A 72,089-nucleotide genomic window follows, 5' to 3' on the forward strand; every position below is an offset into this window, starting at 1 on the left:
CAATACAGTAACAAAACAATCCACGAGGGGTTCAAGGGCCCTGCTCTTTCGAGCTTACAATCTAGGAGGGAGGGGATAGTGGTACAGGAGGAAGGGGCTGTGGGGGATGGAGTGGTAGGAGGAGTGGAGGAGAATGGCTGTTAGGTGAGGGCGGGGTAGGCTTCCTTGAAGAGAAGGGTTTTCAGGGTGCGCCTAAAGGGGAGGAGGGAAGGTGACAGTCTGATGGATTGGGGTAGTGAGTTCTAGAGGACTGGGGAAGTCCTGGAGAAGTCCTGCAATTGGGCGTGGGAGGTGGAGACTAGGGAGCTAGAACGTAGGAGGTCTTGTGAGGAACGAAGAGTACGTGTTGGGTGGTATTTGGGTATCAGGTCGGTGAGGTAGTTTGGGGCAGCGTCATGAATGGCTTTGTATGTCAGTGTTAGTATTTTGAATTTAATGCGTAGGGCAATCGGAAGCCAGTGGAGGGAATGACAGAGAGGGGGTGGCAGAAGCAGAGCGGTTGGTAAGGTGGATGAGTCTGGCCGCTGAGTTCAGGATAGACTGAAGCGGGGATAGTCTGCGATGAGGTAGGCCAGTGAGAAGGGAGTTGCAGTAGTCCAGACGTGAGATAATAAAGGAGTGAACGAGTTGTTTAGTAGTGTCTGGGGTTAGGAACGAACGTATTTTGGAGATGTTGCGGAGGTGGAGCCTACATGAGTTTGCCAGCGATTGGACATGGGGTTGGAAGGACAGGTTTGAGTCTAGAGTGACACCTAGGACTTTGGCTTGTGGAGTGGGACTGATGGTGGCGTTGTTGGTCGTGATGGAGAGGATAGGAGGGGGGCGCGGGCTGGGGGGAAAATTAGGAGCTCAGTTTTGGAAAGGTTCAATTTGAGGAAATGGAGTGACATCCAGTCTGATATGTCGTTCAGTAGGTGGGCGATACGGGCAGAGACTGAAGGGGTGAGGTGAGGGGTAGAGAGGTAAATTTGCATGTCATCGGCGTAGAGGTGATAGTTGAAGCCGTGGGAGTGTATCAGTTTGCCGAGGGAGGAGGTGTAGATGGAGAAGAGAAGGGGCCGAGGACAGAGCCTTGGGGGACCCCAACAGAGAGGGGGAGAGAGGGGGAGGTGGTAGAGTTATAGGTAATGCTGAAGGAGCATTGGGATAGATAGGAGGAGAGCCAGGAGAGAGCGGAGTCTCTGATGCCAAGGGAGTGTAGTTTATTAAGGAGGAGGTGGTCAACTGTGTCGAAGGCCGCGGAAAGGTCGAGGAGTAGGAGGACTGAGTAGTGGCCATTAGCTTTGGCGGTTAGCAGGTCATTAGTGATTTTGGGTAGGGCGGTTTCAGTGGAGTGTAGGGGACGGAAGCCAGACTGTAGTGGATCGAGGAGGTTGTTGTCAGTGAGGTGGGAGCTTAGGCGATTGTAGACTAAGCGCTCAAGGAGCTTGGATGTAAATGGCAGCAGGGAGATGGGTCTAAGGTTGTTCAGGTCGGTGGGGTCCAGGGAGGGTTTTTTGAGTATGGGGGTGATGTGCTAGTGGTGAGGCGGGCTTCTGAGAAGACCTTAGTGACCTCCTCAGTGGTAGCAAGGCTGAAGGAGCGGAGTGTTGGGAAGGTTATAGTGTGCGGGACGTTAGGTGTGGTGGGGGGCAGTTGCGAGGTCAGAGGAGGGGAGAGTTGATGGGGTTATAGTGGGAGGGAGGCTAGGTGGGGAGGTAGATTGAGCATTGGCGATGTCCTTACGGATTGCGTCGATCTTATTTTGTAAGTGATTGGCAATCTCGTGGGCGGTGAGTGAGGTACAAGGTGGAGGTGGGGGGGGGGGGGGGAGAGTAGGGAGTTTAAAGTGGAGAAGAGCCGGCGAGGACAGGTGGAGAGGGTGTTGATGAGGGTTACAAAGTAGGCTTGTTTGGTGGCATGGAGGGAGGAGGTGTAGGTAAGGAAGGATTTGTAGAGGGTGAACGCTCGAGGGGATCTGGTTTTGCGCCATAATCTCTCCAGCGCGCGACTGCGTCTTTTAAGATTTTTAGTGTGGACGTTTTGCCAGGGTTGAAGCAATCGGGGTCTAATGCTACGTGTGGTTAGGGGTGCTAAGGAGTCTAAGGCAGCTTTATTTTTTATTTATTGGACATTATTAAAATCATGTTTTGATTATCATTTAACAATATTATCACTTTGATGTTATTTGTGATATGTTTTCCACGGATTGAGAATTAATTTTTCATGGGGTGAGCGCTGTTTAAAAAAAAAAAAGAATTATTTTCACAATATTGTCATTGTAATATCTAAAACAAATGCACATTGTTGTAATCTAGTTTTTTTTTTATTGTGTTTTTGGACACACATAATGATACTACATTATCTATGTTTCCAGGTTTTCTTCTGCACGTATGAAGACAAGAAATCAATTGCAAAAATCTCCTTTGTCCTTTTATGACAAGGTAACAAAAATGTATAAAAAGTGGTATTTTATAGGATTGTACAATAGCAGGCCCATGTCAGCTGAGCTGAAAACAGAGTTTAATACAGGCCATACATGGGTTGAGTTCTGAAAGAATTTTCTTTAGAAAATTGGAAATTTTGTGCGTTTTGTAATCCAATGATGCCACCATTAATTTTGAAATTCGACCAATCAAGCCTTCAATTTCACTTCATGTTACAAAAGAAAATAATTTTTGAGGCTGGGAATCTTTTTTTCTTTCCAGGTCACAGTTCATGCTAATTAATTTTTCGATATTTCATTTCAAATTTTCATTAATTAGAAATTTGTTTGTTTTTCAAAATATTTCCAACATGCCCGATCATTAACCACTTGCCTACCGGGCACTTATACCCCCTTCCTGCCCAGGCCAATTTCCAGTTTTCAGCGCTGTCACACTTTGAATGACAATTGTGTGGCCATGCACCACTGAAACCATATGAAATTCTTATAATTTTTTTCACACAAATATAGCTTTCTTTTGATGGTATTTAATTGCTACTGGGTGCTTTATTTTTTGCACTATAAACAAAAAAGAGCAAAAAATTTGAAAAAAAAAAAAGTTTTATTTTCTATTATAAAATCTTGTCTCTAAATATCACCCAAACTGTACTCTCCGCTCCTCGCAAGACCTCCTGCTCTATATCTCCCTTGTCTCCTACTCCCATGCTCGTCTCCAGGACTTCTCCAGTGCTTCCCCCATCCTCTGGAACTCTCTACCCCAATTTATCAGACTATCACCTACTCTGCTCACTTTTAGGCGATCTCTGAAAACCTATCTCTTCAGGGAAGCCTATCCTGCCCTCAGCTAATAATGGAATCTTCTACTCTTCCAACCAGTCTATCCCCCACAGTTATTACCTTTTGTACCACTAGCCCCTCCCTCCTAGATTGTAAGCTCCAAGGATCAGGGCCCTCCTAACCCTCTTGTATTGTAATTGTATTGTCTCCCTTTATATTGTAAAGCGCTGAGCAAACTGTCGGCACTATATAAATCCTGAATAATAATAATAATTTATGGAAAACATTTATCTCAAAAGGAAACTGTTGCTGTAACTGCCTAAAAAGTGTCAGTAGGATTTAGACTTCAATTTATTTAAAGTGGAGCTCCACCCAAAAGGGGAAGTTTGGCTTTAAAGACTGGTCCCCCACTCCCCATTAAGGATTGGCACCTTTGGGGAGCAGGTACCCCAAATTTTCAGGTACCAGCTCCCACTTCTGCTGCGACCGCCTAGACTATCAGAAGTGGAAGTTGTCTTCTCCCCTCCCTGTAGATGCACCCTTCATCAGGTCTGGGACACGTGACAAGTCCCAGAAGACTATGGGACCATTCAGAAAGTGCAGTGGGCAACCGGCTGTGACAGCTTGCAGCTTCAAGGATGCTGGCACCGGGAACACAGGATGGCTGGTGAAATTGGCTGCGGGGGGGACACCGTGGGATCGAGGGACAGGTGAGTGTCCGTTTTTTAAAAGTCAGCAGCTACAGTTTATACTGGAACTCTGCTTTAGGTCCATCTACATTTGTTAGTCTAACGCCACCCTTTCCCTGGATTGACAATGCTGTTGTCCAAAGGTGTCTGTGTTGCTTCTCCATCCAGAGTGGACACAAAGTTTGCTGTCTAGAAGTCGAGGTGCCACACCAGAGGATTAAAGTCCAAAAATAGAGTTTTACTCTAAACATGTAATAAATGCAAAATTCAGTGATGCACCCTTCATCAGGTCTATACGATGCACCTTCCATCAGAGCTATACAATGCATCCTTCATCCGAGCCAGGTGATGCACCCCTCATCAGGACTATATGATGCACCCCTCATCAGGACTATATGATGCACTCTTCATCAGAACTATAAGATGCACACTTTATCAGAGCCATACAATGCACCCTTCATCAGGACTTAAGATGCACTCCTCATCAGGGTCATGAGATGCCCTTAATCAATGTCATGAGATGCACCCTTCATCGGGGCTATACGATGCACCCTTTATCAGGACTATACGATGCACCCTTTATCAGAACTATACGATGTACCCTTTATCAGGACTATACAATGCACCCTTCATCAAGACTATACGATGCATCCATCATGAGGGCCATACGATGCGCCTTCCATTGGGGTTATACGATGCACCCTTCATCAAGGTCATGCGATGCACTCTTCATCAGGACTATATAATGCATCCTTCATCAGGGCTATACGATACACCCTTCAGCTGGGCTATACGAAGCACCCTTCAGCTGGGCCATATGATGCACCCTTCATCAGAGTCATACGATGCACCCTTCATCAGGGTCATGTGATGCACCCTTCATCAAGGCTATACAATGCATGCTTCATCAGGGCTATGTGATGCACATTTCATTAAGACTATTTGATGCACCCTTCATTAGGGCCATACGATGCATCCTTTATCAGGGCCATACGATGCATCCTTTATCAGGGCCATACAATGCACCCTTCATCAGGGTCATGTGATGCACCCTTCATCAGGGCTAAATGATGCACCCTACATCAGGGTCATATAATGCACCCTTCATCAGGGTCATAAGATGCACCCTTCTTTAGGGTCATAAGATGCACCCTTCATCAGGGTCATAAGATGCACCCTTCATCAGCGCTTTACGATGCACCCTCCATCAGAACTATAGAATGCTCCCATCATCAGGGCCATTTGATGCACACTTTATCAGGGCCATACGATGCACCCTTCATCAGGGCCATAACATGCATCCTTCATCAGGGCTGTACGATGCACCCTTCATCAGAACTATACGATGCTACCATCATCAGGGCCATAACATGCACCCTTCATCAGAACCAATACGGTGCTCCCTTCATCAGGGCTACACGATGCACTCTCCATCAGGCCCATGCTATGCACCCTTCATCGGGGCTATACAATGAACCTTTCATCAGGGCTATACAATGCACCCTTCATCAGGGCCATATGATGCACCCTCCATCAGGGCTATACGATGCACCCTCCATCAGGACTATATGATATACCCTCCATCATCGCCCAACAATGCACTCTTCATCAGGGCAATAACAAAATAAGAAATCAGATCGTACAGACTATGGATTATCACACTGTGAATCTACAAGAACTTTGTGGCATTCAGCGGCTGGTTGTGGCTACCTTTTAAGAAAATATGATGGTATGGACCAAGGGCTATAATAAAAAAAAAGCATCCTACCCCGCATCACTGACATCTTCTCCAGTCTTCTTCTGGGCTCACTGTCTTGATTGATCTTGATTGGTGAGCCCTGGGTGACAAACCTTTTGCACATACACTATGCAAGCAGATGGTGACATTGTACACTGAGATGCGCATGCGTGGTTACTGTTCAATCACAAACACATTGCAGACATCCAGAGTTTCTTCTGCAATTGAAACCTGCCTGCCAGCAATGTTTTGGGGTGGTGATGTCATAACAGTACATTGTCTGTGGCATCTGACACATGTCATGCCTTTGACCCAGTCCCCCTGACCTCTTCACCAGCCAGCACCCCCTCTCTGTTATCAGTTGTACCGGGGTGGGCTCCCCAGGATACAGTGAAGTCATGAACGAGGAAAGCAACCCCAACACCAGCTTTTGCCACAACAGAATTTTACTTAGATGTGGCAAATAAACACAACCACAAATGCTGGAAACATACAATAAATTTACATACACCCAGCCCAAAGGCTGAGACCCTTGTGCTGCACAGCACGGCGCCTCCTGATGGATGAAGGTAGAAGGTGTAGTAATTAACCTACTGGGGGCACAACTAAGCTGCCACACCTTACCTGTTATTACCCTAAAAGAGCAGGAATCAGTGTATGGGTGTATGGTATGGGCTAGCCTGCGGTGCAGCACAACAGTTACAATCTTACACAAATCTACAGTATTCCCTCTCCCATAACTGGTCCTGTAGCACGTGCCTGAGTATTCCTTCTGAGCAAAACGCCAGTCTGACTTGAGTTTGTAGGATTTTATCAGCTCTCCAATGTGAAATGTCACTTTAAGTTGTGGAGTCCTTCCAATGATCAGTAACAACACTTGTGGCCTGACACAAACAAAGACCCTAACTAACTAACTATAGGCCTGGACTCAGTCTTAAGGTGCCAACACTGAAATGAGGTGCGTGCACGATCTTACCAACCCGGGTCTGCTTTGCATACGCTGGTGACTCTGAACAGAACAAATGTCTCTCCAGCAAGCATGCGGTCTTGCCGTATATGTTGCTTAGTTCCTCTGCTCTCATCAGCTTCCTGGCAGCAATCTCATCAGCATTCCTGGCAGCAATCTCATCAGCATTCCTGGCAGCAATCTCATCAGCATTCCTGGCAGCAATCTCATCAGCATTCCTGGCAGCAATCTCTGGTTACTGACACCTGGATGTCATCAGATTCTCAGCTCACACAGCCCCTTATTCACCATGCTCCAAAACATGGCTTCTCACTCTCCTTCCTGTTCTCTCCAACTCTGTGTGCAAAACCCCACCTCTTCATGAATATACAAATATCTATGCAGTCTGAGGCTGTGTTAGAAAAACAGTGACATCTTGTGGCTAAACCGCAGAATGTCAGTCAAAACATTAATTTACTTCCACACAAACAGTGTTCAAACAATGAGAGCTGTTTCCCCATATCACACAGTCACCTCCCTGGTATCATCACATAGCAGCCCCTGCAAATGTGACATTCACATGCACTTCACCCTGGGCTGCCTGCATTCTGGTCCATTCTGTGTCGGCTGTGTTGTGTCGGTGAATGGTATTGGAGGCTGCGTTGTGTCGGTGTACGGTATTGGAGGCTGCGTGGTGTCGGTGTATGGTATTGGAGGCTGCGTGGTGTCGGTGTATGGTATTGGAGGCTGCGTGGTGTCGGTGTATGGTATTGGAGGCTGCGTGGTGTCGGTGTATGGTATTGGATGTATGTGTGGTGTCGGTGTATGGTATTGGAGGCTGTGTGGTGTCGGTGTATGGTATTGGAGGTTGTGTGGTGTCGGTGTATGGTATTGGAGGCTGCGTGGTGTCGGTGTATGGTATTAGAGGCTGCATGGTGTCGGTGTATGGTATTGGAGGTTGTGTGGTGTCGGTGTATGGTATTGGATGACTGTGTGGTGTCGGTGTATGGTATTGGAGGCTGTGTGGCGTCGGTGTATGGTATTGGAGGTTGTGTGGTGTCGGTGTATGGTATTGGAGGCTGCGAGGTGTCGGTGTATGGTATTGGATGTATGTGTGGTGTCGGTGTATGGTATTGGAGGCTGCGTGGTGTCGGTGTATGGTATTGGAGGCTGTGTGGTGTCGGTGTATGGTACTGGAGATATGTGTGGTGTTGGTGTATGGTATTGGAGGCTGCGTGGTGTCGGTGTATGGTATTGGAGATATGTGTGGTGTCGGTGTATGGTATTGGAGGCTGTGTGGTGTCGGTGTATGGTATTGGAGGTATGTGTGGTGTTGGTGTATGGTATTGGAGGCTGCGTGGTGTCGGTGTATGGTATTGGAGGCTGCGTGGTGTCAGTATTGGAGGCTGCGTGGTGTCGGTGTATGGTATTGGAGGCTGCGTGGGGTCGGTGTATGGTATTGGAGGCTGCGTGGGGTCGGTGTATGGTATTGGAGGCTGCGTGGTGTCGGTGTATGGTATTGGAGGCTGCGTGGTGTCGGTGTATGGTATTGGAGGCTGCGTGGTGTCGGTGTATGGTATTGGAGGCGGCGTGGTGTCAGTGTATGGTATTGGAGGCTGCGTGGTGTCAGTGTATGGTATTGGAGGCTGCGTGGTGTCAGTGTATGGTATTGGAGGCTGCGTGGTGTCAGTGTATAGTATTGGAGGCGGCGTGGTGTCGGTGTATAGTATTGGAGGCGGCGTGGTGTCGGTGTATGGTATTGGAGGCTGCGTGGTGTTAGTGTATGGTATTGGAGGCTGCGTGGTGTCGGTGTATGGTATTGGAGATATGTGTGGTGTCGGTGTATGGTATTGGAGGCTGCGTGGTGTCGGTGTATGGTATTGGAGGCTGCGTGGTGTCGGTGTATGGTATTGGAGGCTGCGTGGTGTCGGTGTATGGTATTGGAGGCTGCGTGGTGTCGGTGTATAGTATTGGAGGCTGCGTGGCGTCGGTGTATAGTATTGGAGGCTGCGTGGTGTCGGTGTATAGTATTGGAGGCGGCGTGGTGTCAGTGTATGGTATTGGAGGCTGCGTGGTGTCGGTGTATGGTATTGGAGGCTGCGTGGTGTCAGTGTATGGTATTGGAGGCTGCGTGGTGTCAGTGTATGGTATTGGAGGCTGCGTGGTGTCGGTGTATAGTATTGGAGGCTGCGTGGTGTTAGTGTATGGTATTGGAGGCTGTGTGGTGTCGGTGTATAGTATTGGAGGCTGCGTGGTGTTAGTGTATGGTATTGGAGGCTGTGTGGTGTCGGTGTATAGTATTGGAGGCTGCGTGGTGTTAGTGTATAGTATTGGAGGCTGCGTGGTGTTAGTGTATAGTATTGGAGGCTGCGTGGTGTTAGTGTATAGTATTGGAGGCTGTGTGGTGTTAGTGTATAGTATTGGAGGCTGCGTGGTGTTAGTGTATAGTATTGGAGGCTGCGTGGTGTTAGTGTATAGTATTGGAGGCTGCGTGGTGTCGGTGTATGGTATTGGAGGCTGCGTGGTGTCAGTGTATGGTATTGGAGGCTGCGTGGTGTCAGTGTATGGTATTGGAGGCTGCGTGGTGTCGGTGTATAGTATTGGAGGCTGTGTGGTGTTAGTGTATGGTATTGGAGGCTGTGTGGTGTCGGTGTATAGTATTGGAGGCTGCGTGGTGTTAGTGTATGGTATTGGAGGCTGTTTGGTGTCGGTGTATAGTATTGGAGGCTGCGTGGTGTTAGTGTATAGTATTGGAGGCTGCGTGGTGTTAGTGTATAGTATTGGAGGCTGCGTGGTGTCGGTGTATGGTATTGGAGGCTGCGTGGTGTTAGTGTATAGTATTGGAGGCTGCGTGGTGTCGGTGTATGGTATTGGAGATATGTTTGGTGTCGGTGTATGGTATTGGAGGCTGCGTGGTGTCGGTGTATAGTATTGGAGGCTGCGTGGTGTCGGTGTATAGTATTGGAGGCTGTGTGGTGTTAGTGTATAGTATTGGAGGCTGCGTAGTGTCGGTGTATGGTATTGGAGGCTGCGTGGTGTCGGTGTATGGTATTGGAGGCTGCGTGGTGTCGGTGTATGGTATTGGAGGCTGCGTGGTGTCGGTGTATGGTATTGGAGGCTGCGTGGTGTTAGTGTATGGTATTGGAGGCTGCGTGGTGTCAGTGTATGGTATTGGAGGCTGCGTGGTGTCGGTGTATGGTATTGGAGGCTGCGTGGTGTCGGTGTATGGTATTGGAGGCTGCGTGGTGTCGGTGAATGGTATTGAAGGCTGCGTGGTGTCGGTGTATGGTATTGGAGGCTGCGTGGTGTCGGTGTATGGTATTGGAGGCTGCGTGGTGTCGGTGTATGGTATTGGAGGCTGCGTGGTGTCGGTGTATGGTATTGGAGGCTGCGTGGTGTTAGTGTATGGTATTGGAGGCTGCGTGGTGTCAGTGTATGGTATTGGAGGCTGCGTGGTGTCGGTGTATGGTATTGGAGGCTGCGTGGTGTCGGTGTATGGTATTGGAGGCTGCGTGGTGTCGGTGTATGGTATTGGAGGCTGCGTGGTGTCGGTGTATAGTATTGGAGGCGGCGTGGTGTCAGTGTATGGTATTGGAGGCTGCGTGGTGTCAGTGTATGGTATTGGAGGCTGCGTGGTGTCGGTGTATGGTATTGGAGGCTGCGTGGTGTCGGTGTATGGTATTGGAGGCTGCGTGGTGTCGGTGTATGGTATTGGAGGCTGCGTGGTGTCGGTGTATGGTATTGGAGGCTGCGTGGTGTCGGTGTATAGTATTGGAGGCTGCGTGGCGTCGGTGTATAGTATTGGAGGCTGCGTGGTGTCGGTGTATAGTATTGGAGGCTGCGTGGCGTCGGTGTATAGTATTGGAGGCTGCGTGGTGTCGGTGTATAGTATTGGAGGCGGCGTGGTGTCAGTGTATGGTATTGGAGGCTGCGTGGTGTCGGTGTATAGTATTGGAGGCTGTGTGGTGTTAGTGTATAGTATTGGAGGCTGCGTGGTGTCGGTGTATGGCATTGGAGGCTGCGTGGTGTCGGTGTATGGTATTGGAGGCTGCGTGGTGTCGGTGTATGGTATTGGAGGCTGCGTGGTGTCGGTGTATGGTATTGGAGGCTGCGTGGTGTCGGTGTATGGTATTGGAGGCTGTGTGGTGTCGGTGTATGGTATTGGAGGCTGCGTGGTGTCGGTGTATAGTATTGGAGGCTGCGTGGCGTCGGTGTATAGTATTGGAGGCGGCGTGGTGTCGGTGTATGGTATTGGAGGTATGTGTGGTGTCGGTGTATGGTATTGGAGGCTGCGTGGTGTCGGTGTATGGTATTGGAGGCTGCGTGGTGTCGGTGTATGGTATTGGAGGCTGCGTGGTGTCGGTGTATGGTATTGGAGGCTGCGTGGTGTCGGTGAATGGTATTGAAGGCTGCGTGGTTTCGGTGTATGGTATTGGAGGCTGCGTGGTGTCGGTGTATGGTATTGGAGGCTGCGTGGTGTCGGTGTATGGTATTGGAGGCTGCGTGGTGTCGGTGTATGGTATTGGAGGCTGCGTGGTGTAGGTGTATAGTATTGGAGGCTGCGTGGCGTCGGTGTATAGTATTGGAGGCTGCGTGGTGTCGGTGTATAGTATTGGAGGCGGCGTGGTGTCAGTGTATGGTATTGGAGGCTGCGTGGTGTCGGTGTATGGTATTGGAGGCTGCGTGGTGTCAGTGTATGGTATTGGAGGCTGCGTGGTGTCAGTGTATGGTATTGGAGGCTGCGTGGTGTAGGTGTATAGTATTGGAGGCTGCGTGGCGTCGGTGTATAGTATTGGAGGCTGCGTGGTGTCGGTGTATGGTATTGGAGGCTGCGTGGTGTAGGTGTATAGTATTGGAGGCTGCGTGGCGTCGGTGTATAGTATTGGAGGCTGCGTGGTGTCGGTGTATAGTATTGGAGGCGGCGTGGTGTCAGTGTATGGTATTGGAGGCTGCGTGGTGTCGGTGTATGGTATTGGAGGCTGCGTGGTGTCAGTGTATGGTATTGGAGGCTGCGTGGTGTTAGTGTATGGTATTGGAGGCTGCGTGGTGTCGGTGTATAGTATTGGAGGCTGCGTGGTGTTAGTGTATGGTATTGGAGGCTGTGTGGTGTCGGTGTATAGTATTGGAGGCTGCGTGGTGTTAGTGTATGGTATTGGAGGCTGTGTGGTGTTAGTGTATGGTATTGGAGGCTGCGTGGTGTTAGTGTATGGTATTGGAGGCTGCGTGGTGTTAGTGTATGGTATTGGAGGCTGTGTGGTGTTAGTGTATAGTATTGGAGGCTGCGTGGTGTTAGTGTATGGTTTTGGAGGCTGCGTGGTGTTAGTGTATAGTATTGGAGGCTGTGTGGTGTTAGTGTATAGTATTGGAGGCGGCGTGGTGTCGGTGTATGGTATTGGAGGCTGCGTGGTGTTAGTGTATGGTATTGGAGGCTGCGTGGTGTTAGTGTATAGTATTGGAGGCTGCGTGGTGTCGGTGTATGGTATTGGAGATATGTGTGGTGTCGGTGTATGGTATTGGAGGCTGCGTGGTGTCGGTGTATGGTATTGGAGGCTGCGTGGTGTCGGTGTATGGTATTGGAGGCTGCGTGGTGTCGGTGTATGGTATTGGAGGCTGCGTGGTGTCGGTGTATGGTATTGGAGGCTGCGTGGTGTCAGTGTATGGTATTGGAGGCTGCGTGGTGTCAGTGTATGGTATTGGAGGCAGCGTGGTGTTAGTGTATGGTATTGGAGGCTGCGTGGTGTCTGTGTATGGTATTGGAGGCTGCGTGGTGTCGGTGTATGGTATTGGAGGCTGCGTGGTGTCGGTGTATAGTATTGGAGGCTGCGTGGTGTCGGTGTATGGTATTGGAGGCGGCGTGGTGTCGGTGTATAGTATTGGAGGCTGCGTGGTGTCGGTGTATAGTATTGGAGGCGGCGTGGTGTCAGTGTATGGTATTGGAGGCTGCGTGGTGTCGGTGTATGGTATTGGAGGCTGCGTGGTGTCGGTGTATGGTATTGGAGGCTGCGTGGTGTCGGTGTATAGTATTGGAGGCTGTGTGGTGTCGGTGTATAGTATTGGAGGCGGCGTGGTGTCAGTGTATGGTATTGGAGGCTGCGTGGTGTCGGTGTATGGTATTGGAGGCTGCGTGGTGTCGGTGTATGGTATTGGAGGCTGCGTGGTGTCGGTGTATGGTATTGGAGGCTGCGTGGTGTCGGTGTATGGTATTGGAGGCTGCGTGGTGTTAGTGTATGGTATTGGAGGCTGTGTGGTGTCGGTGTATAGTATTGGAGGCTGTGTGGTGTTAGTGTATGGTATTGGAGGCTGTGTGGTGTCGGTGTATGGTATTGGAGGCTGCGTGGTGTTAGTGTATAGTATTGGAGGCTGTGTGGTGTTAGTGTATAGTATTGGAGGCTGCGTGGTGTTAGTGTATAGTATTGGAGGCTGCGTGGTGTCGGTGTATGGTATTGGAGGCTGCGTGGTGTTAGTGTATGGTATTGGAGGCTGCGTGGTGTTAGTGTATGGTATTGGAGGCTGCGTGGTGTTAGTGTATGGTATTGGAGGCTGCGTGGTGTTAGTGTATGGTATTGGAGGCTGCGTGGTGTCAGTGTATGGTATTGGAGGCTGCGTGGTGTCGGTGTATAGTATTGGAGGCTGCGTGGTGTTAGTGTATGGTATTGGAGGCTGCGTGGTGTTAGTGTATGGTATTGGAGGCTGTGTGGTGTTAGTGTATGGTATTGGAGGCTGTGTGGTGTTAGTGTATGGTATTGGAGGCTGCGTGGTGTCAGTGTATAGTATTGGAGGCGGCGTGGTGTCAGTGTATGGTATTGGAGGCTGCGTGGTGTTAGTGTATGGTATTGGAGGCTGCGTGGTGTCGGTGTATGGTATTGGAGGCTGCGTGGTGTCGGTGTATGGTATTGGAGGCTGCGTGGTGTCAGTGTATGGTATTGGAGGCAGCGTGGTGTTAGTGTATGGTATTGGAGGCTGCGTGGTGTCTGTGTATGGTATTGGAGGCTGCGTGGTGTCGGTGTATGGTATTGGAGGCTGCGTGGTGTCGGTGTATAGTATTGGAGGCTGCGTGGTGTCGGTGTATGGTATTGGAGGCGGCGTGGTGTCGGTGTATAGTATTGGAGGCTGCGTGGTGTCGGTGTATAGTATTGGAGGCGGCGTGGTGTCAGTGTATGGTATTGGAGGCTGCGTGGTGTCGGTGTATGGTATTGGAGGCTGCGTGGTGTCGGTGTATGGTATTGGAGGCTGCGTGGTGTCGGTGTATAGTATTGGAGGCTGTGTGGTGTCGGTGTATAGTATTGGAGGCGGCGTGGTGTCAGTGTATGGTATTGGAGGCTGCGTGGTGTCGGTGTATGGTATTGGAGGCTGCGTGGTGTCAGTGTATGGTATTGGAGGCTGCGTGGTGTCGGTGTATGGTATTGGAGGCTGCGTGGTGTCGGTGTATGGTATTGGAGGCTGTGTGGTGTCGGTGTATAGTATTGGAGGCTGTGTGGTGTTAGTGTATGGTATTGGAGGCTGCGTGGTGTTAGTGTATAGTATTGGAGGCTGTGTGGTGTTAGTGTATAGTATTGGAGGCTGCGTGGTGTTAGTGTATAGTATTGGAGGCTGCGTGGTGTCGGTGTATGGTATTGGAGGCTGCGTGGTGTTAGTGTATGGTATTGGAGGCTGCGTGGTGTTAGTGTATAGTATTGGAGGCTGCGTGGTGTTAGTGTATGGTATTGGAGGCTGCGTGGTGTTAGTGTATAGTATTGGAGGCTGCGTGGTGTTAGTGTATGGTATTGGAGGCTGCGTGGTGTTAGTGTATGGTATTGGAGGCTGCGTGGTGTTAGTGTATAGTATTGGAGGCTGCGTGGTGTTAGTGTATGGTATTGGAGGCTGCGTGGTGTCAGTGTATGGTATTGGAGGCTGCGTGGTGTCGGTGTATAGTATTGGAGGCTGCGTGGTGTTAGTGTATGGTATTGGAGGCTGCGTGGTGTTAGTGTATGGTATTGGAGGCTGTGTGGTGTTAGTGTATGGTATTGGAGGCTGTGTGGTGTTAGTGTATGGTATTGGAGGCTGCGTGGTGTCAGTGTATAGTATTGGAGGCGGCGTGGTGTCAGTGTATGGTATTGGAGGCTGTGTGGTGTTAGTGTATGGTATTGGAGGCTGCGTGGTGTCAGTGTATAGTATTGGAGGCGGCGTGGTGTCAGTGTATGGTATTGGAGGCTGTGTGGTGTTAGTGTATGGTATTGGAGGCTGCGTGGTGTCGGTGTATAGTATTGGAGGCGGCGTGGTGTTAGTGTATAGTATTGGAGGCTGTGTGGTGTCGGTGTATAGTATTGGAGGCTGCGTGGTGTCAGTGTATGGTATTGGAGGCTGCGTGGTGTCGGTGTATAGTATTGGAGGCTGCGTGGTGTTAGTGTATGGTATTGGAGGCTGCGTGGTGTTAGTGTATGGTATTGGAGGCTGTGTGGTGTTAGTGTATGGTATTGGAGGCTGCGTGGTGTCAGTGTATAGTATTGGAGGCTGCGTGGTGTCAGTGTATGGTATTGGAGGCTGCGTGGTGTTAGTGTATGGTATTGGAGGCTGTGTGGTGTCGGTGTATGGTATTGGAGGCTGCGTGGTGTCCGGTCCGTTCTGTTGCTTTGGCTGTGTTCATGGAGGACTATGGGTGCATAATGCCAGGCTCCTCAATCATGAAGATCTCACCACTGGGAGAGGACAATAGGAGGAGAACGATGCAGCTGGAGGTGGGAGAAGAGAAGTAACTTCAGAAAGATTCCATAAATTGCTATCATGCGTTTTTCACACATTATTGGTGCATTTTCATGCTGCATGCATTTCTTTTGTAGGAGGAGACTCATTCTTAAGCACACGACCCTACCAAATGTGTTTTTGACATGCTTGAAGTCTATGGACCCAAAAACACACTTTTCAGCCTGAAAAGAAAAATATCTGCATCTCTTCCAAAAACGCAGTACAGGAAATTGCATAGATGTAAATGGGATCTATAGGAAGCCATGTTAAATCGATTGTTGCACGTTCCCAAAAATGTTAAAAATATCAAAAACGCAATACTTGCTTTTCTGCAGCGTTTCCATCGAAGTCTATAGACAGCTCAGTGGCTAAACGGTTAGCACTTCCACCTGGCAGTACTAGGATCGTTGGTTCAAATCCCAACCATGGCACCACCTGCCTGTAGTTTGCATGTTCTTCCTGTGCCTGCGTGGGTTTCCTCTCACACTCCAAAGACATGCTGGAAGGCTCCTGTCTAAATTGTCCCTAGTATGTGTATGTATGAATGTGAGTTAGGGACCTTAGATTGTACACCCCTTGAGGGTTAGGGACTGATGTGAATGTACAATATATATGTAAAGTGCTGCATAAATTGACAGTGCTATATAAGTACCTGAAATAAATAAATAAAACCAGAAACGCAACATTTTGCGTTCAAAAAGTCCCTGACCCTTTTCAAAAACGCACTAGGTAAAAACCACACAGGTGTGAACATGTCCCATAGGAAATCATGTTAAATGGACTGTAGTGTGTTTCTGCAAACCGCAAAATGCTGCAGAAAATGCTTAGGCTTGAACCTGGGGTTATGCAGGATCCTATTAACCTACCAGCATGCCTTTGGAGTGTGGGAGGAAACTGGAGTAACCCACACAGGCACAGGGAGAACATGCAAACTCCAGGCAGGTGGTGTCATGGTTGGGATTTGAACCAACGACCCAAGTACTGTGTTGCCTGCCCATTGCACTTTTTTTTGTTTTAACTTTATTTAAAAAAAGCTGCAAAGTGTCAGCTCATCAAGTTCCTTTGGCGGCAGTGTAATGAGTTGTGCTGCACTGAAAAAAAACTACAGTATTTTTTTTTTCCAAATGATGTCAATTAAAAACACATTAACCTCTTCACGCCAGCCGAACGCAAATGTGCGGCCTCCCAGCGTCTGGGCCTAGACACCGAGCGGCCGCACATTTGCGTTCTATTAAAAACTGTGACTAACGGTCACAGTGGTCACATGATCAGGAGGCGGTCTTTAATAGCTCAGCCTCCGTGCAGGGAGTGCACTCTCAGCATGGAAACCTCTGGTGCCCTTGGACCCATATGTACAGCATGTAGGCACTAAAGGCCACCCTCTTTGCTGCTGTACATATAAACTCAAAAGTACAAGGAGTGCAGCGCTACATCAAATTAAATGGCCAAAAAAAAAAAAAAAAATATATAGTAAAATAATATCAATATAGTCAAATAATACTAATATTAAAATAAGTCCACTGTAATATAAATATATGGATTCCTCAGTCCACAGTGAAATATCAGACGTTGTAGGTGCAATCTGGTCTCCCGTTGTGATAATATGAATAGATTGCCTACTCACCAGAAACCCAGTAATAAACGCATATCTGTATCACATGCATCCTAGGATCTTGAATAAAGACAGCCCGGAAATGAAATCCTCTGATGGACCCTCAGTGGTGAAAGAAAGGATACCGATCTGATCTCCAAGTATTTACTTCATCAAGTCTGCAGCAATACCTAAATCACTGGGGCTGAGACATGGAGGCTCAGTGCCAGATATGGAGAATAAAGGTGCTCATAGTGTAGTATTTAAAACTATAAATTTATTACATTAAAATCTGAGCAGAAATACATACATGAATGACTGTATATAGTATGAAACTGCTATGAGCAGTAAAAGCACCCAAAAACACTGACCAGTATACATCTAATGTGGGCCGCCGGACCTCCTGATCCGGCGGCGTAGCGTCAAAGCGTGCAGGGGCTCCTCCTAGACGCGTTTCGTGTAAACACACATCTGCAGTAGGGGTGATGCCATGCACGCCGGACGCCATATTAGCCCTATATATAGGATAGAAAAATGCTGTACATATGCGCTACGTGGATGGCAGGAGGTTAATTCCAGTGACTGATTCACATTCCCTGCTTTATAAATCTGCCCCTGAGGGTTTAAGGTAAACCTGTATTTTGCTCATACTAAAGTAAAAGAAGAGAGAATACTTCGAACAGCTTTTCCCTGCCCTGCTGCCACCCAAGCTGTCCATAAACTCCTCTGAAGGTTTCAGCTAGAGTTTTCAGAAGCAGGATCCATAATGGCTGCCCATATATATGGCTCCATACCATTGCCCCTTGGTCAGAACCCACAAGTGTCATCAGTCTGTATATGAAAAATCTATATGATTTAGAAGTTTGGTTGTATACAGTATCAGTTTCGCTTTAATGATTTATACTTATATGTAAAATAGAAATGATCAGTATGATCAGATTAATGTACAGTGTTTCTTGATCATTTGATTTTTTTTCCCCTAGAAACTGCTATGGTTGGGATTGTGGCAAAGAAGGTAGCCTCCAGGGTGTATTTCTGTGCGGACCACAAATATTACTACATTATCTGATCCAACCTCGGTTGCTACATGAGATCAACGAACTTATGCAAAGGTGAGGACCTTGAAGTTTTTGGCCTGCACCCTACCTGTGGACATGGAGACCATTAACTAGTTTCTGATGAAGGCTTATTTTATGTCCTAAAGAGTAAATCTCTCTGTTGTGTGTCCAACATGACTACTGATGAAGGTGGTGTGGTCAATACTTTGCATCTGGAATGCCAAGGAGGTGACCATTATCTCTCGGCTAATGGCCATTTCTATATTATCAGCCAGAGCCATGGAGTTTATCAAAGAACCCCCAATATGAACACTTAAAGAGCATGGTGCCGAATATGCTCTGCATCCAGTCTGCCAAAATGGCCTCTATTACTTTGCCATGATGAGCAAAGCATACTACAGCAATTACTGGTATTACTACTTTGTGAAGCCCCATGATGAGTGGGGAGCTCAGTATTACCGATGTACGGATTTGAGTAAAAATGAAGGCAATGGGACCTTCTCATTCCACCCTAGCATTACAAATTTTCTTCCTGGTGGATTGGCCCTTGTTAACGGTAAATCATTTGAAGCCTGGCAGTGCATTAAGACCTTCAGTAATGAGTCCAACACATCAATTACTTGGTCATATAGGATCACCAGGAAAGTTGGATATGAGGAACAAAAGATGTCCAGCATTCATTGTAATTGGAAGGTGACTGGTTCAATGACCATGCAGACTGGAGAATTAACATGTTTGTTTGCAAAAGCACAGTTCTCTCTGTCTGCCAAGTATGGAGGGTCAGCTCTGAGGACAGAGGAACAAAGGTGGAGCCAGGCTATGGAGACTGAAGAGTCTGTCTCATTGACCTTAGAGCCCGAGCAGAGTCTATACATCTGGCTATATGTGCTTGGCTTGGGTGATGAAAAAATCCTGTATTGTCATGATTTCCTATTTGAAAATGATTCCCAACTCCCTACTAAAATCCCATTGCCCCCAGCTTCACAGGAGTAGAACATTCTTTTAATTTAATTTGCACTTTCCTAACATGGCTTTGACATTTCATAATTTAGTGTATGAATTTCAATGTATATGTTGCTTTTTTCAGGTGTCTTATGTTGGTAGTCTTTGATCACTTTCATCTTGTATGAGGAATCAGGTTGTAGTGCGATGTTGGCAAAATTACAGATTTGGTAAACATTGACAAAAATCTCTTATTATTTTATATATATATATATATATATATATATATATATATATATATTTTTTTTTTAAATAAACTTGGTTATCTGAATTTTAGTACTCTTTAATGGGAAATTTTCAGTTGGTTATAAAGTGCTTTATCCTAGGGCAGGCCCAGAGCACAAGATATATAAATCTTCCATGTCTTGCCCACTAGATATTGGGGTGGTTGATTTGAAATGGTTGATTCAGACCCATAAGGTAAGATCTACTTGGAGAGATGTCAGCACCATGGTAAATGTGGAACATCATTTCCCTGTAAATGGAGGCAGCAAGCATGGTCCAAGCTCTTTTACTGGAATCGTCATCGTTATGAGAAGCAGTTGACTATGCATGTCGCATTTTTTAACAAGGCTGAAGATGCAGGAATGGGATTGATGGAGGGCTTTTACTAGTTTTGTGTTAAAACGACTCATTATAAAATGTTCCCTTGAGTCTCCTATAATAGAACAGTTATTATACTCGCACTTCCCCCTTTGTACCCGGACTGGAACCTCCATCAGACTTCTTGGCATTTGACACAACCTGGAGCATCAGAGATCTGTGCCCTCCTGCTGTACAATGTGGTTCCATTAGAGAATCAATCAGCGTAGCCAAAGAAAACCAAATAGGACATATATAAAGTATAAATAAGTTTCAAGCTAAACACAATACAGTGATTTCAACATACATTACAAACATACCTAATAAAACACAGTGCAGCACAACTTTAAATATCTGAAGCACAATATACAAATATAAAAGTGAAAATAAATTTAAAAAAACACTTTACAGATAATTAACCTCCCTAGCGGTCCTATTATATCCATATTTCTGTGCTCAAAGTGGTACATTTTTGCATGAAAATATGTTGTTTTTTTATTGCAGGCTGTAATTTTTAGGAATAACTCACTGAAATCTGTCCGAACAAGAGTCTAGTAAACATCCCGAGTATGTTAAAATTTGAAACACGAAATCATAAATTATAATATAATAAATAATCATAAAAAATAATAATATAATAATAATTAATGTAATTCAATAATATAATCAAACCAAAAACATTGAAATTTGAACTAGAGCGCCAAGTTCGCACATTACTGAGCAAAGTTGCAAAATCGTTTTCAGTGTCTGATGAGGAATTTCCCCCACGAATCATTATCACTCAATTCTGCAAGTGGTTCTGATTTACTATCGCTGTTCTCTAGCCGGTCTAAAACCGCTTTTGACCTAAAGGGATGCTTTTTGGATGCCATGGACGTTTCTCAGTTTCCAGGCAGAAAGAACAGTAAAAATGCAGGCAGGGCGCAGGACAAAGCACTCAGGACAAAATGTATGTGAAATGGTTTGATACAGGAATGTTTTACTATGTGATTTTAGTGAATTTAGTGGATGTCACTTTTTAACATTTTTAAATTTCCCACCGGTTTCGCCCCCCGTACGTCCCGACGTCGCAGGGACCGGAACCCGGAAGACAGATGCCGGCACTGGCTGGAGGAGAGGGCCAGGGATGCTGCAGGAGGGACATCGCGGGAGCGCAGGACAAGGTAAGTGCAAGAGAGAATCCCAGAGCAACGCCGCAGGGTATTCCCGAGTGTAGCTCGGGGTTACTGCTTCTGCTACTGAAAGTTAACCCCAAGCTACACTTGGGAACAGGGGCGGACTGGCAACTTATGGGGCCCCCGGGCAATAGGGGATCATGGGGCCCCTGTGTCCTTGCCCAAACTCAAAAAAGCCTATGAAAAAGGTACCAGAGGCATCTCATGGGGCCCCCTACTGACCCCGGGCCCTCGGGCAGTGCCCGATTTTCCAAATGGTCAGACCACCCCTGCTCGGGAATACCGCCAGGGGGGTTAAACAATATAGTTTATAAAGTCCAAATAATAGCAAAGTCCATTGAAAATTATTCCAAAGGCACTATTATGTACACACATGTACACATAATAAACTCAGTGTCTTCACACCAGTGAACAATGGCCACTCATCTCAAATACATGACCCCTGAATAAACAGTAAGGTCAAAATGTACTTACCCAGCTGTAGGGTTATATCTCGATGTTGATGGGATACTTCACTCTCCTCCTCACCAAGCAAATGTATTCACATGGAAGTAGAAAAGAAAGCCACTAGTGTTCTCCGTTTCAAAATGTATTAATACTGCTCGAGAAATCAAATGACACTTACAAGATCCAGCACTAAAACCAGTGCTAAGTATAAATGCGCAAACACTTACAGGTCAACATTCAACCGCATGTAAGATGGCCATGGATGACGTTACAAACTTGGCTCCGCCCCCCCATACACATTAGGTCTTAACCTCCTCGGCGGTATGATTATTTCCGATTTTTGGTGCCGAAAGCAGCACCATTTTTTTGCATGGAAATATGTATTTTTTTTTTATTGTAGGCCTGTAATTTAGGAATAACTCACTGAAATCTGTCTGAACAAGAGTCTAGTAAACATCCCGGATATGATAAAACTTGAAACACGAAATCATAAATTATAATTTAATAATAATCATAAAAAATAATATTATAATAATAATACATTTAATTCAATAATATAATCAAACCAAAAACACTGAAATTTGAAATAGAGCGCCAAGTTCGCACATCGCTGAGCAAAGTCGCAGAATCGTTTTCAGTGTCTGATGATGAATTTCCCCCACGAATCATTATCACTCAATTCTGCAAGTGGTTCTGATTTACTATCGCTGTTCTCTAGCCGGTCTAAAACCGCTTTTGACCTAAAGGGACACTTTTTGGACGCCATGGACTTTTCTAAGTTTCCAGGAAGAAAGAACAGTCAAAATGCAGACAGGGGACAAAATGTATGTGAAATGTTTTGAAACAGCAATGTTTTACTATGTAATAATCATTTTTCAAAAAAATGAAATTTTAAAAAAAATTTCATATTTGCTGCCGGTTCTGGCGCCCGTACGTCCCGACGTCACAGGGACCGGAACACGGAAGCCGGATGCCGGCATCGGCCGAAGGAGATGGCCGGGGACGCTGCAGGGGACGCATCGCGGGAGCAAAGGACAAGGTAAGTGCTGCAGGGACCCCCTGAGCAACGCCGCATGGTAAGCCCGAGTGTAGCTCGGGGTTACCGCTTTTGGTACTGAAACTTTACCCCCAGCTACACTCGGGAATACCGCCAGGGGGGTTAAGGAAGGTCAGTAGGAGATTTCTACTGAAGAAGTCCCAGCTCCGAGGGGGGGGGGGCAGAGCAGAGATTGTGATGTCATCCCGCGGCCATCTCACATATGGCTGAATGCCGATCTGTTTGTGGTTAAACTCTTAGCCTTGGTTCACACCTATGTGTTTTTAGTGCGTTTTGCATTTTGCAGAAACGCTCTACAGTTCATTTAACATGGTTTCCTATGGATCTAGTTTATTATTTATTTATTTCAGGTATTTATATAGCGCCATCAATTTGCGCAGCGCTTTACATATATATTGTACATTCACATCAGTCCCTAACCCTCAAGGGGTGTACAATCTAAGGTCCCTAACTCACATTCATACATACACATACTAGGGACAATATAGACAGGATCCAATTAACCTACCAGCATGTCTTTGGAGTGTGGGAGGAAACCGGAGTACCCGGAGGAAACCCACGCAGACACAGGGAGAACATGCAAACTCCAGGCAGGTGGTGCCGTGGCTGGGATTTGAACCAACGACCCTAGTACTGCCAGACGGAAATGCTACCCATTTAGCGTTTACATCTGTGCATTTACAACCCGTGCGTCTTTTGAAGAGGGTCAGGGACCTTTTTTCCTGCAACAAAATGCGTTTTGCGTGTAATAGATTTAATGGATAAAATGGGTAAACGAGCGCTAGCATAAAGTATACTCAAAAGCAGCTGGCATAAAAAGGTATAACCTCCAACCTTCAAAGATAGAATGAATAAAAATGCAGCGCTCTAACATAATAATACATATAAATGTAGAAGTGAATGCGTTTATGTAAACGTACATGTGCAAACATCAAATACTAAAACTAGCATATTAGGCAGCCAGGCTGTGTACAGTCCCACCAAGAAATATTGATAGAAGAATGCGCTGGATAGCGCTCCAGTTAGTGTATTAATTGCGTCTGATTATGGCGCAAATGGTGCGTAGGTGATAATAAAGTTCAAAATTCAGATTGGTAAAAATCCGTGCTCCAAGAGAGTGTGGGAATGAGAATATATTGCACTAACCAGCAGGGGCAGACTGACAACTCATGGGGCCCCCGGGCAATAGGGGATCATGGGGCCCCTGTGTCCTTGCCCAAACTCAAAAAAGCCTATGAAAAAGGTACCAGGGGCATCTCATGGGGCCCCCTACTGACCCCGGGCCCCCGGGCACTGCCCGAGTTTCCAAATGGTCAGTCCGCCCCTGCTAACCAGATAGAGCAATAAAATGCACCTTTGAGTAAGATAGACCACTCTTGGTCATCATCATCCTGGGGAACCACGGGGATCATCCGGCATATGTCTGCACATCAGCTGATCCTCCACTGCTACTCTCCGGACTCCAGGAAAACTCCACTCCAAAAGTGTGTGTACCAAATAAAAGCACTTGAAAGCTCAGAATAAATGAGCCAGGAAGAAAAAGTGCTAATATAGTGCAGTAAATTGATTAATAATTGAGTGAGTAATAAAACAGAGAGCGCTCACATCTGGAATACAAGAATCTGGAATACAAGAATGCCGTGATAGAATACATGGATCAAAACCAGCTTTAAAGATGGCTGCTAGCCTTACTCATGGCTCATGTAGTGTCTGCCTTGGCTCCTCCCTAATGTATTTCGTGCACTTGCACGTTTTCAATGGACCCACAACAAAAATGAAAGCGTTGCAGTTTTAATGTGTTTTGCATTTTTTTTTTGGTGAATAAACTATCTTTGCGGCTCTCAGCTTGTATTCCTCAATCAGGGGCGGACTGACCAATTGGAAACTCGGGCACTGCCCGAGGGCCTGGGGTCAGTAGGGGGCCCCATGAGATGCCCCTGGTACCTTTTTCATAGGCTTTTTTGAGTTTGGGCAAGGACACAGGGGCCCCATGATTCCCTATTGCCCGGGGGCCCCAGGAGTTGTCAGTCCGCCCCTGTCCTCAATGAAGTAGCACAACACTGTTGAGCGCTCTGGTAGTTCATTCTCTCCTCCTGTCTGTGTGTATCTGCCTGCCCTGACCAGGTAGGAGCACACAGATATACAGACAGTCTGCAGGAGTCCTGCAATCTGCTGATCACGGGTGCAATGCTTTGTAGGCTCCTAGTAAAAAAAAAAAAAAAAAAAGTATAAATGCACAGTTTTTGTACCTGCAAAAAAGATGTGCATTTATTATTTTTTTTTCCAAAGGTGAACTTATCTTTTAAAGGATAAGTTCACCTTTTGGGAACATGTTACACAGATTTTTAGGGTGGAAAATGTAACATGTTCCCAATGATGCAGCCGCTGCCCAATCCTCCCCCTTCCTGTGACAGCAGCACAGGGAGAAGTTCCCCGTACTAATGGTCACTTAGCCCCAAGGAGGGGGGGCAGGAGCTTCATCCACATTTCCATGTCATTCATTCACAGCGTTCTGTGAATGAATGAACTACAAGTCCCGAATGCCTTAGTGGCTGGCAGCTTGTAGCTACCAATGAACCTCCATGGTGCTGTGGAGCACTGTGGTAGCTCATTGATTTCTGTCAGTATATCTGCTTGCCTGTACATCCCGTACAGCACACAGATACACTGACAGGTCTGCAGGAGACCTGCATGGCACCAGCATCTGCTGATCACGGGTGCAATGCTTTCCAGGCTCCTGCAAACAAAAATAATAAATGCACATTTTTTTTCCTGCAAAAAACTGTGCATTTATGATTTTTTGTCAAAAAGTGAACTTGTCCTTTACAGTTGCCTACCCAAGATACCCGGGATTGAAAATACACATAAAAACCTTTCACACATACTTTGCTAAATGAAAAGCAGTGCGAATGGCAATTGTGTGGCTAATTTTCTTGATAAATGTCCTCCTGAGTTTGTATCAGGTGATTGTAATGAAGGTGAACCCTCCCAATCAGAAATCAGTGTGTCGGGTGATCTGCATATATGAGAAGGAGCTCAAATGGTTGGTATCCCATGGACTGAGCACCACAGCTCTTTTTTCAGGTCTGCATTGAGGTGGTACATTGTAAGTATATGGAGTAATCCTTCTCTAATCTTTTATAGTGTTGGTTCTTATACTGAAGGATGTAAACTATATGTCATGGTGATTAATGATTGGTTCATTTAGCTAGTTTTTTACATGGATCTGGTCATGCACACTCCCTTCTCCTTCTCTCTCCCCTTCATCTGCTTGCCCTTGAAGTATGTCCTGGCTACTGTCTGCCTGGCTCTTGTAGAACCCTCAAGGTCTGTCCTAGAGGTGGGAACCAGTGGTGTCTGCTCAGCTCTTGTTCCTATCCAGAGATCTTGGGACAGCCTCACCTACACATGGTTATTTTCACTAGGATGTCCATGCTTGGACCTCCTCTCTGGCTGCACATGCACCATGATTGACTTGAGGCCACTTAGCATGTTGATGGGGCACAGAGTATTGTGGTAGGCTTGGATAGGCCCAGTGGAGGGTTGGCGCTCAGGGCATTTCCCCCACCTAATGCCAATACCTTGTAGCAACCAGTCAGAATTCCATCTTGTACTGGTCTGGCTTTAGCAAGGTGAATTCTGATTTGCCTATGTGTAGTGCTCCTCCCCAAAGGAGCTGCTGGAATTAACTGGCACTTCTGTTCTTACTTCAGGAGAGAGATATTATTTTGGATTCGTAGTACACAACAGGTTTAATAAGACAGGTAAAAGTCTACAGACTGCAAATTAACTTGGAAAATAGCAGTAAAATGCACTGAATACACAAACCTTCTGGACTTGGCACAATATTCATATATATACTGGTCTAGCTATAGATCAGAATTAACCCCCTACAACTAGAGCAGCAATATGTCCCCAGCTAAACTGACATCTCTTTAGGCTCTGTCCCAAATTCACTCCTATACTGCAGAATTGTAACATGTTGTGTCTGTGTTGCACAGGCCTGTGTTAGTGAATCGGAGTGCTCTTAACCATTTGAGGACCAAGGGATGTATTTGTCCCATGTTTGTAATTGCGTGTATCATCTGATTAAGAACTTAAAACTTTTGAGTCAAAATATTAGTTATCAACAAACGGATCTAGCTTTTTGCCAATTTCATGAAATGGCTTAGCTACAGCAACTGAGGTGTATAAACTTTAAAAACAAAAATTGATTCTTCTGCTGTTCCAAAACCTTACGGTCCTCAAAGGGTTAAGGACTGATATGTCACAGGTTAGAAGTTTCTCACCACATCCAAGAACAGTCTCCAGGGGCAACTCCTTGAAGGGATGACAAATGGGGCTCTGTCTGACTAGAGTTTCCTGTTGTCAGGTGCCTCACCTGGAATGGTCACACGCCTCCTCTGCAATTTTTTTTATTTTTTACACTCTGACCTCTCTGCGGTGGGAGATGTTGTTGCTGTTGGTAACTGCCGTCGTGGGTGACTGGTACCAATGATCAGTTGCCGCTGACTTCAGCTGCTGTAGATAACCGTTGTCCTTAGAAACCTCTGCTGTTCTGGAAACAGTATTGGTGTACTTCAACAGTAGGGGCTGCAGACTAGCTCCTACCTGTCCTCTGCAAAGGGGCACGTGGCTCCCCCCTTGCAAAGCCTCCTGGTCCTGTGCAGTATAAAGTTTCATTGTCTTCCTCTGTAATGAAACTGCAACTCCCACAAACACTCCAGTACTGCTGAGAGTTGAGCCAATCAAACCCTTTCTGACAACATGCAGTCTTAAAAGGGAAATGGCAAGGGCCCCACTACATATGTAAATAAGAACAAAAAGGAAGCCTGCACTAGGAAGAATGTGTAGGTTGCCAGTGCTGAGCTTCTGACAATCCCAGTTGCCTGGCATTGTGATGGCTGTATTCTCTGCACCACTGACTGAGAACAGCCTGTGGATTGGTAAGTCCTAAAAGGGAGCTCTTCTGGTTTTCATGCTTGTTCCTGGTCTGACATGCTCTGACCGAGTACAGAAGGGATTGAATGAGTGACAGCCAGGCAACATGCAGTTCATAGTGTCAGTAATGGTGGGTTTTAACTTTTATTCCCTGCCTAGTGATGTGATGCAGCACTGATTTATAGTTTGGCCTGCAGCTAGGTTGGGTGGTGGTGTTGTGTTTTGCAGGCTGTCCTTCCCTGGTTGATTACTGGGCAGTGGAGCACCCTCCTTCAGCCTGGAGGCAGAGCTCCCCCTTCCCTGGGGCCCCCTCCCAGGCTACGCAGCACTTCAGTCCTCCATTTTCCACTTGGCTCTCCTTGCCAGGTTCTATTTATGGGTCAGTCTGCCCCAATGCAAAGCCTCCGGCCTGGGATTGGTAAGACTCCCATAAATAAGCAGGTCAGCCCCTCGCCTCTGCCTACTAACCTCTAGAAGCTTCTACAACAGAGGAAGGTACCAGGTGACTGACCTGTAGAGCCCTCCAGCCTAACCTGAAGTAACTCGCTCACACCCAAGCTTCTAGCAAGCCTCTAACTATACTTGACAAACTATCTACACTAGATGGTGCTACAATAGGAACACTTTCAGGCACAAAGCATGTCGGCATACATCTAAAACAAAAAGCACACTGGATATGGGGATTGTTTTATGACTGGAGATCTACTCATTAAAGTTTAAAACTGACACTATTTGGCACAAATTTCAAAAACCACACACATTGCCATGGCCTGGGTTGCATGTTCTATAAAGTAATGCACAAATGGCTTACTGTAACACATCTTTCATGAAGATATGCTAAATGGATTTAGGGAATGAAATGTAAACTGCAAGTGTGAAATAAGCTGAATATCACCATAGTTCTGGGAGGAAAAATGGACTCCTAATTGTTCCAGTCATAATGTTTGTTAAAACATTTGTATTCCCTTCCTATGAATCCCTCTCCAGTCAGTTATGACACTTTAGAACTAATGAAGTTGGTCATGGAAGCATTCCCCTGCCCTAGGCTGATGGGTCTGAACAAGCAATGTATGGCTATAGAATTCTTAGCTGCTGTCACTGACTGGGGGCTCCCTCTAAGGCAGGCGTTCTCAACCTTCCTAATGCCGTGACCCTTTAATACAGTTCCTCATGTTGTGGTGACCCCCAACCATAAAATTATTTACCCAGTAATTATAATTCATGAGTGTCTTTCTTCCAATACTGCTGCTTTCAACACAGTAGCTGCTCTTTACACATTGGAAATGTGTTTTCTGATGGTCTTAGGGGACCCCTGTGAAAGGGTTGTTCAACCCCCAAAGGGGTCGCAACCCACAGGTTGAGAACCACTGCTCTAAGGAAATGGGTGATATCACTACTTGGGACTACTAGGCTAACATACTATAATGGTCTGGGGGGGTATATGCTCCCCTCCACCTTTCCCACCCAGTTCTCTGTAACCAGAGTTGTAGTAAAATACAGTTTTGCTTTTTGACTTGCAAGAATGTAGAGCCTCTGTAAAATCTATACAGCTTAACTAGTTAATGGGTTCATTTTGTCTTATTTCTTTTCTTCTTCCAGCAGCTTGGCTATGATTGTCCCAAAGAGCAACAGCAAAGCAGATTTTTGTGGCGTGGACAAGTATTGCTATATAGTCAGGCCAGACCTTGGTTGTTACATGAGATCAACAAACTTTAATTCTGGGAAAGATCTGGTGCTCTACGGCTTGCACCCATCCTGCAGGAATGGAGATCATTACTTCGCCTGTGAAGATGACCACTTCTACATCATCCAGTCAGACTACTACCGTCGAGTTTCAAAAATGAACTCCGCTGAAGGTGCAACTGCTTATCCCCTACATCCCAACTGTCAAGGGGGCAGTCATTATTGTTCGACTTTTGGACACTTCTATATAATTTTTCAGGAGCGAGGGGTCTATCGTAAGACAAAGAACATTAACACAGATGAAGGGGGTGAAGAATTCGCGCTACACCCAGAATGCAGCAAAGGGCTTTACTATTTTGGTTTGAAAAATGCCTGCTATTTTGTAAATCCTGAGGACCAGTGGGGGGGGATTAAGTACACAAGATGTATTGACTTCAGCAAAAATGAGAATGCTATAACCTTCTCATTCCATCCCAGCATCCACAGCTTTCTGCCTGGAGGTCTGGCTGTTGACAAGGGCCCCTCTTTTGGTGAATGGGTGTGCATTAAGACTAGAGTCAATGACTCTGATGCCTCCATTGACTGGCAGGATCAGGTCACCAGGAAGGTTGGCTTTGATAAGAAGAAGACTTCCAGTATAGAAGACAACTGGAATGTGTCAACAAGTGTCGCGGCTGAGAAAGGAGACTTGAGTGCTTTGCTTGTGAAGGCCCAGTTTTCCCTTTCAACTGAATATGGTGGATGTAGTACAAACACTGAAAAGGAGGATTGGAATGAGACTACTGAAGTTGATGAAACCATATCAGTCACTGTGCAGCCACACAAAAGTGTCTATATCTACGTCTACCAGATGTGCTTGGGAAAAGATCCTGTATTACATTGCCGGGACATGAGAGTTCTTGATGACCCTAATCCACCTACTGATAATCCCCTGCCACCTGCAGTAAACTAGTCTGGCTTTCCAATGTTTATATGGCTTCAGGCACTCAATGAACCTGTACTTCTTTTTTCTTTTCTTACTGGGCAATGGAAGGCTTTCACAGAAGAGGCTTTGGGCAGGTTCTACTTGGCTTTTCCTGTGATCAATGCTCTGCTGCCATATCATTTGTTTCCTGTGTACATCCTGACTTTCTAAAACTTGTTCAGAGCTGTGGTAAATTCTTGTTTTTGGCATTTGCTCACCTGGGCATCAAGCACTCTTTTGCTGTCGGGATGCATGAGGCAAATGTCCTAACTTCATAGCTGCATGTACCAGGTATCCTAGTAAGAGGAGAGCAGGAATGGAAAGTGCGATCTACTTCCAAGTCCTGTCTGTGAAAAATCCATCACTTTGCCCAGTATGAATAATGCCCTAGTTCATGCTAAAGGTTTACTTCAAAATGGAAACATTGGCAGTCTGAGAAAGTGGTGACTTCAATTTGTACCTGAATTCTGTTTAATAAATATGCTTTGAAATTGCAATTCATGTGGAATTCTTTATTAAAAGTGGGAGACAACACGGCTTCATTAGACTACAAAGTTTAGTTTTGTGACTTTCAGTGCAGTTACTGATTGTATAGAAAAATTCCACCCTACCCTGCTAGTGTAGTCAAGGAGTCCCTTTTTAAAGAAGCTGGTAATTCTGTCCTTCCAGCACTAACTTTCTCTACTACTGACAAATCTTCAGGTGTCAGATGCTTAATCCAACCGCACATTGTATGTATGTCCTTCTTAATGCAGACCTGACTCCTAAGCTACAGGTATTTACTCATCAGTACTGAAATGAGAACTTGGCAAATGGCTGTAATTGTAGTTTGAATGTGTTGTGACATGGCTTGGCCCATATTATTATCTCAGTCTAGTAAATTAGAGTGAGTTTTGGTGGCACTCTGGCCTATGGGGCACATATTTACCCCCCCCCCCCCCCCCCATGCATAGCAAGCAAATTTGCACTTGGTGGTTATCCACTGCCCTCATGACACTGTGCTCAAGTCTTTTTTAGCAGCAGTAGGGGAATGTGATCAGTATTTGGGACCCATGCTGGTGTTCAGACATTTGACTGACCGTTTGTGGAATTCAGCATGGATGAACATGGCCCATTTACTTGCATGACTGGGTCACATGGGCAGAGAATGGAATGGTACAACAATATTCCTTAATTATCATATTTGGACAATATCATCCCTATCCCTGCCACTTTATAAAGCTGGCTCAGGGGTTCCCCTGTCAAGGAATCAAAACCCCCAAATCTTGAGGACATTTGGTCTGGGATGGTTCAGAAAGAGGCTGTGCAGAGGAATACTCAGAAATGTTTAGCAAAGTGCAATATCTGGAGCTACTTCCTAATGTGATAGTATTATTGGAAATCGCATGGGAAGAAACATTTAATACCCTCCCTATGGGTAAGAGCGTAGGTCCAAACAGACTCCGGTACTTGGAGTAAACTTTTTGCCTTTTTTTAGCCGCTTATTTAACTTCTGGAACAGTAGCATACCTTCAGAGGCCACTCTTTTTGGCCTATGACTGTCATCAAAGATGGTAGAGATGCAACAGTGTGTAAACTGTTGCTGATATCTTAATTCTGGATGTTGGCAAAGGTAATGGTGGCTTCATTAAGGGGCAAGAAGCCAGGGGTTAGGGCCTTCTATCTAATGTGGGGGGTTTACCCCAGGTGCACCTGCTGTCAGCCGATGCTAGGGTGTTGACACAACACTTTATTTTTTCTCTAAAACTCCAAGTTCTAACTTATTAACCCCAATCCTTTGTGTCTACAGAGCTCCCTCCTGCTAGGCTTACATTTATCAGTACCCTCTCAAAGCCTCTTAGTATTAAACATGGAACTAGGCAGGGTTGCCCCATCACTTTTTATTTACTTAACTACTTTACAACTGCAGTATAGCAGAAAGATGGCTACAGCACACTTGTCCAGTTCTGGAAGGGTGCCATAACCTTCTCCTAAAACATGGTGCACACCTGCTGCTCAGTGATTGCTATGTCCTATGGATACAGCTGATTACATGAGTAGTTAAAAGGCCAATCACAGCAGCCTTTTACCAAGTGATCAGCTATGTCCAACAACACAGCAGATCAAAGTAAATACAGTTGCCAGTTATTGGCAGCACTTTCCTCATGCTGTCAGTGCAAAGGAAGTATTGCTGATAACTGGCAAATGTCAGTAGATCTGCACTGCTTATCTGTGCCTCGTCAATGCCCACCGGTGCAACCACATCAGTGAAGGAGAAATTACCTGTTTGTCTAATATTAGAAATACTTTTTTGGTTTGTTTATGGTCTACAAACATCAGTGCTGATTAAATCTCACCGAAAAAATGCTAAATGTCATATGGGTACAATGTTGCATGACTGTGTAATTGTCATTCAAAGTGTAACAGCACCAAAAACTGGGCAGGAAGGGGGTAAAAGTGCCCAGTAGACAAGTGGTTAGAGGTATTGCTTTCTAAAATTAGATGGAACCTGAATATATTCCTGTCTCCTAGTGGGCCCTACTTGGCATAAATTGTCTCCCTATGTGGATGATATATTTAGTACCTCCAGATCCACTGCTATGTTTGGTGGTTTTAAAGGAATTTTGGAGCCTTGTCAAATTTTAAAATTCAAAGTCTGAAATTGTGCCATTTGTACTTCTTCTTCTGGAGATGGGTCAGTTCCTTTGATGATTTTACTGTCAGGTCCATATGCCATACAGACATGACAACAGAAGGGGGCATATACAGTTCAGGGGTGGACTGACCATTTGGAAAATCAGGCACTGCCTGAGGGCCCAGGGTCAGTAGGGGGCCCCATGAGATGCCCCTGGTGTTTTTTTTTTTTTTTTTTTTTTTTATAGGCTTTTTGAGTTTGGGCAAGGACACAGGGGGGGCCCCATGATCCCCTATTGCCTGGGGGCCCCATGAGTTGTCAGTCTGCCCCTGGTGGCTACAGCCACTGGGATTGAGAATGCACAGGCTGACTTCTTCCTGTCGGGTTATGCTGTGGGCAAGCGTCCGCCCATACCCCCCCCCCCCCCCCCATGGATGCCCCTCTATAAAGGGCTCCTGTGCACACATACCTACAGTGCCTGATGGGAAATCTGGACCCGCAAAGCATCCCAGAAGTAGATTGCATGCTTCCCTGCCAACCTATTATGTGTGCTGCAGTTCAGCCACACCTGGTGGGCACAGGAGGCTTTTCTGTATTTTCATAAAAGCGCTGTGCTGATCACCTAGCTCATCTTCCCCCTGCAGTCCCAGACAGGACTCTTAGCTGTAAATAGGGCCACACTGTAATGTTTTGGGCTCACACAGGCAGGCGTCAGCTCACCAGCCACTTTATTAGGTCCACCTGTTTAATTGGCTTTAGGTACTATGTCTATGCTGATGATACACAAATCTTTCTGTACCTCACCCCTGCAGTCTCCTCTTGCCTTACTAACCTACTAAGTGACATATCGGCATGGATATCTCTCCACTTCATCAAACTCAATCTTTCCAAAACTGAGCTCATACTATTCCCTCCCCCCCCCCCCAGCCCGTGCCCCCTCCCCTGACTTCTTCATCAAGATCAATAACACAATCATCATTCCCTCCCCTCATGCCAGGGTACTAGGTGTAATCCTAGACTCCCATCTGTCCTTTCAGCCCCAAATCCAATCACTGTCCAAATCTTGTCGACTTCACCTCCGCAGCATCTCCAAGATACTCCCGTTCCTAACCTTGGAAACCACTAAGCAACTTATTCACTCCCTTGTTATATCTTGCCTTGACTATTGTAACTCCCTCCTCATTGGCCGACCTCATCGCAGGCTATCCCCTCTTCAGTCTATCATGAATGCTGCTGCCAGACTCATCCACCTTACTAACTGTTCTGTATCTGCCACCCCTCTCTGCCAATCCCTCCACTGGCCTCCATCCCTCTCTGCCAAACCCTCCTGGTCTCCACCCAGTGTCCTCCATCCCTCTCTGCCAAACCCTCCTGGTCTCCACCCAGTGTCCTCCATCCCTCTCTGCCAATGGCTTCCTGTTGCCCAGCAAATAAAATTCAAAACATTAACAACATATAAAGCCATTTATAATGCTGCCCCCAATTACATCACCAATCTTGTCTCCAAATATCACCCAAACCGTACTCTCTGCTCCTTGCACGACCTCCTACTCTCTAGCTCCCTTGTCTCCTCCCATGCTTGTCTCCAGAGCTTCCCCCATCCTCTGGAACTCTCTACCCCAATTTATCACACTAACGACTACTCTGCTCACTTTTAGGCAATCTCTGAAAATGCCTCTTCAGGGAAGCCTATCCTGCCTTCAGCTAATAATGGAATCTTCTACTCCTCATACCAGTCCATCCCCCACAGTTACAATGTTTTGTACCACTAGCCCCTCCCTCTTAGATTGTAGCAGGGCCCTCCTAACCCTCTTGTATTGAACTGTATTGTCTCCTGTTATATTGTAAAGCGCTGAGGAAACTGTTGGCGCTATATAAATCCTGTATTATAATAATAGCTTGATAACAAAAATTGCTAATCAGCCAATCACATGGCAGCAACTCAATGCATTTAGGCATCTAGATGTGGTGAAGACTTGCTGAAGTACAAACCGAGCATCAGAATAGGGAAGAAAGGGGATTTAGGTGACTTTGAACATGGCATATTGATGGTGCCAGATGGGCTGGTCTGAATAATTCAAAAACTGCTGATCTACTGGGATATTCATACACAACCATCTCTAGGGTTTACAGAGAATGGTCTGAAAAAGAGAAAATATCCAGTTGTGTGGATGAAAATGACTCTATATCAGAGGAAAATGGGCAGACTTGTTGCTGCTACATTTAGATGGTAGCGTCAGAATTTGGCATAAGCAACATGAAAGCATGGATCCATCCTGCCTTGTATCGACGGTTCAGACTGGTGGTGGTGTAATGGTGTGGGGGAGATTTTCTTGGCACTAGCAAGGTGTAACAAGGGTAACCGAGTGACCCCACCCCATGTGATGATATTGATGGCACATGGTGTGGGGTCACATGTGTGATGTCCCCAGGTGGCCCTACCCCTTACATATTTAAGAACTGTCAAGCCAGCGGAGAGGCAGACGGCCGGGAGCCTGCGGCGGGAGCGGAGCCTTCTTTCTTTTTTTTTTCTTTTTTCAGGTTTGCAGCAGCGGCATCATGATTGATGTTGGATCTACTGCGAGGGACATTCTTTTAGTTTTTTCTTTTAATAAAGGACTTGTCACACTACACGATTTGGTGAATGAGTAGCGGTACCATGTAGCGGTACCATGTACCCCATACTCATTCACAAGGGGGGGGGATCTGGGGCCCCCCTTGCTAAAGGGGGCTTCCAGACTCTGATAAGCCCCCCCCCCCGCCCGCAGACCCAGACAACCACAGCCCAGGGTTGTGGGGAAGAGGACTTTGTCCCCATCAAAATGGGGACAAGGTGCTTTGGGGAAGGGAGCCCCCCCACCCCAAAGCACTCCCCCATGTTGAGGGCATGTGGCCTGGTATGGTCCGGGAGGGGGGTGCTCACTCATTCCCCCCCCCCCCACCCCCTTTCCTGACCTGCTGGGCTGCATGCTCGGATAAGGGTCTGGTATGGATTTTGGGGGTTGACCCATTTTTGCCATTTTTTAAAAATTAATTTTGGCGTGGGGCTTCCCTTCAAAATCCGAACCAGATCCGAAGGGCTTGGTATGGATGGGAGGGGGAACCCCATGCCGGGTTTTTTTTTTTTTTTTGCTGACCTTTATTTGTAGATTCAGCTGTCCATAATATATATTTTCTAGATCTTTGAAGTATGATATATCAAATTCACAACATTTCGAGAAAAATATACAGAAATATGAATAAATTTCATGTAAAACCATTACAGAAAATCATTATACAGTTGCAAGAAAAAGTATGTGAACCCCTCGGGATTACGTGGAGTTTTGCATGATTTGGGCATAAAATGTGATTTGAACGTCATCTAAGTCACAACAATATAAGAACACAGTCTGCTGAACATAATACTACACAAACAATAGATGTTGCCATGGTTTAATTGCACATAACATGTAAACATTCACAGTGCAGGGAGGAAAAAGTATGTGAGGCCCTAGCTTAATGACTTCTCCCAGAGCTAATTGGAGCCAGGAGTGAGCCAACCTTGACTCCAATCAGTGTGATGATATTGGATGTGTTGTTGACAGCTGTCCTGCCCTTAAAATACACACCTGTTTTGGGTTTACTGGTTTCAAGAAGCACTGTCTGATGTGAACCATGCCTCGCAGAAAAGAGCTCTCAGAAGACCTACGATCAAGAATTGTTAACTTGCATGAAGCTGGAAAGGGTTACAAAAGTATCTCCAAAAGCCTTGATGTTCATGTGTCCACGGTAAGACAGACTGTCTACAAATGGAGAAAGTTTAGCACTGTTGCTACTCTCCCTAGGCGTGGTCGTCCTGTAAAAATGACTGCAAGAGCACAGCGCAGAATGCTGCATGAGGTAAAGAAGAATCCCAGAGTGTCAGCTAAAGACCTACAGAAATCTCTGGCACATGCTAACATTTTTGTTGACACATCTACAATAAAGAAAACATTAAACAAGAATGGAGTACATGGGAGGACACCACGGAGGAAGCCATTGCTGTCCAAAAAGAATATTGTAGCGTTTGAAGTTTGCAAAAGACCACCTGGATGTTCCACAGCACTACTGGCAAAATATACTGTGGACAGATGAAACCAAGATTGAGTTGTTTGGGAAGAACACACAACACTATGTGTGGAGAAAAAAAGGCACAGCACACCAACATCAAAACCTCATCCCCACTGTGAAACATGGCGGAGGGAGCATCATGGTTTGGGGCTGCTTTGCTGCCTCAGGGCCTGGACGGATTGTTGTCATTGATGGGAAAATGAATTCCAGAGTTTATCAAGACATTTTGCAGGAAAACGTACGACCATCTGTCCGCCAACTGAAGCTCCGCAGAGGATGGGTAATGCAACAGGACAATGACCCAAAGCATACAAGTAATTCAACAAAACAATGGCTGCAACAGCACAGAATACGCCTTCTGGAGTGGCCCAGTCAGAGTCCTGACCTCAACCCGATTGAAATGCTGTGGCATGACCTTAAGAGAGCGATTCACACCAGACATCCCAAGAATATTGCTACACTGAAAGTTTTGTGAAGAGGAGTGGTCCAAAATTACTCCAGATCGTTGTGCAGGTCTGATCTGCAACTACAGGAAACGTTTGGTTGAGGTTATTGCCGCCAAAGGAGGGTCAACCAGTTATTAAGTCCAAAGGTTCACATACTTTTTCCTCCCTGCACTGTGAATGTTTACATGTTATGTGCAATTAAACCATGGCAACATCTAATGTTTGTGTAGTATTATGTTCAGCAGACTGTGTTCTTCTATTGTTGTGACTTAAATGACGTTTAGAGCACATTTTATGCCCAATTCATGCAAAACTCCATGTAATCCCAAGGGGTTCACATACTTTTTCTTGCAACTGTATCTATGTAGAAATCTCTTAAAATGAACTGTTTAATATCTTCTCAATACTCACTTGCTCCCTGTTTTGCTATTTGTTTTAGATCATAAATGGCTATGGAAGAGGAGGGACTATTTCCAAAGACATATACTTTCATCCTGAACTCTGCAATTTGTTTGTCAAGGCCATTGTCTTGAAACCATAAGAACCTCAAGTAGTTGTGGTGATCTTCTTTAACCATGAAATAGTAAAACATTTGCTGCACATCTGTAGTAACCGCAACTTTCTCTTTGTGGAAATGTATTAGGACCCTCAACAACGTATGATTCAAATCAGTGCCGCTAAGTACGTCATTCAATGCGATGCTGTCATACTGAGCACTAGAATCAAAAACTACTCTGATGTGCCCTTGTTTTTGAGGGTGATAGATGCAAAAGATTGGTGGGTACCAACTCTCCTCACCTGGTTTCAATGGTGGGGCAGGTTCTGCTTGGTCATGTTCAAAGGAGTGGCTGGGAGCCACCAGCGCTGCCCCAAGATGCCGAATGGACACTTTGAAAGGACATACAGCCCACAAAACAGCCGATGATTTGCACATGACAAGCACTTTATATCAATACATTTGAGTCGCTTACTTTCGATTTAATAAATATTTTAACATGCTGAACTTAGATGGTGCTGCCTCTCTTCTTCACATGCTGGCCACAAATTCCAGCGATGAGTACACAAATAAGCCCACACTGTGACTCCGAGCTTTCTTACACATACCAAGACTTCAGACTGGGCATCAAATTAAGACTAGAAGGAAACTTGCCTAAAAATTGATGAGCTGTCTTCAGATGATTGAATATTCAGTCTAATGGCTGAGTGTTTAGTACATGGCATGTATAAAGAAACAGATATTGTGGTACTTGACTTGATTGATGCTTCAGCATGCAGTCTGTTCATGGCTCTGCAAGCAAGCTCAGGAGGACATTGCCAAGCTCAGCTGGTACAAGGCATGTAGAACACGACCACCAGGTGCCTTGTGGTCCCAACTTTCAAGTGTACTCTGCCCCCAATGCTGAATAGCAAAAATCTCTTAGGCCGTTGGTTGTGTAACAAGGAACTTTGCTAGGGTTACAAGGAAACATTGGAGTACCTGGCTCTAAGCTTCCCAGTTTCTACACCTACTTGGACTGTACAGATTCCCATTATCTACCCAAGCAGAATCAGTAAATCATCTATGGTTGACTACATTTTTTAAATCTACATTCCCAATGTTCCCTAATTTATCACTCCTGCTGTGGTGGGCCAGCTCTTCATAACTATCTGCAACATTAAGTAATATTTTTTATTACAGGTGTTTATATTGGATATATCATGGCTGGTTTAAGCCAGGAGGCAATTAACCAGCATTTTCCCATTCCAAAGACACAACCTAAAGGCATGCACTTAGGTTAAGTGGTTCATATCTAAATTGGCCCTGGTATATATTAGCCTAGCCTGTATATTCACATTCCAAAGGCATGCTGGTAGGTTAATTGGCTAATTTCTAAATTGGCCCTAGTATGTAGAATGGTGAAACCGCTTGTGAAGAGGTATATGTGGCTGCAGGTGGAAATAAGAAACCATCAATAATGTGTGTCAGAATTGATGCCTTTTCCCCTCCAGGTATAGGTGTTGTGCAACCTAACCATATAAAAAGGAGATGGTCTTATTGGACATCACATATACTGAACACAACAGAACCTTCGCAGCTCTGCACCAAATCGCACATCGTAAGTACAATTCATGTTTTCTTAGCCTACAGGAAAGTAGTTTGTCATACAGAAAAATGTTTATTGATAATTATAGAGGTTTTTGGTTGGACATTCAAAAATGATTCAACCACTTTGTTTTTTTGTTAACACAAGTGTGTGCATATGATAGTTGTACATTTTTGTGTAGTCTGAGTATGTGCAAGAACAGTCTACAGACACTCCTGGTTCCATTGTCCTCAGAGGAGCAATAGCAAGTAAATGGACAAACCAAATAATGACATGGATCTTTTCTGTTTGATATCTACCAGCCAAGGGGAACAGTAGGTGAACACAACCTTGCTGACCCCTGTCTGATTCTTCTAAAGTCTTTGTAGGCCATGTTCACCTTTGTAACATGGTACATGTTACATTTGTATTTAGGGTGTAACATGTTACAGTATAGCAGCTGTCCGCACTCCCCTCAACCATGTATGACAGCGGGAGGGGATCCCCACTCCACCCACATGGCCTTGTCATTCATTCACAGAATTCTGTGAATTAATGAGCTACTAGTACCAATCGCTGCAGCAGACGGCTTTTTTGAGTTCCAAAAGTGTTGGTGAGCCCTCTTGTGGTTCATTGACTCTTTCTGCCATTCAGTAACTGTTTGCCCATACAGGATGTACGGGCAGACAGCTGACCGAGAGTCTGCAGGAGCCTGGCATTGCACCCATGATCTGCTGATCGCAGATGCAATGCTTTACAGGCTGCAGTGTAAAAAAATAATCAATGCATATTTTTGCCTGCGAAAAGATGTACCTTTATTTTTTTAATACAAGGTGAACTTATTCTTTAAAGGAGAAGTTCGCTTTTTGGACAAAAATAAAAAATGCTAATTTTTTTGCAGGTACAAAAATGTGCATTTATTTTTGTCTGCAAGAGCCAGGAAAACATTGCACCAGCGATCGGTAGATATCTGATGCCATGCAGGTCTCCTGCAGACCTGTCAGAATATCTGCTAGCTGTATGGGATGTACGAGCATGCAGATATTCTGACAGGGAGCTTCAATGAACTACCATGCAGCTCCACAGTGCCATGGTAGTTCATTGAAAACTACAAGCCGACAGCCAGTTAGGCTGCCGGGACTTGTAGGCACTCATTCACATTCACAGCGATCTATCGATCGCTGGTGCAAAGCTTTCCAAGTTCCTGCAGACAAAAATAATAATAGCACATTTTTTTACCTGCAAAAAATGTGCATTTATTGTTTTTTTCCAAAAAGTGAACTTATCCTTTTGAAGAATAAGTTCACCTTTTATTAAAAAAATAATAAATGTACATCTCTTCGCAGGCAAAAATATGCATTGATAATTTTTTTTACCCTGCAGCCTGTAAAGCATTGCATCCGTGATCAGCAGATCATGGGTGCAATGCCAGGCTCCTGCAGACTCTCGGTCAGCTGTCTGCTCGTACTTCCTGTATAGGCAAACAGTTACTGAACAGCAGAAAGAACTGTGAATAAATGACGTGGCCCTGTGGGCGGAGCCCTCCCCGTATTATCTGTCAGAAGGAGGGGGAGGCAGCGGACGCTGCTGTGGCTATGGGAACGTGTGACATGTTTCACCCTAAAAGTGGGTGCAACATGTAACATGTTCCAAAGGTGAAATTATCCTTTAAGATCAGATGGCCATCTTTAAATGCCAATTGGTGCCTTAAAGCTGGAGTCTATGGAGATAAAAAAAGACACAAAATAATGCAACTCTGTGTTCATGAATACATTAGTAAATGTAATTTTTAAATACAAGTAGTGTACGTATCTTGGTATCAACTTCTTGCAGTAAATGCAAATAATTAGCAAAGAAAGGTCTGCACACCACTATAATCCACACCATCCAGCAACCAACAATAGATTGTTTTTGAGGTCTCCACAGTGTATCAGTCAATCATTTTAAATCTATAGCGTAGGCACAGCACATAAAGAAATGCTTAAGAATTAAAGTTGTATTCGGCATATACTGTACATACAATTATACAACAGGTTCAAATAATGAACCGATTTCTTCCTTGTGCTGCTCCTTCCTTTGACACTCCAGCTCTGCTGTAAAGGGACTTCAACAAGCTGATACATTGAAATATATAGAGTAAGCACACTACATAGCAAAAATGCTTTAGCATTCAAGTTGTACAAGGCATATACTGTACATGCAATTACACAATAAGTACAAATATCCAATGTATGTTCCATCACATCAAGCATACAACAGCAGAGGTATCCTGTCTACTGTTGAATCCCACCAACAAATATATATGCATGTATATAGGTATGGTGAGCAACACATAGAACATATAGCAGCTGATGTTCAGAAATACATACAGGAGTTCAGTACCCAGAATGAAGTAATGCAAAGGATAGCTGAGCCAGACCCTGGGCCAGGGGCGGACTGACCATTTGGAAACTTGAGTACTGCCCAAGGGCCCGGGGTCAGTAAGGGGCCCCATGAGATGCCCCTGGTACCTTTTTCATAGGCTTTTTTGAGTTTGGGCAAGGACACAGGGGCCCCATGATCCCCTATTGCCCGGGGGCCCCATGAGTTGTCAGTCCGTCCCTGCCCTGGGCAACAGGAAGAGGAGAAGGAGGAAAAAACAACAATTTGGAGATGTAGGAATCACCTCTCAAGAACCTCCTTGGAGTTCTGTCCACTTGCCCCCAAATCATGTACATGTACGCACTTGACTTCAAGCGGTTACTCCGGGGTTATGGCTGCAGCTGTCAGAAATAAGCCAGTATTGTTTTTTTCAGCCAGCAATGCTGTAGAAGTAGAAGCAATCCTAGCTGCTAAACAGCTGCTGCATTGCTTTTACAGATGGTGGGAGGGCTCACCCCCCCTTTCGCTACCTACTGGTGCTATTACAGGCTCTCCAATGCAATTGGAGAGCCCAGTATCCAATCCAGCGGTTACACCACCTGATCGCGGAGCGGGGACCGGAAGGTCTCTTGTCATCTCTATGGTCTAGAAAACAGAATGAATGTCATTTCGGCACTTCCGGTCAAGGCAGATGTAAACGCTGCCATTTTTTTTTCAAAATCAATGTTTTGGTTTTTTTTATCTCATGCTTTCCAGGGTAGAGGAGAGATCTGGGGTCTTATGGATCCCGAATGTCTCCATAAAGAGGACTTGTCATGCTTTATTTCTATCACAAGGATGTTTACATTTCTTTTGTGTTAGGAAAAAAAGTGGCCAAAGAGAAAATTAAACGGACAGTATAAAAATTAAAAAAATAGTAAAAGAGATAACATTTTTTTTTCAAAGCACCCCTGCCATCCCATGCTTGCACGCAGAGGAGAACGCATATGTAAGTTGCGCACGTATATGTAAATGGTGTTCCCACCACACATGTGAGGTATCACCACGAATGTTATAGCAAGCGTAATAATTCTAGTGTTAGGGCTCCCTTGTAAACTGTAACCCGTAAACATTTTTAACCACTTCCAGTCCGGACACTTTCACCCCCTTCCTGTCCAGGGCAATTTTCAGCTTTCAGCGCTATCACACTTTGAATGACAATTGTGCGGTCATGCAACACTGTAACCATATGAATTTTTTACCATTTTTTGAGACAGATAAAGCTTTATTTTGGTGGTATTTATTCACCGCTGGGATTTTTATTTTTTTTGCTATGTAAATGGAAAAGTCAAAAAATTTTGAAAAAAAGTGTTTTTCCTATACAATTTTGCAAATAAATAATCTTTCATCATAAATCTTGGCCAAAATGTATTCCGTTATCTTTTTAGTAAAAAAAAAATAAGCCAAATTAGTTTATAACCAAAAATTATAATTTTTAAACATTTTTTTTACATTTTTATTTAATTTTTTTATATTATTATTTATGTTTTTTTTTTTTTAACATACTGTCACCCTAGCAGTACAGTGTCACCATGGTGACACTGTACTACTTGTGGGGGGTGATGAAGATTTTTTTTTTTACACTGATTGCTTTTACACCCATATAGGATATAAAAGCAATCATTTCTCTTTCTCTCTGTCTGCATTCTTGCAGCCATTGAAAACTACTGAGTGAGCTGTGATTGGTCACAGCTTGTCACATGCTACAAGGCTGTTGTGAATAGCCTTGTACCATGTGACCTCTGTGATCATTCACAGATTTCACACGTAGTAAGCAATGATGTCACAAGTGACATCTTGCTTACTACTTTGCATGTGATCACTGATTAGCCAATCAGTGATCACATGATCGGGACTTCGTACAGAGGTCCCGTCCGACTATCGGTGCACCACTGTGTCCGGAGGACACAGCGGGCACCGGGTCGCCGTGCTGCGCGCTCCCAGGGAGTGCGCACAGCTAGAAATGGCGGGTGCCGTTTATGAACGGCAACCCGCCCGTGGAGTGCCACCTTCCTGCCGTTTATAAACAGCAGCCGGACGGCAAGTGGTTAAAGCGTCTCCTATGGAGTATAACAGTGTTTCGCTATTCCACGAGCGCGCTATTTTAAAGCCTGATATGTTAGGTATCCATTTACTCGGTGCAACATCATCTTTTATAGATCACCAAAAAAAATGGTCTACATATTGTGTTTTTGTGCAATAAAATCCATTAAAGTGTACTTTTTCCAAAAAAGTTGCATTTGAAAAACCGCTGAACAAATATCATGTGACATAAAAAATTGCAATGACCACCATTTTTTTCTCCAGGGCCTATACTAAAATATATATGTAATGTTTGTGGGGTTATAAGTAATTTTCTAGCAAACAAATACTGATTTTTACGTATAGGTGTCAGAATAGGCCTGGCCTTCAAGTGGCTATTCTGGGTCTTGAACTCCTGAATGCATTTCTGAACATCAGCTGCTATATATTCCATGTTGCTGTATGCTCACCGTACCAATATACATTCATGTAATTTTGTTGGTGTGATTCAACAATGGAGTGAATACCTATGCTGTATTATACTTGATGTGATATGACATACTTGGATATTTGTATCTATTGTATAATTGTACATATATGTCTAATAAAATATTAATGCTAAAGCATTTTTGTTACATAGTGTGCTTACTCTATATATCTAAAATTATCAGCTTTTTGCAGTCCCTGTACAGCAGAGCTGGAGTGTCAGAGAAAAAAGCATTACAAGGAACCAATCAGTTAATGTGCTGACACGTGGACAAGAAGAGTGAAAGAGAAATGGGCTAATCACGGTTCTATTCTCCTTTCACTATCCATTCACAGGATGGGTTGGGTCCTAGCTAAACTTGGCTCAGAGTTGGTGGGTTGAATGACGCTGATCATTAGATCGAAGATATCTACTGGCAGAAAAAGTAAATTTTGGATTAAAGAGGAATACTGCAAAAAAAGTTGGTTTTGTGTTTTTATAATTTAATGGGATAATTGTTTTTATCTTGATATTGTTGACTGGAATTCTTCATTAAAGCGTACATATAGTCTTTCACTCATCATGAGCCACCATCACCATGTAAAGTGCTTCCCAGTTACTTACAGAGATTTGCAACCTCCAACATCTGATGCACCCTAACATACACATACTGTAGCTACATGTTCTAGGACAGCCTTTCTCAACCTTTTCAACACAGAGGAACCCTTGACATAACTTTCTGATCTCAGGGAACCCCTGCTACAAATTACTATATCTACAACTCATGATACATTAGTGTGCTGGTCAGTGGTGAGAATGTTCCTTACACTTTTAGTCATTGGAAAGTGTCCACCCTTACAGATAGCTAAAAGACCAACGGTGTCAGTGGGAACTTATCTGAGAGTCAAAAATTACTCATCGCTTAAGGAACCCCTAGCAACCTCTGGAGAAACCCTGGTTGAGAAACTCTGCTCTAGGAGGTCAATGCTTGGCCCCATCCACTCTGGTGTTCCATGTCTTCTAATTGATAAGTAAGGCAAGCCAATATATAAATGGATCAATTATGGGGCACAACGCTAGCAGAAAGCATTGCAACTCCAGCCAAAGTAGGTGAAGACTGCAGCTCCATCAGAGTGGGTAACAAGTATATACTGTACCTACCATCAGGCCTTGCAGTATCCCATATCAGCCAATCAGAATTCACATCACTAAGTCAGACCAGAACAAGATACATTCTAGTTGCTTGTCTACACATAAGAAATGGAATATAGAGTAAGCGTGTACTGGGAATATTATGTAGGCTGCCATTGTCAGTTCCTTCTGACAATGCTAGTTGAATGGCTTTCTCTGGTGACAACAACTTCTGAGTCACTGTCACAGACCAGCAGGCAGAAAGAAGTCAGAACTTCTAATATGTGTGCTTGTTCCACATGAGTGACCAAAACCACGACTGTCAGGCAACTAGCATTTTCATCAGGAGGTGAGCAATGGCAACCTTTACAGTCCCTTCAGGTTTGCTGTGAGTGTTTATTTGTTTGCCTGTTAAGCCAATTATAGAAGGATCAAAATTCGGCTGGTTTGGCAGGAACCAGATGAATTTTGATCTATCTACGGGCTGGCAAGTTGTACTGAAGTCGACCTATTGACTGACTTCAGGACAACCAGCCTTTCTGAGTTTTTTTTTTTGAGCAATCACTGCTGGCTGCTATAGCCGCTAGCAGCGATCATTCTTTTCTGCAGGTGGAGAAGGCTCATAATACTGACTGTGTTGACAGGGGAATTGGAATAGGGCAATTGAGCTGAAATACGGGCCACAGGCTAAATGAAAAGTTAATGGTAGTGCAATACAACAGCTCTAACAAAGCTTCTGCATGGAGTTGTAGACCAAAGATAGAAGCAGATTTATAGCGTAAAGCCATGCCTCTCAACTTTATGAAACGTGAAAAAGGACACTCCATGTACAGACCACTATCTTACAATTGATGCAGTGCAGTGTGCAGCTCAAGCAATAAATAATAAGAGTTAAAGAGGAAAATAGAAAAAAGAATGCATAACCAAAGCTAGTCACTTCCTTAGAGCCACACACAACATACCAGCAATAGATTGCATGCTCATGTAGAGCTACTGTATCTTCTTGAGAGCTGCTGGTTTTGGATCCCCCTATTTTCCTGCACAGCCAGGCAACACGCATTTTCCAACTTTCATTCAGAGTCAGTAATCAGTCCATGGGCTTGTTTCTGTTGTTTTATTTAGGGGAAAATAACTTGGATAGGGTCTAGGGGTATATTGGATGGCCAGCCTGGCTTGAAACCAATACACTGAGGACAAAGTTCCTAAATTCTGTATTAAAATGAGGGATCCTGGACTTTCTACTCCCTCCGGAGTGGCATCAGTCTCTTGACGGATCAGTAACACAGTCTCTGTGAGGAGCACTTGGTCCCTTCTAAGTGAGCTTCTTCAGACCCTAGCTAGAAACTGCCTATCCATCTGGCTGTCTTTGATATGAGAATTCCAGAGCAAAAGATTCCAGAACAGAATTGTAGCACTGTCCCAGGGAGAACAAGTTTGGTATGATACGTAGCAGCCCTCTATCGTGTAGGCCCTGGGGGTATAGAAGTAAACTACTTTCAGGCTGTTCACTGGGCTAGTTTCTTTCCAAGCTTGCAGGCTGTCCAGTAGACTGCGGAGTAATAATGATCACTCTTTGAGCTTCCTGTCCTTCAGCCTCCAGCCTGGAGGCAGACCCCCCTTCCCTGGGGAACCCTCCTAGGCCACGCAACAGCAACTCAACAATCAATCTTCCACCCGACTCCTACTGCTGGCTAGGCTCTCTCATAAATAGGGGCTAACCTAACCACCTTTCCAGGCCTGCGGATTGGCCAGATTTGTCTAAGTATGCAGATATTGCCTCCTTACCTCCGCCCATTCGTTTCTAGAAGTTTCCATTAACCTCCAGAAGCAGGGGGAGGCCTGGTGTGCAGAACCTTCCAGCGTGACTTCATACTGAACCCACAGTAAGTTCAGACTCACACAGCAACTATGAGTCAGCTCACCTCGCTCTGTCTATTACTAGAGTGTGCTACGCTATATTACCAAGCTTCTATGTGTGCTACAGTTTAGCTGAACCTGGTGACCACAGGAGGCTTCTGTTGATTTTTGGTAAAGCTCTGTGTTGATCTAAGAGCTCCTCTTCCCCCTCTAGCTCCAGATGGGACTCTTGCCTGCAAATGGGGCCCCATTGCAGTGCAGTGTCCCAGGTTCAGGCTTGCAAAGACAGACATTGTGAGGGACCGCCGAGCGGCACCACTAGCACTCCACTGGTCAGGCGTGCCCAGAGCGCGGAGTCTAAGCCCCAGGGTACTTGTTCACCAGGGCCCCTGATGGTGGGGATGGACTTGTAGTACCCCGAGACCAGGTCGCCTCTGCTGAGCACACCTGTCAGTGGTAGTGGTGTTCGCCAGGGGCTCCAACCAGGGAGAGCCAGATGTGAGGAGGTCGGGTGACCCCGATGGGATGGATGGATGGATGGAAGACCAGGTCGCCTCTGCTGAGCACACCTGTCAGTGGTAGTGGTGTTCGCCAGGGGCTCCAACCAGGGAGAGCCAGATGTGAGGAGGTCGGGTGACCCCGATGGGATGGATGGATGGATGGCTGAGCAAGTGCGTAGTCAGACAGGCCGAGTCGGTATTGTAGAGGACGGTAAGGTACAAGGGAGCAGGCAGAGAATCGTCGGGTCACACGCCAGGTCAGCAGCAGGAGGTCAGATCTAATAAGGGGCATCCAGGGAGAGAGGTCAGGCAAGCAAGGGTCTGGGCAGGAGAAATCAGCAAGGTCAAAGGCAATCCGGGTCAATAACTTACTAGGCACAGGTACAGGAACACAGGAAGCAGGTAAGACCAGAAGGCAACGAAATGACAGCTCAGGGACCTTTAAATATCCCGCCCTGCGCTGCCATTGGTGCCCAGCGGGCGGCCGCAGCTTCTACTGCGCATGCGCGAACTCGAACGCCGCGGCCGGCCCGGACCTAGTGCCCGTGCGCTGGGTGGAGCAGTGCGCCTGCGCCGAGCCCATCGTGGCGGGGATCGAGGAGATCCCTGACATTGCCCCCCCCCTACGGGCAACCTCCGGATGCCCACCCGATCTCTCCACCACGGGTGATCACGAAGAAACCCCCGGATAAGCCTAGGTGCATGGACATTATGGGCTGGCTCCCACGAATTGTCCTCAGGGCCGTAGCCCTTCCACTTGATGAGAAATTGGGTCTGGCCCCCCCTTCGTCGGCACTTCAGGATTGCCTCCACCTCGAATTCTTCTTCCTCTTCAACCGTTACGGCCTCCGGGGGCCTGGATTCCCGTTCTGGGAAGGCATCAGGGACTACTGGTTTCAACAGGGACACGTGGAAGACAGGGTGGACCTTGAGTGTCTCAGGGAGAACAAGTTCATAGGCCACCTCATTGACCATTCGTTTGATGCAAAAAGGGCCTATAAATTTAGGTCCCAACTTCTTTGACGGGCAGAGCAACCTCAAGTTCGACGTAGCCAGCCAAACCTTCTCTCTGGGCTGCAACACCAGATCCCCTCTTCGCTTCCTATTAAAAGCCCTCCTGTAGTCCTCTTGGGCTTGACGGATGGCTTCCTGTAGTTTCCTATTGTTGGAGGTGAAGAAGGTCAGTGCATCCTGTGTCGCTGGAATCGGGCATTCCGGGACCAAGTCCGGGAGGAAGACAGGATGAAACCCATAGTTGGCGAAGAACGGGGACTGTCCAGTTGCTGAATGGCAAGCGTTGTTGTACGCGAATTCCGCCAAAGGGAGGAGTGGCACCCAGTCGTCCTGAGAGAATGATGTGTAGCATCGAAGGTATTGCTCCAGGGTCTGATTGGTCCTTTCGGTCTGGCCATTGGTCTGAGGGTGAAAAGCCGAGGAAAGGGACAGCTTGATATCCAGGGCTTTGCACAATGCCCTCCAAAACCGCGAGGTAAACTGCACCCCACGGTCCGAGACGATGTCTTCGGGAACCCCATGCAGTCTAATGATCTCTCGGATGAAGACTTGCGCCGTCTCGGCTGCTGATGGGGTTTTCCGTAAAGGGATGAAATGGGCCATCTTGGACAAGCGGTCCACGACCACGAGAATTGCTGTGTGGTTCAGTGAAGGTGGAAGCTCGACTATGAAGTCCATGGAGATTTTCTGCCAGGGTCGTTCAGGGATGGGCAATGGACGTAGCAGGCCCCACGCCTTATTCCTTGAAGGCTTGTTCCGCTGGCAGATGGCACAGGAGCCCACGTAGTTCTTACAATCCTTGGCCATATCCGGCCACCAGAAGGAACGTCGGAGAAGTTCCAGGGTCTTGACCGGCCCAAAATGTCCTGCCAGTGGATGGTCATGGCAATGTCCCAAGACTAAGGTTCGGGCATCCTCTGGCACCACAATCCGGTCCTCCCTCCATAGGAGTCCCTCCTTGTTCTGGAGGGGGGCCCCATCGGAGGTGGACATTGCTGTGGACGCTCTCAGGATCTCGGAGTGAAGGTTTGTCTGAAGGGCCAAGAAATTTCCTGCAGGAAGAATAGTGTCGGGCACTGGAATCTCCTTGGTGTCCTCGTACATGTGTGACAACGCGTCAGGCTTCGTGTTTTTCGAGCCGGGCCTGTATGTGATGTGGAACTGGAACCTCGAGAAAAACAATGCCCATCTTGCTTGTCGTGGGCGTAGACGTTTGGCCGTCCTCAGATATTCCAGGTTCTTGTGGTCCGTGAATATCAGGATGGGGTGGGAGGCACCTTCCAGCAGGTACCTCCATTCTTCTAAAGCGGTTTTGATAGCCAGTAGCTCGCGATCCCCAATGTCGTAGTTCCTCTCCGCAGGGGTAAGTTTCCGTGAAAAGAATGCTACTGGGTGGAGTAATTCCTTGGCGCCCTTCCGCTGGGAAAGGATGGAGCCAACCGCGTTTTCAGATGCATCTACTTCTAAGATGTAGGGCAGGGAGGCGTCGGGATGGCCCAGAATGGGTGCCGAGGTAAATAACCTTTTTAATGCTTCAAAAGCTTCCTGTGCCTCGGGCGTCCATCTGAATCGCGTCCCAAGCTTGGTTAACTGAGTGATGGGGGAGACCAGACCCGAGAAGTTCTTGATGAACTTCCGGTAAAAATTTGCGAACCCAATAAAACGTTGGACACTTTTCCTGTCCGTGGGTTCAGGCCAATCTAGGATCGCTGAGACCTTCTGAGGGTCCATTGCGACCCCCGTGGTGGAGATAATCAGACCCAGAAATGTAACGCTAGCCTGTTCAAAGCAGCATTTCTCTGCTTTAGCGTACAACCCGTGCTGCCGCAACCGCCCCAACACCTTTGATACATGTACCCTGTGCTCCCCCAGGGAGGATGAAAAAATTAAAATGTCGTCTAAGTAGACGATGACAAAGATGTCCAGGAAGTCCCTAAAGATGTCGTTCACAAAGTGTTGGAAGGTGGCTGGCGCATTGCACAACCCGAAAGGCATGACCAGGTACTCAAAATGGCCGAAACGGGTGCGGAAGGCCGTCTTCCACTCATCCCCCTCCCTTATGCGAACCAAATTGTAGGCTCCCCTTAAGTCCAACTTGGTAAACACTACTGCAGTTTTTAGGCTCTGGAATAATTCAGGTACCAGTGGTAATGGGTAACGATTTTTAACGGTGACCCTATTCAGCTCCCGATAGTCAATGCATGGCCTCAAAGTCTTGTCCTTCTTTTCTACAAAGAAGATCCCTGCACCTGCTGGGGAAGTGGAGGGACGGATAAATCCCTTTCGGAGGCTATCCTCAATATAGTCCTTCAGGGCCCCTAATTCTAGCTCAGAAAGGGGAAAAATTCGCCCGAACGGAATTTCCGAACCGGGCAACAGATCAATAGGACAGTCATATGGGCGGTGGGGGGGTAGAGCATCTGCTCCCCGTTCACTGAACACATCAAGAAACTCATGGTAGGCTGCAGGGATCACTTGTTTTAGGCTGTCATCCCCTTCAGAGCACAGGAGGACCTGGGGGACCTCCGGGCCCGAAGTTCGACACAGTTCCCGACAATATGGGGAAGGGAACGAGACAACCCCAGTTTCCCAGTCAATTTGGGGGTTATGGGCCCGCAACCAAGGGAGCCCCAGAATGACTGGGAAAAGGGGTGATGCAATAGCATCCAGGCGGAGGAGTTCCCGGTGCTGACCGGCAATGGAAGTCACAATAGAAGGGGTCTCCTGGTTAACCACCCCTGATTTTATCCGGGAACCATCAGCCAAAAAGATGTGAAACCCCTTCTCCTTTGGGCGGAGGGGAATACCCTGCTGGTGAGCAAAATTGATATCCACAAAACAGCTGCATGCCCCCGAATCAACTATGGCCGTCACCTCCACGGTCCTTTCTGAAAGCTGAAAGGAGAGGGGAACAACTAAGTACTGGGACGGGTTCATATTGCCAACAGATAAAGAAGATGAGGTGAACTTACTCAGTTTCTGCGGGCAGGAACGCACCATGTGACCAGCTTCGCCGCAGTACAGGCACAGATTCTGGGAGCGTCTGCGCTGGCGTTCCTCAGGCGATAGTTTAGGCCGAGCCAGGCCTAGCTGCATGGGTTCGGGAGCATCTTCAAACGGCAGGTTCTGGGTGCTTGGCCTAGTATGTTGACTGGATCCCTGAAATGACCCCCAGGGATTTCCGCGACCCTGACCAGACCTCTCCAATCTGCGCTCCCGTAGTCTACGGTCAATTTTGATAGTGAGTGCAATCAGGTCCTCTAATGTCTCGGGCACCTCCACCCGGGCGAGCTCGTCTTTCAGAGCCTCTGATAGGCCCATACGAAACTGGTGCAAGAGTGCGAACTCGTTCCAACGAGTGTCACCCATCCAGCGCCTAAAGTCAGAGGCGTATTCCTCAGCCACCCGCCGACCTTGTCGGAGTGCGTATAATGTGGCCTCGGCCGAGGCTGCCCGTTGTGGGTCATCATATAAGATGGCCATAGCGTTAAAGAAGCTGTCGATCGTAACCAGGTGAGGGTCATTGTTTCCCCTTAGTCGGTGGGCCCAGTCTTGGGGTTCACCCTGCAACAGGGAGACAACAAACCCCACTTTCACTGATTCCGTCAAAAAGGTCCGTGGCTGCAGTTCAAAATAGAACAGACAGGAGTCACGGAATGACCGAAAGCGTGTGCGATCCCCATGGAAGCGCTCGGGTAAGGGTACTCGGGGTTCCGCCATAGGGAGTGATGTGGGAGGCCCAGGAGCCGGCTCATGGACTGCTGCGACCGGTGGTGCAGGAGCCGGGGCCTGTGAAACAGGAACAGAGATGGTGCAGGCCTGAAACCGATTCTCGATCTGCAGACATCTGTCCTGTAATGTGTTTACAGCTTGCGTCAGGGTAGCCAGGTGCCTGCAAACCTCGTCCAACGGGGAGAGTCCTCCTCGAGGCTCAGTCATGGCCTTCTGGTACTGTGAGGGACCGCCGAGCGGCACCACTAGCACTCCACTGGTCAGGCGTGCCCAGAGCGCGGAGTCTAAGCCCCAGGGTACTTGTTCACCAGGGCCCCTGATGGTGGGGATGGACTTGTAGTACCCCGAGACCAGGTCGCCTCTGCTGAGCACACCTGTCAGTGGTAGTGGTGTTCGCCAGGGGCTCCAACCAGGGAGAGCCAGATGTGAGGAGGTCGGGTGACCCCGATGGGATGGATGGATGGATGGAAGACCAGGTCGCCTCTGCTGAGCACACCTGTCAGTGGTAGTGGTGTTCGCCAGGGGCTCCAACCAGGGAGAGCCAGATGTGAGGAGGTCGGGTGACCCCGATGGGATGGATGGATGGATGGCTGAGCAAGTGCGTAGTCAGACAGGCCGAGTCGGTATTGTAGAGGACGGTAAGGTACAAGGGAGCAGGCAGAGAATCGTCGGGTCACACGCCAGGTCAGCAGCAGGAGGTCAGATCTAATAAGGGGCATCCAGGGAGAGAGGTCAGGCAAGCAAGGGTCTGGGCAGGAGAAATCAGCAAGGTCAAAGGCAATCCGGGTCAATAACTTACTAGGCACAGGTACAGGAACACAGGAAGCAGGTAAGACCAGAAGGCAACGAAATGACAGCTCAGGGACCTTTAAATATCCCGCCCTGCGCTGCCATTGGTGCCCAGCGGGCGGCCGCGGCTTCTACTGCGCATGCGCGAACTCGAACGCCGCGGCCGGCCCGGACCTAGTGCCCGTGCGCTGGGTGGAGCAGTGCGCCTGCGCCGAGCCCATCGCGGCGGGGATCGAGGAGATCCCTGACAGACATTAGCAGCATAAACGCCAAGATCTTCCAAGATTCCCCTTCTCGTGGCTGCACAGCCCCTTCCAGCCATCTCAGACTGCTTCTGTGTACTAGTAGGAAAGAGGGAGCTTTGTGTGCATCACTTTGCTAGGATGTCAGATGTCCATGGAAGCCAAGACTAGCTAGAAATATTCCCACATCTCCGCCTCCATTACAGAAGCTCGCAGGAGTGAAGGATAGCATCCTCCTGCTGAGCTGTGGCCCCCATTTGCTCCAATACTTAAAATCTAGCTGCCAAAGCAGACAAGAAACCAGGGCCAGGCAGGAGGAAGGATGGGGCCCATTACCCAATGGTTGAGAACAAAGTTGGCTTATTGGAGATAGCCAGGAGGACGTTGGTGGGAAAGAGTGCAACTGTCCTACCATGGTGTACGTCTATATCTACCCCACTAGGAAGAGCCTAGTGGATATTGGCAGGAGGCAACTGATGATCATGTAGCTATGCGAGTAGGTGACCTCAGTGCTGAAGAGTTAGTGCCTGTGTGTAGCTTATAAACTCTGAAAGCAGTACTAGCCACCATCAGCATAGAGATCCTGTGGGATTTTCCTTTTTGTACTATGCAGCCAGAAGGTTCAGGAGTCCTCAAGTTTTTCAGGTCTACTGTATATTGGGGTATCCCTACCCAAGTTCATTGTTCCCAAAAAAGAAAACAAAAAAGAAACATCTAGACTGTTCTTTGGAGTCAGTGGAAGAGTTAGGAAAATGCTGTGTGCCTGGCTCTGTGTGCTCTAAGAAATAGGAAATAGGACTGCATTCACCAGCGGCTCTGACAGGGGTGCGCTACACATACAAAGCCTTGTGTAATATATTTACAGCTTAACTGATTAATGGGGCAGCTTTTATTGGCATGAAACAATGTATTCACTTATTTTTATGTACTTTCTTTCCAGCATATCAACCATGGTGAAGATTGTCCCTAAGAGCAAAAGCAAAGCAGATTTTTGTGGCGTTGACAAGTATTATTATATTGTCAGGCCAGATCTGGGTTGTTATATGAGGTCAACAAATTTCAACAAAGGAGAAGATCTGGAGATCTTCAGCTTGCACCCGTCCTGCAGGAATGGAGATCATTACTTGGCCTTTGAAGATGACCGCTTCTACATCATCCAGTCTAACTATTACCGTCGGGTTACAAACATGAACAAAGATGATGATGCTGTTGTTTATACCCTACACCCCCGCTGTCAAGGAGGTGATTATTATTGCTCAGCTTTTGGATACTTCTACAGTTGTGACCAAAATTATTCAACCCCCAATGCTGTAAAGGGGTTTAGGGACTATAGTGTACATTTGGAATTGTATTCAGAATCAAATCCTACAAGGACGTTGTAACTACCCAAATGCAACTAAAATGACATCAATTGTTTATGTAATACAGTAGTAAATGGTTCTTATGTGGTTTCTTCATTGCCACAATTATTCAACCCCTTAAAGACTACCACTCTGAAGAACAGAGGTTCATACAGGTGCTTTCCATCAGGTATTGAAAACACCTGTGGATGTCACCGAGCAGCAATCAAGCATAATAAGCACCAATTAGGCAGCTTTAAAATGACTGTGATACTCAGCTCCTTCTAGACATTTACTGGTGTGGTTACAAACATGGTGAAGGCAAGAGAATGGTCCAGGAAGACAAGAGAAGAGGTGATTTCTCTTCACAGGAAGGGCAATGGCTATAAGAAGATTGCAAAGATGTTAAACATACCAAGAGACACCTTAGGAAGCATCATTCGCAAATTCAAGGCAAAGGGCACTGTTGAAACGCTACCTGGTCGTGGCAGAAAGAAGATGCTGACTTCGACTGCTGTGCGCTACCTGAAGCGTAGAGTGGAGAGAAGTCCCCGTGTGACTGCTGAGGAACTGAGAAAAGATTTGTCAGATGTGGGTACAGAAGTTTCAGCCCAGACAATAAGACGCACACTGCGTAATGAAGGCCTCCGTGCCAGAACTCCCAGGCGTACCCCCTTGCTGTCTCCAAAGAATAAGAAGAGTCGACTGCAGTATGCCAAAAGCCATGTGGACAAACCACAAAAGTTGTGGGATAGTGTTCTGTGGACTGATGAAACAAAATTAGAACTGTTTGGGCCCATGGATCAACGCTATGTTTGGAGGAGGAAGAACAAGGCCTATGATGAAAAGAACACCTTGCCTACTGTGAAGCATGGTGGAGGGTCAATCATGCTTTGGGGCTGTTTTGCTTCTGCAGGTACAGGGAAGCTTCAGCGTGTGCAAGGTACCATGAATTCTCTTCAGTACCAGGAGATATTGGATGGAAACGTGATGCAGTCCGTCACACACCTGAGGCTTGGGAGACGTTGGACCTTTCAACAGGACAATGATCCCAAGCATACCTCCAAGTCCACTAGAGCATGGTTGCAGAGGAAAGGCTGGAACATTTTGGAGTGGCCATCGCAGTCACCAGACTTAAATCCGATTGAGAACCTCTGGTGGGACTTAAAGAAAGCAGTTGCAGTGCGCAAGCCTAAGAATGTGACTGAACTGGAGGCCTTTGCCCATGAAGAATGGGCGAAGATACCCGTAGATCGCTGCAAGACACTTGTGTCAAGCTATGCTTCACGTTTAAAAGCTGTTATAACTGTAAAAGGATGCTGTACTAAGTACTAAGATTGAATGTCACTTGGGGGTTGAATAAAACTGATAATGCTGTGAGCACAGAAAAGACATTTGTGGTTATTTCATTATAACTGTTATGTTATATTTGTCTGACCTACAAGTGCCTCTTTAATGTAAATGTAAGCAAGATGACTGAATGATCAAAAGCAATGTCAAACTGGCCAAAACACTCAATTTCAGTGGGGGTTGAATAATTTTGGTCACAACTGTATATCATTTTCCAAAGCCTTGGGGTCTATCGCCGAACAACCAACATGAACAAATATGAAGAGGGTGAAGAATTCACGCTACATCCAGAATGCAAAGATGGCATTTATTACTTTGGTATTAAAAGTTACTACTATTTTGTAAGGCCCGATGACCAGTGGGGAATTCAGTACACCAGGTGTACCAACTTCAATACAAATGAAGGTGCTGAAACCTTCTCATTCCATAGCAGTGTCTACGGCTTTCTGCCTGGCGGTCTGGCTATTGCCAAGGGTCCATCTTTTGGTGAATGGGTGTGCATCAAGACCATCAGCAATGACTCCCAGACTCCTGTTGAATGGAAGAAGCGGGTAACCAAGAAGGTTGGGTATGACAAGGAGAAGACATCCAGTATAGAGCACAACTGGAAAATATCAGCAACTGCCTCAGTTGAGACAGGAGGGTTGACTGCTTTGATTGCCAAAGCCCAGTTTTCCCTTTCTGCTGAATATGGTGGATGTAGTACAAACACAGAGAAGGAAAATTGGAACGAGGCCACTGAAGTTGAAGAGATATTAACTCTCACCTTGCAGCCAGAACAAAAAATATTTATCTATGTCTACCAGGTCGGTCTAGGCAAAGAGCCTGTGCTACATTGCCAGTACATGAGAATTCTTAAAACATCCACCCCACCTACTGATAACCCCCTGCTACCTGCACAAGATTAATGACTATGTTTGGTGATGGGGCATCCATGAATTACTGGCTACTATTAGCAGTGCATGGTAGTCATTTAAAATAGATCTCTACCCTAACTGGATGTAATGTAGTTTGCTAAGACAAATATGTATAAAAAATGATTGCTATCGTTTTTTTCAATAAAATACTGTTTTCATCTTTTCCTTTACCTTAGTTCTGCTAATTATTTCCAGCCTCTTTTATCCACTTCCAGTCTACATGTACTTTTTCCAGCATTGACTGTATTTTATTTTTATAGTTGCCAACATTTCAAAACATTTCAAGGGATACATTTGGTTTGCTGAGTCCAGCAAGCCAATGAATGCAGAGAATGTATTTTAATTAGGGGTGGGGCATTCATTAAAAATGGTATTACAAGAGGCAAATCATTAACCTAATGTAACACTTTAAACATATTAGACAGCTATTACAGCTACACAGCTAGTTGCTATGCTGCAGGTTGCACACTTCTGACTGCTGCACTCCCAGCATACAAACTGCAGAGGTCAGGAGTATATACAGTGCCCCCTTCCCCCACCCACCACCATCATATCCACTCTTGCACCACTGCTTCTGAACAGTTCTAGCATCACTGTCTTCCATGTACACATCTGCCACCACTGTCCCTTCCCCAGCACCAATGCACCCTGTACCTACCTCATACACCTCTGACAACACTACACCCCCCCCCCCACACACACACCTTTGCTACCAATGGCCCCAAGCTTCTGTACCCTCATAACATCTCAGCTACCACTCAATTCCCTCACATCTCTATGCCATGAATGTTCCCTCCCCATACACCTCTGTACCTCCCATCACACCTCCTCCACCGTTGTACCCTCGCACGCCTCTGTATCCCCCATACACCTCCAGCACTATAGACTTACACACCTCTGCACACCCCAACACCACTCTTCCTCTTCTAGAGGTGTTCAAGAGTGTGCTATGGTGAGAGTGCAGAGTTCAGGAGAGCACTACACACAGAGTGCAAGGTTCAGGAGTGTACAGAGTGCAGAGTTCAGCAGAGCACTACACACAGAGTGCAAGGTTCAGGAAAGCACTACACACAGAGTGCAGGGTTCAGGAGTGTGCAGAGTTCAGGGGAGCACTACACACAGAGTGCAGGGTTCAGGAGTGTGCAATGTATAGAATGCATGGTTCAGGAGTGCACTACGCATAGAGTGCAGGGTTCAGGAGTGCGCTATGTACAGAGTGCAGGGTTCAGGAGTGGGCTATGTACAGAGTGCAGGGTTCAGGAGTGCGCTATGTACAGAGTGCAGGGTTCAGGAGTGCGCTATGTACAGAGTGCAGGGTTCAGGAGTGCACTATGTACAGATTGCAGGGTTCAGGAGTGCGCTATGTACAGATTGCAGGGTTCAGGAGTGTGCTATGTACAGATTGCAGGGTTCAGGAGTGTGCTATCTACAGAGTGCAGGGTTCAGGAGTGTGTTATGTATAGAGTGCAGCGTTCAGGTTTTGGTTCCCCTCCCAAAATCATTCCTCTTGCCCAGTTTAGAACTCCCCTCCCACTTCCAAATCCCCCCCCACCCCACCCTAAGAGTACCAGAGAAATGGGCTGGCACAGAAGAACAGCTACAACTTACATCAAGAGTGTAAGAAAAACTGTGAGCATGGGCTTCAGGAAGAGCTGCTCTCACGAAAATAGTTACATAATTTGTAGGTGTCAGGGCAGGAGCTGTGGAACGGACAGGCAGGCCTAGTGGCAGGGTCACGTACTGACTGATCTAGGACCCAGATCAGACAATAGCGTAGTCGGGCAGGCCGGGTCGACAACAACGGGACAAACGGTACAGAACAGTAGACAAGAATAACAGGTCACAGGCCGGGTTCAGCAATGGGAGGTCAGATCAAAGGAAAACGCAGAGAATGGTCTAGTCAAAACCCGAGTCAGATTCCAGGAGAGCCACGAGAGTATAAACAGAGCTGTTGCAACACTAACACACAAGACACGAATGCAAAGAGCACGTGCGGACAACAGGCTTATACGTAATCAACCACACCCCTCTGGGGGATGGACCGCAGAGACCTGAAGGCATAAAAGACTCCCACCATGCTCTGCAGAAACCCAAGATGGATGCCAGCACATGGAGCAGCATAACCTCTAGGAAAAGGTAGGACCTTGACAGTAGGGTTGAATAAGACCATAGTCCATCTAGTTCAACCTGTGTGGGTGGGTGTGCTCATGTCAAAAACTCATATCTTATATCACTGTATATTGTGTTCACTAAGATGCCCACCTAAGAGTTTTTGAGACTATCAATACTTTCCACTGGCACCAGTGAGTTCCACATCTTTACCGCCCTGATAGTGAAAAACCCCCTACGCAGTTTGAGGCTCAACCGATTCTCCTCCACTTTCATTGGGTGGCCCGTATCTTCTTATACTCCCTGAGACAGAATAGTTTATTACTTATGACAGAACCACCATTGAGGTATTTGTATGTTGCTATCATATCTCCTTCTCAAGTATCTCTTCTCCAGGGAAAATACGTTTAATGTGTCACGTACATGGTGGGGGAGCCTGACGTGGAGAGGAGGGCGTCCTCTTACAACTCCTGCTCGGTGCCCCTGATAGAGCAAACAGAAGGCACAGAGCCAGGAGTGGCATGAGTGCCTGGCTGGTCTGCGTTGACAGCTGAGAGCTGGATAGCCTGGTGACCAAGATGAGGGTCAGTTACGGATGCAGGTGTGCGGAAGCAGCAGCAAGTAGGGATAGTAGGAACTTGACATCTGCAGACAGCTTGTAGCAAATGATAGTCACTGGCAGGAGAAGTAGCAGAGTCAGACAAGCCGGGTCAGGATCAATCAGCGGATCAGGTACAGGGAGCAGGCAAGCAGATAGTCAAAAGATAAGCTGGGTCGGTGCAGGCAGAGTTCAATCGTAGTCAAGACAGGTCATGTAGGCAACAGGATCAGGATACAATGGCAGCAAGCAACAGAACGTGGTAGACCAGAACGCAAGAACTCTTAGTGCAGCAGTTCGCGACGGTACCCACCTGGTACCAGTTCGCGACGGGCATGCACGCCGGCACACGCATGCGCACGGCACGGCCAGCGGGCACCCGGCGTTGGTGCATAGATGTGCGCTTAAGCAGTTTCTTCTTTCCCTATCATAATGTGTGTAGCCTTTCCTCGTAACTGAGATCCCCCAGAACCCTTATTAATCCCTTGACGACCGGGCTATAGCCAAAAGACAGCTACAGCGTGGTCGTCTAGTTCTGGGAGGGCGTCATATGGGGTTGATTTACTATAACTGGAGAGTGCAAAAACTGGTGCAGCTCTGCACAGAAACCAATCAGCTTCCAGGTTTTATTGTTAAAGCCTAATTGAACAAGCTGAAGTTAGAAGCTGATTGGCTCCCATGCACAGCTGCACCAGATTTTGCACGCTCCAGTTTTAGTAAATCAACCCCATGGCACTGTGGCGATCGCAGCGTCAGACCCCCAGCCCTTCTCACCAAACCCGTGACCGAAGGACTAGCCAATCTAAAACTGCGCTGTCACGTGCGTAACAATGCCACGCCCAGCTGCACCCTGCACACAGATTTTCCAGCTAATGGGCCACAACCTGTGTACTTGCAGCCTGACAGAGATTGTTACTGGGTCAGGTTAATTACGCAATTAACCCTTCACACTGCCACCACCTCCTTTTTGTACAGAGAAAGAGGAAACTCGGCAATATCAGCAATAACACTATGGTGTTTGAATAATCGTCTGTATACCACTGTCACCACAGGCAGGTTATACAGAGGTTTAAAACACACACACAGTAGCGCTTTTCAGAGGCAGGGGTTCTTAGTTTGCATGAAAGAGCTTTAGAAACAGTTCAACACTTTCAGAAAGTAAGATTTACTACTAAAAGGTTAAAAGGGTGCAATAAAAATTTTTACAGAAAAAGATGTAGCCAATATATATATAAATATACAGAAAGCAATAGCACAGCAAAGAGATAACAGAAAGAAGTTTAGAGGGATAAAGTACTTGCCATCAGCCTTGGGTTAAGCAGATCAGGTTCCAGAGCCAAAAGGATGCCTTATCTCCTAACGTTAGTTCCAATGTTAAAAAGGGAGAAACTTCAAGTTAACTCAACTCAGTTTAGCTTAGTTTTTTCTAGGAACTCCACAGGGTGTCTCCCTGAAGCCGAGAACCAATCGCCTCATTTGGGGAGGGGGTTGTGTAGGCGGGGAGCTCAGGCTTTGACCAAAGCCTTCACAAATTATACTATGGCCAGTAACTTTCCTAGGTACATATAACATTCTATCCACAAGTAGATTAATACCCAGAATCATCTGCTGAACGGTTAGATATGAAATATGAAATATCTGCTTGAATGGTTAAGGAGATATAATTTTCTGCTTTTCTGTGTAATATACCAGGCGACTTGTCTTAAAGTGAGCCAATCCGAATATGTGCTCCATGTTTGTGTAATTATTTCCTATTTGGAGATATAAAATTATATGGAAAACTGGGTTTTAAAATGTAAGTCTGTTTTACGACTCCCTGGAATGTCTTTTGAAGCTCAGTGAGAGCTTGGTTTATGGCTTGATGACCCCTTCTCCAGCAAGGGTCTCGCAGACAGAGGGGCACCAGCTAGTTGTGGTATTTATAATCATGACGCCCTCCCAATGGATTTGCTGCCTGTGATCTCTGCAACAAACAGACCACATGCCACTCAACAGAGAGGGAGGGGGGATATCGGAGGAATCTGATTTGGGAGAGAGAGATACAATATGGAGTGGTTTGGAGCAAAATGGATGACCGCGTCCATCTCTGTGCGTACGATTGCTACAGGCACGATTATATAGATGCCTGCTTTCTCCTCAGACCTGATCACAGCTTCTGGAAGAGGTCCTCCAAATGTCCTCCAGCACCATCTTTCTTTGGGACTATGAGATGTCATGAGACCAAATAAAGAGAGCCAAAAAGGAAGTTGATGCTGGAAGATGTGAAACATTGTGTCACAATAAAGCATGCCCTTTAGAAACACCCACCTTTTAAAAGAGAAGTAGGGCTTTATTTTCCCCATTTATATTTACCGATGCAGCATCTGTCCCCCCCATCGGCTCCAAGGGTGAGAACTCAGTGATCACATGACTGCTGATCGCTGAGTTCTCTCTGCTCTGAGCAGAAAGTGATGACTGTCAGTCACTGCTGTCTGCTCTGTTCTCCCCCCCCCCCCTCCAGTGCTCAATGGAGTGCTGGGCTGTGGAGGGTGAGCCAGGTACAGCTCCAGACTCTGGGGTGGATCCCAACTTTGAAGTTGGGATCTTTTCCCAGCCTGGACTGGCTGAGTGATATCATCGACAGCGGACTTCAGCCCACTGTCAGCTGACAGTGGGTCACAGGAGTGAAGAACGAACTGCAGTCCTGTGATCCACAGAAGTACAGCCAAAAGAGCTTTGGCCGTACTTCTCCTTTAATATGCCAACAAATGAATGCGGCATCTTGCCATACTTTGAGTGCTGAACTTTCTTTGGCCCACAGAAATCTGTCTCCAACATGAAAAGGGATAGTTGGTTGAACTTGCTCCCAGGCCAAAGGTTTCTAGTTCTTCCTTGGTCCAGAGCCTTAACTCTTTGAGCTCTGTACACTGTGCTGTACAACCATCGCCTTAAGTCACTGAGCTCTGTACACTGTGCTGTACAACCATCGCCTTAAGTCACTGAGCTCTGTACACTGTGCTGTACAACCATCGCCTTATGTCACTGAGCTCCATACACTGTGCTGTACAACCATTGCCTTATGTCACTGAGCTCCGTACACTGTGCTGTACAACCATTGCCTTATGTCACTGAGCTCTGTACACTGTGCTGTACAACCATCGCCTTATGTCACTGAGCTCCGTACACTGTGCTGTACAACCATTGCCTTATGTCACTGAGCTCCGTACACTGTGCTGTACAACCATTGCCTTATGTCACTGAGCTCTGTACACTGTGCTGTACAACCATCGCCTTATGTCACTGAGCTCTGTACACTGTGCTCTGCAACCATTGCCTTAAGTCACTGAGCTCCTGTTAGGGATCCTGGTATGACCAGAAATGTGTGGACTGACACAGGGAAGTAACAGGCTTCAGGAATGATATAATAATATAATTTATTATTAGCTACCCAGATATACAACGCACAGTAAATAAACCAACCTTCCACTAATCTTAGTATGTGCAGGAACACAGGCGCAGTCAGGGCTGGAGAGGTGGAAGGGTCAGGCCGGCCATATGGTTCTGTTAACAACCATCTGGTGGTACCCCTAGCAGTCCTCAGGACAGGATTCCCCAGGGCGCGGAGTCTAAGTCCCAGTCTGCTTATTCACCAGGGCCTCTGATGGTGGGGATGGACTTGGAGCAGACAGGAACCAGGTCGCGGCCCGAGTACACCTGCTCGTGGTAGAGGGATCCGCCAGAGGTATATGCAGGTAGGAAGCCTGATGTGAAGAGGCAGAAGGTGTGAGCAGGGATGGCTGGATCCGTGCAGGATGGATGGATCATCTGGGTAGCGTGTAGTCAGGCAGGCCAGGTGTAGTAAGGTGTAGTCAGGCAGGCCAGGTCAGCAACCTGCGGGCAGCGAGGTACCGAAGGAGCAGGCAGAGAATAGTCAGGGTCACAAGCCGGGTTCAGTAACTCACGGGCAGCACGGTACAGAGGATCCTGCAGAAGGATGGTCAGGCAAGAAAGGGGTTAAACAGGAGACGGTCAGCAGAGTCAGGAACAGTGCAGAGTCAGCAGCAAATCAGATAGGCAGAGGAACAGGAACACAGGATACCAGGTACAGGGGCTCATGGGAAACAACACCAAGGTACTGACTGCAGGTCTGGCCATTCCTTAAATACACCTCCTGCAATCAGCCCCAGGTGTTGGCTGACTGCAGGAGTGAGCTTCTGGCTGCTGAGAGCACCCGCTGGTCAGCCCTGGTACTGCAGCCCACACGGCAGGTGAGTCCCACCACCAGTGCTGAGTCCATTCCTGACAGCTCTGTACACTGTGCTGTACAACCATTGCCTTACGTCACTGAGCTCTGTACACTGTGCTGTACAACCATTGCCTTAAGCCACTGAGCTCTGTACACTGTGCTGTACAACCATTGCCTTAAGCCTCCGAACTCCGTACACTGTGTTGTACAACCATTGCCTTAAGTCGCTGAGCTCCGTACACTGTGCTGTACAACCATTGCCTTAAGCCTCTGAGCTCCGTACACTGTGCTGTACAACCATTGCCTTATGTCACTGAGCTCCGTACACTGTGCTGTACAACCATTGCCTTAAGCCTCTGAGCTCTGTACACTGTGCTGTACAACCATTGCCTTATGTCACTGAGCTCCGTACACTGTGCTGTACAACCATTGCCTTATGTCACTGAGATCTGTACACTGTGCTGTACAACCATTGCCTTATGTCACTGAGCTCTGTACACTGTGCTGTACAACCATTGCCTTATGTCACTGAGCTCTGTACACTGTGCTGTACAACCATTGCCTTAAGCCTCTGAGCTCCGTACACTGTGCTGTACAACCATTGCCTTAAGCCTCTGAGCTCCGTACACTGTGCTGTCTGTCCACTCTTAAATATAGTAGAAAGCACCTACTGGAATTTCCCGAGGCGGTGAACAGTCATTGCACTGGCTAGTAGTGTCATCCTAGCACCCGAGCAAACATGTAGATGAAAAGAAGCCGGCAACTCCATCTTGGGTTAATAAACTCATTTATTGAGGAGGATCAAGCTGCTGGATTCTTTTTATCTAGCTGTCTGTCCAGTGCCTCAAGTCACTGCTATTGTATACTGTGCTGTACATGCATCGCTTAGCTGCAACTACTACAGGGACTGTCAGCTTCTACAGCGATCCCTCAGGTATGGATTATACATACTTGCATTGAGCCGAGCTGGATCTCTATAACTATACAATACAAATCAAACCTAAACTTCATCTTTGAAGCAGAACTCCGGGAAAAATCAAAGTCCTTCCCTGCAGAGGGTCTGCACTCCCACTGCAATGGTTAACTGGTTGTTTCTGTCTAGGAGATGGGAAAACACTTTTTTTTCTCCTTTCCCTCACTCCTTTGGCAGACGGCGCTCCCCTACACTCCGGCAGTAGACTATTCCTTGGTATCCTCACATCCAACGCAGGACTATGGGATCTGCATCAGTCTTGATGACATCAGAGGACCTTAGAGCCCCAGAGCATGGAGGAGAAGAGGCTGTAGGGACCGGTCTAGCAGCACAGGGTGGAGGATCAGGTAGGTAACACTGCTTTGGCCCCAATTCACACCGATGCGACTTGTCAGATCAAAGTCCCATGACAAGTAGCACCCTATCTGCAGCTATGGAACCGTTCAAATCTGTACGACTCTGAGTACCACCAATTTTGAAAAAGGGTCCTGCAGTATTTGTTTCAATTTCACGTGCGACTTCCATTGACGTGTGTATGACGTCGCATAGATGTTGGCAAGCCGCACATGAAGTCGCAATGATTGGCTGCTTTGAAATCACGCTGAAGTAGCACAATCACAAAGCCGAATTTGGTGGGAACTAGGGCTTACTTGGTCATCCTAGACATAATCCAGCAGTTATTGATGCCGTGCCCTGCTGCAAGGAAGGACTGTTCATTTTCCAGGAATTCAGCTTCACAAAATGCTTTGCAAAAGCTCCCTGTACACTCGGCTCTTAGGGCCCTTTCACACAAGTGGCCGGGGGGCCGTAAATGATATACTTGACATTTAGCACATTTAAAAAAAAAAAAAAAAGTGTCAGGAGACAGCAGTAGGGCCTCCTGAACGCCTGACAACTGCTACTATAGTGTCCTCTGAAAAGAGATTCACCACAAATCACTCTTCAGACGATGATAAGCCAATCAAACTGTGCCTCCCATGGGTAATTGCAGATAACCCCATTCACATGTGTGGATAAGGTCCAAAGCACGTTGAAGCCTGTGTGAATGAGACCTAGCGGGCCATACATTATACAATTTTCATATTCAATTTCCTTTACATTTACCTTCAACTATGTAGTTCAAGGGCCTGCCTGACTGCACACAAATGGAAGGTGTTTAGGTTTGACCTCATATTAAATGGTTTTGGTAAAGTTAAAGGAAAATTGTACAAGAAATTTGTATAATGAATGGCCAGCCTGAGATCTCAGCTTCATTCAAAAAGTCCTCCCCCTGCTGGTCTAAAGTAATACTGCGGTGGACTAAAACCTGCCCCCGAAACCAGACTGCTGTCAGTTGAGGGGCATCACAATGCACATTCAGGTGTACCACACTGTTTATTTTTTCTTTTTTACACTTTATTTGGCGTGTGACTTTATTCATCTGCATTGCAGCATGAAGTGCTTTCCAGTGAGCTGCTGTAAAATGCAACCGCCTGCACTTTGGGGTTCAAGAGATTAAAGTGTTAGTGAACCCCGGACCCTGCATTCACTATATCCGGTCTCCCCGGACCCTGCATTCACTATATCTGGTCTCCCCACACCCTGCATTCACTATATCCACTCTCCCCGGACCCCGCATTCACTATATCCGGACTCCCAGGACCCTGCATTCACTATATCTGGTCTCCCCACACCCTGCATTCACTATATCCACTCTCCCCGGACCCTGCATTCACTGTATCTGGCCTCCCCGGACCCTGCATTCACTATATCTGGTCTCCCCGGACCCTGCATTCACTATATCTGGTCTCCCCGGACCCTGCATTCACTATATCTGGTCTCCCCGGACCCTGCATTCACTATATCCGTATGCTGTTACACAGTTAATATTTATGTTAATGTACATGAGAATTCATATAGTTTATTTTTTGTACCATTTCCTATGGACATTTCTATAGTTAGTTATGCTGCCATCCAGTGGTCTTATTTGGTAATGTATTTGTTTTTTATATTACCTCCCTGAGATCTATGACACAATTCCTTTGTATATGAAGCTCCTCCCTTCTTCTTCAGTTCAGCACTTCCTGTGTCATGGAGGCAGCTAACAGACCACATGTAACAGGGACACATGTATTCTGCATAGTACGCTACAGAAAGTATCATCTTTTGACCGCATAATACTGGAAACCATTCATTCTGCTGTATCCTGTTTCACATGTACAGAATAAAGCAACTTCTGGATGAACACAGTATTGGTGAGTTCAAGCTATCTGATAAGGATTGCCCACAGTGATTATATCTGCTTATACAGGCTAGGCAGAGAGGTCTCACAAGGGATAAATCGCTATCGCAACAATCTGAGTCAGAATAATCCGGTCTCCCCGGACCCTGCATTCACTATATCTGGTCTCCCCGGACCCTGCATTCACTATATCCGGTCTCCCCGGACCCTGCATTCACGATATCCGGTCTCTCCGGACCCTGCATTCGCTATATCTGGTCTCCCCGGACCCTGCATTCACTATATCTGCTCTCTCTGGACCCTGCATTCACTATATCTGGTCTCCCCGAACCCTGCATTCACTATATCTGGTCTCCCCGAACCCTGCATTCACTATATCTGGTCTCCCCGGACCCTGCATTCACTATATCTGATCTCCCCGGACCCTGCATTCACTATATCTGGTCTCCACGGACCCTGCATTCACTATATCTGGTCTCCCAGGACCCTGCATTCACTATATCCGGTCTCCCCGGACCCCGCATTCACTATATCTGGTCTCCCCGGTCCCTGCATTCACTATATGTGGTCTCCCTGAACCCTGCATTCACTATATCTGGTCTCCTACAGTAAACACAACATGGAAATGCAATTTTTTTAGTAAATATAAACTGCTAAATACCTTTTCTCATCAGCAGTATATAGCAGTCTTGTGACTTCTATCAGTGTCCAGCAGAGCACTGGTTAAACCTTGTAGGACGAGTTTTCTTTCTGCTCTAGGAGGATGCAGAACCCCTGAACTCTGTCTGGACAGTGCTGATTGGAAAATGATGACAACCTGCGGGCAAAAATCATTGTCAGTGATGGGGCGACAGGTCAGCAGGCACAATGTGAGGATATAGGGGAGTGAGCATCCGCATGCCCCCCTGGAGGTTGAACGTGACTCTCCAATAATGAACGTGTTTTGTGGTGTGTCAAGGCGGACTGTGTGCGGCCCGTTTATCTTTCAGGGACAAATCGTTAGGCCCCTTTCACACGGGTGGACCGTTTGTCCGTTTCTCATCCATCCATTGGACAGCAATGTATTTCTATGGAGCAGCGGATGTGAGCGGATGAACATCGATTTACCATCCGTTTACATCCGTGTGCGTTACGGTCCATTTTTGGAAACATACAAGGGTACGCCCAGATCCATTGAAACGGAATAGAACGGATGTAAACGGGCGCCAACCATTTCATCACTTCATGTCCGTTTTTAGGCAAGAACATTTTTTGTTTATCCTTTTGTCACCTTTGATTGGTTTCTGCAACAACTGAGAATTGGAGAATTGGAGAATTCAAAGGAGAATTGGATCCCCATCTGTCCCTTTTTTCTGGATCAGATTGGATTTCAGCGGGTGTAAATGAACACATATCCGTTTACACCCTCAGCTCCATTGAGGAGAATGGAGGTTCTGATCGGGTTCGCCTGAAAAACAGGCAGGCGGACCCGATAGGAACGTCCATGTGAAAGAGGCCTAAACAAGTGCAAAAACGGAAGCAGACTGATATAAACTGATATAAACTGAACTGAAATAAACGGAAGTGAAAACTGAAGTAAACTGACATAGACCCCCTTCACATGGACGTCCTGATCGGGTCCACCTGCCCGTTTTTCAGGCAGGCCCAATCGGAACCTCCATTCTCCTGTATGGAGTGGAGTGTGTAAACGGACATGTGTCCTTTAACACCCGCCGACATCCCATCCAATCCCCTTCCGTCCTTCATCCCACCGCCCATTGAGGAGAGCGAGCTGCTCTGTGTCCGCTCTGCAGCAGCAGAGGGGACACAGAGCTGTCATCCACTTGCTCAGCGTGGATCAGCTCAGCAAGCAGACATGCTAAATGAGCCCCCCCGTGTGAAGGGATCCTTAGGGCCAGTTCACACTACAAAGGTGTGCTCCGGATACGTTTTTGCTTAGGGCCAGTTCACACTACATGCGTTTCACTTGCGTTTTTTCCTGCATCCAAAACGCACAGAGAGTAGGTGTCACGGATCCACACGCACACGCCCACAGCGATTAGCTAACTGAGGCGTGCACGTCTGGCCATGACTTGGGGTAAGAGGAAATGATGGGGACTTAGAATATATATACAAAACCAGCTGTGATACACTTTCACAGCCCGCACTACCTCTGGCCACCACTAGAGGGAGACTCAATCCAATCCAGCTGGCTGACTACACACACAGGCAGATACGAATCTTATATACAATCTGGTGCACACTAAGGGTTGAGGAGCAGCCTAGCAATTGGCACACCCTTCTAGGATTCCTCCAGCTATCCTACAAGCTAGAACCCCGGTGTTAATCACTCTTCCACTGTCCACACACCCCCACACCAGACACACCACAAACGGTAGCTTGCCACCACCCAACAGTTTGTCCGCAGACTGGTCTGCTGGGCCACCACACACACATACACAGATCTCCGTCTGGCAGATCTGTTACCTTTACAATCTGCATGCAATCTGCCAACACGCAGTGCAATTGCATACAGATTGGCAATGAACTTGACCGAGCATATAAAGACACTGCCATACAATACAATCTAATCTCTCTGGAGATATGAGCCCGAGCTTAAGTACCCAGAAGTCACTTATTAATTTTACGATTTAATATCCTGAAAGTGGGCAGTGCATAAAACATGTACAAAGTATAAAGAGTTACAAAAAATACAAGAAGACACACAATTGGCTATTGACTATAAAATAAAAGGGAATAAAAACAGAAATAAAACTTTTACCAAGAGTTATCCTGTGACTGGAGCAAGTCAGAGGAAGTCCGCGATCTGCCAGTCAATAGAACCGGCTCCGTACGAATCACACTGTCCATATCTCAGGGTCCTCAATTTATTGAGATATAGACGTAGGCTGGACATTAGCCTTTGGCCAATCAACTCTGGGGGGTGTTCCTGTACCAGCCCACAGGACATTCTGGGTACTGAAATGCCCAAAGTCGATTGGACTAGGAACGGTTTGAATCACCAAGTCAGGGATTGAATTTCCTACACCAGCGCATCAGTCCGATCACGACAGTACCAATTACTGTTCAGCTGTCGCAATCAGGCGCCAGATAACCATTTTCTGCATTTCTCTGGGATTCTACAGAGGCTACAAATACAGTTTTACATGCAGATGTGGCCTACAGTGTGTCCAATCAGAAGGAAGTATTTTCATCTCTCTGCAACTAATATTTTAGCTTTTATGAGAGATGAAATATATTCCTTTGATCTGCTGATATACAGGTCGGAGCCCTCTCTTGATCTCCCGCTGCCTCTGCAGCCGAAATGTCTAGAGTTCTCCTTCTTAGATTTCTATAAGGCCACAAAGTCTGAGGACGTAGGTGACAAGTCTCATTTGCATCTAGGTGTCACCTCCAGCCTAGAGAATGCTCTTTCCTTTCAGATGCTAATTGGTGACCATATGTCTCTGACTGAATCCTGAACCCATCTTCAGGGGCGGACTGACAATTCATGGGGCCCCCGGGCAATAGGAAATCATGGGGCCCCTGTGTCCTCGTCTACACTCAAACCACACCCAAAAAAGCCTATGAAGGGTACCAGGGGCATCTCGTGGGGCCCCCTACTGACCCCGGGCCCTCGGGAAGTGCCCGAGTTCCCAAATGGTCAGTCCGCCCCTGCCCATCTTATTATTAACATGGAATGAAGCTAAATCTACAATGTTAAATTTTAACAGATCACATCTCAGCTACTCAAACCTTACATTTATGTTACAGTAGGTGATATGATTGTCAATGTCATAGTTCACACCAGAGCTTGCAGTTCCAGCGCATTCCGGGTTCAGAATAGAAAGTACAACAGGCTGCATTTTTTCTGTACAGAACTGTACTGGAACGCGGTAAAATGCAGCAAAATGCACCCAAAAAGCACTGGAACATACATGTCCATATTTGAATTGAAGAAAAAGCGAGGGGAAAAAATGAACTGGAATACATAAAAAACACACCTGAACTCGCCAAAAAAAGCGTCAAAAAAGCGCATGCAAAAGCACATCTGGACTGCATTCACACCACATGCAGTTCTGGTGCAGTTTTGATGCCATTTGCCATGTCCCGGTACTGTTCTGTGCAGAAAAAATGCAGCTTCTACTTTTTTTTCTGCACTGGAAACTGACTGTGAACCAGGGCCATTGGAATACACGGAAAACACTGTGAATGCATTTTTGATGCAGAAAAAAAGTGCACTGAACTGCACCTAGTGTGAACTAGCCCTTGGGGCCGGTTCACACTCCACGTGTTTCAGTTATTATTTTGCATCCAAAACGCACAGAAAGTAGGTGTTTTGGTTATCAATGTCATAGTTCACATCAGTGCTTGCAGTTCCAGCACGTTCCGGGTGCAGAAAAAAAAGCAGAACAGAATGCATTTTTTCTGCACAGAACTGGAACACGGGAAAACGCATCAAAAATGCACAGGAATAGAGGGGAAATCTTCCAATGGGGACACTAGTTCTGGTGACAACCAGGGAGTCCCTCACTTTGGATGGAATTCCTCTCACTTCCTGTTTTGGTTATGGGAGAGGAAATGAAAGGAAATCTCCCTAATGGGGCACAGATGGCAAACAAGTGATTATAACCTTCCCTTTAAAAAAAAAAAGTTAGCATTCAGTTCTACTTTATCCTCCCTAGCGGTCTGATTATTTCAGATTTTTGGTGCTGAAAGCGGTACATTTTTTTGCATGGAAAAATGTAGTTTTTTTTATTGTAGACTGTAATTTTTAGGAATAACTCACTGAAATCTGTGCGAACAAGAGTCTAGTAAACATCCCGGGGATGATAAAATTTGAAACACGAAATCATAAATTATAATTTAATAAATAATCATAAAAAATAATAGTATAATAATAATAAATTTAATTCAATAATATAATCAAACCAAAAACACTGAAATTTGAAATAGAGCGCCAAGTTTGCACATCGCTGAGCAAAGTCGCAAAATCGTTTTCAGTGTCTGATGAGGAATTTCCCCCACGAATCATTATCACTCAATTCTGCAAGTGGTTCTGATTTACTATCGCTGTTCTCTAGCCGGTCTAAAACCGCTTTTGACCTAAAGGGACACTTTTTGGACTCCATGGACTTTTCTCAGTTTCCAGGAAAGAACAGAAAAAATGCAGGCAGGGCGCAGGACAAAGCACTCGGGACAAAATGTATGTGAAA

General features: G+C 46.4%; 1 protein-coding gene and 2 pseudogenes across 1 annotated transcript; all 3 read left to right on the forward strand.

The window, feature by feature from the left end:
• The first annotated feature begins 7,823 nt into the window (after positions 1-7,823).
• Positions 7,824-18,938, forward strand: LOC149441150 (uncharacterized; annotated as a pseudogene).
• A 9,814-nt stretch (positions 18,939-28,752) lies between these two features.
• LOC149441151 (uncharacterized) lies at positions 28,753-30,293 on the forward strand. Its single transcript, XM_089657706.1, has one exon. It carries the CDS (start codon positions 28,759-28,761, stop codon positions 29,782-29,784), a length of 1,026 nt encoding a protein of 341 aa, XP_089513832.1. The 5' UTR covers positions 28,753-28,758; the 3' UTR covers positions 29,785-30,293.
• Positions 30,294-54,271: 23,978 nt separating this feature from the next.
• LOC149441152 (uncharacterized) lies at positions 54,272-56,759 on the forward strand (annotated as a pseudogene).
• Positions 56,760-72,089: the final 15,330 nt, after the last annotated feature.

The sequence above is a fragment of the Staurois parvus genome, unplaced genomic scaffold (assembly GCF_062004578.1).
Source record: "Staurois parvus isolate SC_StPar_1 unplaced genomic scaffold, SC_StPar_1.0 ptg001022l, whole genome shotgun sequence".
NCBI lineage: Eukaryota > Metazoa > Chordata > Amphibia > Anura > Ranidae > Staurois > Staurois parvus.

Excerpts from the sequence above, each read along its gene's own strand:
- LOC149441151 (XM_089657706.1), top strand. The coding sequence starts at position 28,759 with ATGATTGTCCCAAAGAGCAACAGCAAAGCAGATTTTTGTGGCGTGGAC.